Source organism: Eutrigla gurnardus, assembly GCF_963514095.1.
Source record: "Eutrigla gurnardus genome assembly, chromosome: 12".
In the NCBI taxonomy this organism is placed as follows: Eukaryota; Metazoa; Chordata; class Actinopteri; order Perciformes; family Triglidae; genus Eutrigla; species Eutrigla gurnardus.
Genome location: NC_139926.1, coordinates 17,181,213 through 17,253,301, shown reverse-complemented (window position 1 = coordinate 17,253,301; position 72,089 = coordinate 17,181,213). Strand labels below are relative to the sequence as shown.

Below are 72,089 nucleotides of genomic sequence, written 5' to 3'. Positions count from 1 at the left end.
GAGGCGCCCTGTGTTCTATGATCACCAGCTGCACTTCCCAATAGCTAGTGATCTGTTCAGACCATATTTTTTATTATGCATGTGTTGGAACCCAATGATATGATATGATATGAATGAAACCATAATTTCTCTTCTGACCCTCCTTGGTTCTCACCTGGAAGGCCTCTCTGTTCTTGCGTTGTCTTCTCCTCTCCCTAAGAAGAGTCTTCTGTTTCTCCTCCTCCTCCTCCTTCTCCAGCGCCCGGATGTGCTCCTCAAAACAAATGAGGGCGTCCTCTTTGTCCATATCTGTCAGCAGGTAACAGCACGTATTAACAGTGAGAACTGAGATGGAACCATGTGAACCTAATAGTTTCAACTAAAGTGAGGTAGAAACTTTGTCTCCTCACTAACATCTGTTATAAACTATAAATTAGGTAAATTAATTTCTGCTCTCATACTCTGCAGCTCCTCGTCCTCTGCAAAGGTAGGGTTGTCTAGCAGGTACTGCTGGGCCTCGGACCAGGTGGTGCGGTATGTGACGTTGGCCATGTTGTCCAGAATGTTCTTCAGAGCTTCCCAGTTCCTCTTTCTCAGCTGCTTGGCTTGCTCCTGAAAACATTTTGCAGATGAGGAAACAAGATATTAATTGTACCAGTGTTCACAAAGCCCCATCTTATAATAATGTAATTGATTCCGATTGATAATAAACATGCAGAAAGAAAATCTCTGCACAGGCTAAACCAAGCTGAGTTTAGGCTTAATTGAAGAACAAAGCCTTACCTTCTCTTTCTTAGCAAGATAGAACAATACATCTTCATAGATCTCCAGCCTGTCTCTCTCTGGTACACAGCTCCACACCTCCTGCTCATTAAACATCTGTTCTGCTTTCCTGGAGTACAAGTACAAGTACATACATACACATTTAGGATATTTTCATACAATAACCCACATGAGGGCAGCATTTTACAAGCCAAATTTACCTCTAACACATTCGTTTTTAATGCTAGTTAGTGCAAGCCACTGGATGCACAGTTGTGTTGATTAAATGTGAAAATATCTAAGGTATTAAATGAAAGGAGGCACACACACACACACACACACACACACACACACACACACACACACACACACACACACACACACACACACACACACACACACACACACACACACACACACACACACACACACACACACACACACACACACACACACACACACACACACACACACACACACACACACACACACACACACACACACACACACACACACACACACACACACACACACACACACAGCCTTGCTATCCAGTCCAATGGCCTGTTGTGAGCCATCCCAGATTACAGCCCACCACCGCAGCAACCCCCCTGCTAGAAGAACTCTGGAACTGGCTCGCTGTCAAGGTCACTGGTCGATCAGACCGTCCCCTCCGTCTGTCACGATGACTTTCACATTCAATGTTTGTACGAGAAAAAGCCCCTGCTCCGACTGAATTAATGGATATTTAGTAAAAAAAAAAAAAAAGGGGCTATTTCTAGTTGCAGTTTCTACCATCTCTGCTGCATTCACACGTGTGAAATCAATCAAAAACGGTGAGAAAGAGGATAAAACGGAACACCAAGGTTGTGAATTACATCCAAATATGAGATGTCATATGCACCTTGGACCCAACATCAGAACAAACAAATCCCAATGTTCCCTAAAATCCGCTCACTCGCTAAATTGAGACCATGCAACATTACATTAACAGCGTGACAAGAGCGGTTGAAGAAGAGGCCAACAGTGCTGTGACTGCATGATGGCGTGCAGAAGCCATTGGTGACCTTTCACTGATCCCATCTGCATAATCATATCGACAATGCAGGGAAACACAAATCAATACAGAAAATAACTTTATGAGATCACTGCAGCACTTACTTGTATCTGGTGGTGGAGGTCATCTTCTCGTGGTTCTCCAGAAACCTCTGAAAGGTCTCTTTGGACTCCTTGTATTTAATTCTGGCCTCCTCTTTTTCTTCCTTCTCTGTTTGGACTTTGTAAGCATTGAATGCCTGTTTCTTCTCACTCAGCTTGGGAAGAGCACTTTTCACAAGAAAAAAAGAAAGAATTGGAGGTCAGATGTGGTCACTTGCTATTGTAAATAGAATAAACTGATCCCAGGAGAATAATGTACCTGTAGCGAGGGTCATTGATAATCATTTTCATAGCCTGTTCCCAAGAGGAGTTTGAGGACACACCCTGAAATAGAGAATAAAATTAAAGTTTTCCATCAAATTTTCATACAACAGATCAGGGAAAATGGATTGTTTTATTGTCCTTTGTTAGAAAAAAGGCATGTGAGAATAATGACCTGTGCTGCTTTGTCTAAAAGTCAAAACATTTTCTAAATTACTAATAGATGTCTGGTTAAGAGGTGTTGAGAGGCAATAATTCAAAGAAGTGCTACTGAGGACTTACGTAAGTGCCCTTTCTGCCACTTGCCTCTCAGAGAGCGACTCCTTCATACATTATGAACCGATTCCACCGCGTGCCTGTCTTGTAAATTGTTACAGTTATTCTAACGCACTGAGGCGTGCCACTTTCTCTCACTGTCTTAATCCCAGCCAGCCCTGTGCCTTTGATCCAATAAAGCTAATCATAAAGACAGAGCTATTAAGATCTTGCAGGAAATGGCAAGCAATCTCAGAGGAGAGCTTTGTGCACAAAATTAAAAAGAGCCTAAATATAGCAGCATTCAAGGTGGGTGGTGCTAGACCGCCTTGCGACACAACACAGCCAGGGCAACAGGCGGTGTAGCTTAACAATTGAGATAAAACCTCCACGGGGCTCATGAGGAAGGACAGGGATTAGATCAAGATCACAATGTATAAGATGTGCTGGTAAACACATTAGGAATTAGGAGACTGATGTGTTACCTTAAAACTTATGTATAATAGTCTACAACCCAAAACACTTGTTGGAATTGAAAATGTACAGTATTTATAAACAGAAATAGTATATATGCTGCTTCATTTAATAATATGATGGCCATATGATTATAACTAACCCACTTTTGGTTGGTTAGATATGGAAATAGTTTTTGAAGAACAAAACCATTTACTAAATGTTTCCTTTTCTTTTTTGGGTTAAGACCAGTAGCTCTACTGCTCACTCTGTCCACATACATTTCCCCACCCACGTTGTTCACCCATGGCGGCTAAAAGTTGGCACTGTTGGTCAAGTGCGTGGGTGTGAGGTGTGGCCTATAACAAAAAGGTGCACGACCTCTGAGCGGCTTCACGCACCGTGGCCAAACTCAAACAAATTAACCGTCTGTCCTAGAGGCACCATTGTACTTTCATTGAGTTCCACTTTCATCGCTATTGTTTAGCCCAAACCCCTATACTTCAGCCACAGCTTCCTTCATAATTCAAGAATCACGACTGCACAACTTGACGCAGGCGCATGTGGTCACAGCTATTGGAAATCCCACCCTTGTTTTACTTCATTTTAAAACATCAACCTCACAATTAATGGCAAATTACAGCCACCTTGATGATATTTTGCATTGCAAAACCAGCTCCACTCCGATTGATGAGGCAGTCCTCACCTATAGTCTTTAAACATTAACATTAAGTCTGAAGTATTCATGGTGCTCGTCACAGCTACAGTAAAAGCACATTAATGGATACTAATGTAAGTCAAGCACACTGACACAAGCAGACTGAACTGTTATATATTTTACTGCTAAGTGTCAAGTGATGTGAACATGCACTACAGGCAGAAATCACACAGCCTCTACGCTCTCCTTGTTCGTCTTCATGTTAACCCCATTTGAAAGCCTGTCTCACCTTCTCCTTCAGCAGCTCTTTGAAGGCCTGCTTGGCCTCCTCTTTTGTGTTCCACTTGTACGTTTTCTTCTGAAGTTCTGGCCGTTCTTCTTTTATGACTTCAACACTACGGGCAAAAGAAGATCTTAATGCATATACTTTGCTGTGTTTGCATGAAGCATTTAAGACTTTGACTGTTCATCACATCGGGTGATTTATGAATTTATGAGACCCAAAAATAGACCTCTTCATCCATGAATACATTAAGTTGAAAGGGTGCTGTGTACATAAACCCAGTGTCATTATGATTCTATTCCGGTCCTGGCTTAACAGTGTACGTCTGAGTACTGGAGACAGTACCCGTCTCTCTATCAGATATAACTGTTTACCTGGCTGTGGCCTCTGTGGCGGTTGAGCTCTCTGAGGAAGCCACAGGTGCATCTGCAGTCTTGACCTCAGCTGTGTGATGCACGGCCGCCTGAGACAGGTGTTCCTCCGAGACCGCTGTTGCCGTTTCTACCTCCATTACGGTTACCATAGCTGCTGTATTATCTGCTTGCACTACAGGAGCTGCTGTGGTGCCAGGAGCCATTGCCTCTGCCGTCCTGAAATCAGACCATGACGGGTCAAACCACCACACATGATGGGAAGAATACCAGGACAAAGTCACTGACTGGAATATAAAGTGTCACTACATGAACATGAAAATCCTGCATGATAAATAAAAAATGGTTTTGATCATGGAGGGAAAGATCATTTTCAATAAACACTGTATTTGTTGTGATTTTAATACATGCATCTGTGAAGAATAACCAGCGGTAAATAGGAAGCTCTTACCCATTCTCCTCTGCTTTGATCATAGCTGGCATAGACAAAAGGAGAAAGCTGTTAGGAAACTTGTTTTCATTTCAAAGCATACTGCAGACAACAGCACACAGACAGCAGAGATAAATGTACAGCAGGAGCCACAATGTGTTCCTGTATTCATACTTCCTGTGTATAAATCAATGATGCCCAAACCCACTCTAATGCATGGCGTCATCGCCGTTGCACATCAAACAAGCCGGCGGCCTACCATTCATCATGCTGTTAAATACTCATCCATAGAGCACAGCATGGCTCAGTATGGCTCAGTATGGAAAGACAGCAGCTCTTTACCTTCCAGATCCTCCAGCTCTTTGGGTTTAGTCCATCTGGACTCCTTTGTCTGAGAGTTGTAATAATAAGGCTTCCCCGTGTCTGACTTGTACTCCTTCCAAGGGCATTTAGACAGCATTTGCTAAAAGGTGGCAAAACAAAAAAATGCAAAGTATTTCAGTTGTGTTACACTGCACAAAGATAGCTATTGTGGTGTTAGGATCCATGGGGAAATAAACATTTATTTATTTTATTATTATAGATGTTAAAGGTGATAAATTCCAAATTCAGAGCATATCTATGATCGAGACTCAACAACAGCAAGTGTGTGTGAGTTAATTCTCTAGTCAGGTAGACATTACCCCACTATATCCTTACAGAGCAAAGTTTGCTGCTGTATTAGTGCACCCAATTTCAAATTTAGCACCTTTAAAAATGTTATGCAAGTGAAAAAGGTTTGTACCTCTGCAGGCGATTTGAGATCATCCGGTTTCTCCCATGTGGACTGCTTGGTCTCTGTATTGTAAAAATAGGTTTTCCCATCCAGTGATTTGTGTTCTGTCCACAGGGACTTCTGAGGCAGACAAAAAACAACAAATAAATCAGCTGTTTCAGTCTTTTAAAAAACTAAGCAACAAACCACTTAACTTTGTGTCTATTTTCAATGATTTTACAGCTCCTGGTTAATGTAACGTCTTTCACATTTATCTTTCCAAGTACAATCTACAAACCTTCTTTGGCTGTTCTTCCTGTGGAGATCCATTTGTGGTACTCTGCAGGGATGAAGGAACCAATTAAATATTGGTAGACTGCAGTTATTGAGAAGACAGAAGACAACAGTCTGGAGCTAATGATCAGAACTCTTAATAATCAAAATAGGAAACTTGCAATTACTGCATATACAGAAAAATGATGTTATGCACTTACAGCTGTTCCAGGTGCAGCAGCTGTGTGGATAAAAACACAAAACAAAGTCAGATGATTTACTTCAAATGAATAAAAAAAAATGCAAGATTAAACTGACAAATTAAGAATCTTACCTGTGGAGTCAACACCAGGCTGTGGAAGAGACACTTTTATTAGTATATTATATCCCCAAGAAACACTCACAAATGATGAATCAGCAGAGAATACAGACTCATCATTCACAATACAAAGTAACTGACAAAGCTTTCCTAATAAGTACATAACTCCACACCCTCAAAATATACTTGTGTTGCTAATTTGCATAACTTGCTTACCTCTCAGTATAAAAGAAAAATTAACAAGAGCATCAACAGTGAAGGGCCCATGTGTTTCATTACCGCTTACAGCTGAAGCCAAACACAACAGTGAATAAGGGACACGTTGTACGCAGGTGTTCATTTTAATTCTAATCAGTAGCTGTATTTAATTATGTTTTTCAGCTGTTTCACTTCAACGTGTGGTTATAAATATACCATTTTTTATGGGAAGACAGCAACTTGTATCCAAAAGTGTTACTTGCCAGTGCAAATGATTCACTTAGCCTTCCACAGATTGGAGTGTATTTTAAGAAGTGTGAAGCAGAGCACTGCTGAAAAAAAATAAATAAATAAAAAAGTAGTGAAGAGTTACCGGTCCTGTAGGTTGTACAGCCGCAGCTGGCATGCGAGGGGGCATCATCATCCCTGGCATCATAGGTGGCATCATGCCTGGCATCTAATAAAAGAAGCATCATGAAATATTCATCTGGCATTTCCATACCACCCAGTGCAGGAAGAAGTCTAAAGAGACAGTGTGAGACAGGGTGTTGATGTCTGTGCTTGCAATTTGGGAGAGAAGGTGAGACTTAACGGTGGTGATGCCACAACTTGCGATCTGTAAAGCAGAAACACACCAGACTACGTCCCCATGCCACCTTGTGTGGCCTGATCGAATACCTCCTGATATCACACCTATTTATATGCACGACAGGGCCACATGTGCTTGCTAAATGTGACCAATTTTTGCTTTATAAATAGATGACTACAATACTCTCAGTTGCATACGTCCGCCAACCAGTCAAGTCGCAATTTACACCCATATGTGTCCAAATTTACATCACTTTATAATTATATCATTAGGTATTTATGTGAAGTTGTCAGGATGAGCATATTAATTCTTCAGAAATGGCCAAAAATGTGTTTTGTGAGGTTACAGTGACCTTGACCACCAAAATCGAATACGTTAATTCCAGTGTTATTTCTTCTGCTTGAAGTGTTTCTTCTTTATTAAAGTTATAACATTGGCAATCTAGTCTTTTCATTTATCTGTTTTGGTAAAGTGGTATGGTCTTGGTTTGTCAAGTCCAACAACATAGAGACTAACCCACAAGGCTCACCTGTCCCATTGGCGGTGCCCCCATTGGTGGCATTATACCAGGGGGAATGATACCAGGAGGCATAGGAGTCATGCTAGGTGGTCGCTGTCCCATCGGCGGCATCCCGATGGGAGGGTAATGAGGCGGTATTCCTGGTGGTCCCATCTAGACAATTCAATCGGGAGAGAAAAAGGAACGCATTGGATTAGATTAAACGATAATGAAAAAACGTTTTATATTTACCACTCTAAGTTCAACCCTGTATGACGACTGGCAACAAGAGGTGAAAAGCCAATTGTCATAAACATATCTGTCACGGACTTACAAATGGGGGAGGTATCCCTGAGGGCGGTACACCTGGATAAGGTGGCGCTTGACTCGGGCCATTATTAGCGTCCGATGAAGACTGTCATGAATAAGAAACACCACACAGAGTTAGTGAACTCACAACAGCCAGTGGTGTAAAGCGTAATTAGCAGCGTGCTTAATTCAGTAACGCTGCAATTGCCGTTTCTCCAAACACGTCCTTGAGTTTTTAAAATGTTTAGATTTTCTTGCTACAATATAACAATACTGTAGATCAGATAAAAAATGAAGTTTTATGAAAACATGCACAACCTGAAACTTATTAAAGCAGGGTGTACAACATTTAAGATTACACACCTCCAAGTACAATTCAACAGCATCAGAAACAGAAACTACAGCCTCAATCAACACCTCTCTAAATCTGTTTCAACTAAAACTCAACTTTGTAAGCTTAATGTCAATTTATTGCAGGGCTGTTTTATTATGCTGCACCTCTTTTAGCTTGTTGCACCTCTACGGAAGTATACCGATGGTAAAAGATTAGAGACGGCACAAAACAGTTTGAACGCTGTGCAATATGCAAGGCAACTTTTGTGGCTGCGCAGGCACAGATTTGTAAGAGCAGAATCAGATGTGAGCAATTTTAATTTTGCACTTGTTTGTTTCTGAGTCTCTCAATTTTCTCCAGCTCTTGCTAGCTATTTTTGACAAGCAAGCGGCACCAGGACACACCCACATCCAGATGTCCCCATAATGCACACCTGTCATTATATGGGACATCATCCTACCAGTGTCATGATAAGGAAACAGTGGAACATATTCTAGGAAAAGATGCAGAAAACATAAAAGAGATACAGGTGGGGATCACACGTTTATGGGAAAAAAGGACAAAATAGAGGCCAGTGAAACAAAATATGAGTGGCGTGAAGGAGATTTTTGGTTTTTGAGGGAGATCAGAAGGAGGCAGTGGACTAATACAATGATAAGGATACCACCTGCCGTAAACGTTCAGGGGTTTGAGACTTGTTGGCGAAATGAGCTACACACAATTCCTGTTGCGTGCTAAAAAAAATAAAATAATAACTTTTAATTTCAGGACTTTTCTTTGCTGTCGCACAAAAAACTCTGTTCTTGCATCATATGCGCTCATTGCAGGTTCGTTTTGTGCTCTCTCTCTCTCTCTCTCTCTCTCTCTCAACTATTCATTACGTTATCAAAGTTTACATTCCTAAAGTTAGCCAATTACAACGTGTATGTATGTATGAGTCTGGCTGACCAAACTCATTCAAATGTAAAGAAGTCCGATGTAATTGTTAGATGTAAGCTAATATTACCGAGGGCTCTATTAATTTGGGTTCTGGTACTTTACTAAGATAATGATGTTCACCTTTAAGTAACGTTAAAAGAAACGCTTTCGCTTCTCTTTGTCCGTTTTATCTGACGTTTAAGTATCATTGATAACTTACATTATCAAAAAGTAACTTGAGTAACGCCTACTTGCTAAGTAACTTCTACCGGGTAAAATGCTGCTCGTAGTGAATGACTACAGACTCTGTCTAAACCCTGGTAGAGAATAATGGTTTACGTATAGCTAACGTGAGAGTTTAGCTAGTTAGCCAGCTAACTTGTTTAGCTAGCTAAACAAACCCTTATCGGTCTTGGGTTTAACGACAACGTTGAATGTAATTACTAATTAATATGTAACCAAATCTAACCGCATGTTAGTGGTCTTTAGCTATATTTCCATAATAAGCATCAGTTTCAGGACATAGTCGGAACCGAGGCGATATGTGTGTGTGCCGCTATCTTAGCTCACGGCTAACACGACATGCTAACCTGTGGTGTTATAGGACGCGCGTCACTATTATAGCATCGTGAAGACAAAATGGCGATCGTTAACCAAACGCCAAATAGGTACACGTACACTTTTCAGAGTTATTGAGTTTTATGCTGCTGTGATGAATATATTCTTTTGAATGGTTGCACTCACCATGTTGACGAGAGGGTATGAACCTCCTAGTAACTTGGCCAACTCTCAACAACGAGCAATGTGATTGGTTCAACGTCGTCGCGGCAGCGAGGTCAAAGGTAAAGAGTCTGCAGCGTCATTCTGCGGCAGCAATGTGCAGAAATGCGCGATATCCAGCAGACAGACTGGTACGGTCTATGGTGGGAATGTTGTGATACGGTATAGGTGACAGAAAAATGCAATCATCGTCAATGATATGCAACAACCGAGTCCTCTCCACAATAAAAGGAGCAAAATCTGCCGAGGTAAGTCAACCTTTATTAAAAAATAAAACAGTTTAGTTTTCCCTGATAAAAGGAAGACGAAATTACAAAGTGATTAAGCACCAATGAAAAAATAAATGTTATTAAAATAAGCCAAATTAAATATAGAAAGCAATTCATTCCAACATGATAATGAAATATAGTACATGAAAAGATTAAGTTATTTTTTTATACATCCCAACTTCCAATAGTAGATATAAAAGACATAAACTTAGACATGCTGCTAATACAAACTAAACACAGTAGATTCTGACTATATACTGGACAGGAGAAATAACTGTAAGTGGCCGAACATGGCATATAAAGCATGGTACAGCCTATAATGGGTTGGCAATGCTAAAAGGCAATGTACTAGGGATTGATTTATGTGTATAGCACATGTTAACACAGGTGTCAATTTCAGAAGCTCAATTAGCTTGATGAAACACATTACCTTGGTGTATTTGGGATATTTTGGCTGTGATTTTTTTTTAATTATTTGCTTTCTTAACACAGTTTTCCCTGGTAGCATGTAGCTGGACTGGTTCACAATGATGGTATGAAGTTAGAAAGTGGTCAGTCTACAGATGTTTTACGTCACTATGCTTTTCATTCGTTCTCTGTTCCTCTGGCTCCTGCAGTCTGGTAACATTAGTCCACACAAGACAAGGTTAAGCAGTAGCTCACCCATTATGAGGGCTATTCAAACAGAAAATTAGCTTGACGGCCTGAGGAACACATTGATTTTCATTTATTGCTGTTTGTGTTCTGTAGAGATGCTATGTGGGCCATCTTTAGAAATCTTTCAGTGACATATATATATTTATATATCCAAGATCTTTTCAAAATTAAAAAGATGATATGACCGATGCGATGTGCAGCTCAGGCTCTAGGCTGTGCTGCTCAGTGCTGTTGTTTACTGTGGAGTCGTCCCTGGGATCCAGAGTGCTATTGGAGTGTGAAGCATGCAACAATGAGTTGGGAAACAGATGAGCCCACGAGGAGACTGCAATACTGTCTGATGTATTTACTGACAAGTGCAAGAGAATTCCCTATCCATTCTCTTAACAAGCCCAACCAAAAAACAACAAGGCAACAGTGAGGGGCAGTGATGGATCGCGCTTCAACCAAATGATGGGAGTTAGTCAACCGCAGAGCATCACTTCTTCAGGGAAACAAACAAGTCTTGAATCAACACTGTTGCATAGCTGAATAATTAAGTACAAAGATTATTTAAGAACAGATCAGCAACCGTGCGCTCGAAACATGTATTCATATGGTAAACTATTAATCTTTTTTTCAGTATGGGCAAATAACATTTTTACTCATTAAAATATACATTTATACCAAATATGTATCATAAAGTTCTGAATTTAACAATACCAATTTTATACAAATAAGAATTTTAGATATGAATGAATGGCATTTTATAAAGCTTGAATTATCAGTTACATTTCTGATGTGACCCGTAAATAGTAGTAAATATGTGATCTAAAAGACAACTATTTAAATTAAATAAAATTAAAACTGCCTGCCATAGTTTTGGCCTATTGTTCTTGAGCGATACACGGAGGCCCTGCTACCAGCAGGGGCGCTGTTGCGCAACATATCCGAACCTCACTGCACAGGACTCCTGAAAAAAGATTTCCCCAACAAGTATCAATAAAACATGCCCTGAAAAGATCAAATATCACTCTGGCGCAAGTTTTTGGATTAATATTTTATTGATCTCACTATTCCCTTTTATTTATCATTATTTGCTTGTTGATAATTGCGTTAAACAGATGCCGAAAACATTTTCTCAAACCATTTCCATACACGGCAGATACATACACGGTCTATTGATATGCTTAAGAGTTCTATGTATACATCCTAACACGCACACGGACATTGTCTGTCTCTCATTGTGTGTGTGTGTGTGTGTGTGTGTGTGTGTGTGTGTGTGTGTGTGTGTGTGTGGTGTGTGTGTGATTGATTCACAATATATGAGCTGGTCAATGTTTGCCTCTGGCCATTTTACCCAGTGAGCTGTGAGTCCAGCATGCTGCTGACCTGCCTTACAGGCACTCTTCTCTCATCTAATAATTGGCTTCCTGTCAACCACATTCACATTAACTATCAGCAACACGCAGTATTACATTTGCAGCATGCTCTTCAATTCCCCCCCCCCTTTAAAAAAAGAATGCAGCCAGAACAGATCTGATTTAGGTCATATGAGTCTGTTTAGATCTTTTTGTCAGCTAGGGAGATTTTATAAAACAAAGGTTGATGTCAGAAAATTGATGAAAAGGAACAGTTTTCTTTTGATCATTCATAAAACTCCCTTTCATGTGGGGGGACGGGGGGGATTTTCAATCATGTGCCTTAAGATCATTCTCTCTAATTTAAACGACACTCAAATGCTTAATATGGCAACTCATAGTAGTTTTGTGTAAATGACAGCGGGGGGTTGCATATCTTTAGAATAATGCACTTTGCTTTGTAGTGTATGCAGCCAAGAAATGACCCACATCTTCTTTGTTCTTTTGTTGCTTGAGGGGAACATGTTTTGTTTAAAAGCATAGTTGTCCTCCAGGTGATTACTGTACTATTGCAGCACATGATGAAAGCATGACCTGTGAAAAAACAGTCAATTATTTGCTTCATCGTCTGGTTTATCTGTGACTTCGGCTTCTCTAGACATAGTAAGTGTTTGGTAAGATTCCCCTTTGGGTTGTAATTTGGGTCGTAACGCTCAAACAGTCAAAGCTGTTGATTGCTGAGTACCAGTCGCTTGTTCTGAAAGAGTTGCTGATTTTAAGGATATCAGTTGTTTATGTCAAAGGGTCTACTGTACTCCCTCTTTGCAGTGTCACACACTAATAAGCACATTTTCCAGCTTGATTGAGATGACGTCAATGCACAGCTGATACAGAGTATAAGGCATGCCTTGCTGAATGTCATAGTAAATGTCAGACACTTTATTTTGAGTCGGTCTTAATCTTTTCACGCTTTAAATAGGAAATGTGGGGGAAAAAAAAAATTTGACTTCCGAGCAATGCAACAAGATCCCTGCTCAGATACGACGATATCAACCTGGCGTTACGCTGTGAGCTTCTGCTGAATGGGTTCTTCTGAGGCCCGCGAGGACGTGCCGGGAGCACATGGATCTGAGATGCATTGTCAACTGTCAGAAAAGGAATGTCTGCTGCTGTCGGGTTGTCACTCAGAAAAGTCTGCTTGTGTTTAGGAGGGATGGACATGGCCTAAAGAGAGTGTCTCTCAATTCAATTCCTAAGGCTTTATTGGCATGACATGAAATGTGTTGCCAAACCACAATTACATACCGGCACAATGCATACAATACAATCAAATAATGATAATAATGATAATAGTATATTTGTAATATTATAATTAATACCGGTACCTTTAGGACCTGATCAGACAGAGTGCATTAAAGCAACCTGGGGCAGCATTTTGTAATTGTTTTCAATGAGAATGAAACTTTTTTTGTTTGTTTTTGTGGTGACTTTTTGCTGGATATCTGGTGCTACATGACTTTAGCAACCATAGTTACCATGACCTGAAAGAAAACAGCAGGAGTTCCATTCATTTAAACTGTGCTGTTAATTAATAGCTAGCATGTTAACCTTGCATAAATAAATATCTATTAAAAAAAACACACAGTTTTGCAAAAACAAATGGTTTATTTCTTTTTCTGAAGTTTATTTCTAAGCAAGAAGAGTTGTAAGAAGGGAGATGAAGCACTGGTGATTCGTGTCTAGCCCTGTAGCACATATGGCTCTTCATGTGGCAGGCCTGACGCCTCCACTCAATCTCAGTGCATTAGCAAAAGCTTTGATTTAAATGACTTTGGCTTCAGACATATAACGTCATCTGAAATGCATTCACGGCACCGGGTATGTTATGCACTTAGTCCTTCATGCACTGATTCTGGCCAGCTCCATTTTAAACGTAGCATAAAATACCGTTCCTCGCTTGATGCATTTAAGTAGGAATGAAGGTGATGAGTGGTTTTAATTTGAGGACTGATGTCCAGCTGTGGGCACTCGCTGTGTCTGTGGCCATAATGTCAGGGAATGGCTGGAGAAAAAAAGGGGAGGGCGAGGGGGGGGCTGCAGGATCACAAGGAGGATGCCATTGGATTTATGTGTAATAGCTTTCTATGAAATGGGACTTTATGCTCCATGTCCTTCATTTCAGATAACCGAACGAATAACCTGTTTCTGCAATGTGTTTTCGTTATCGTGCTGGATGATGGAAAATAACCTGGCTTACATGGAACAAGTGGTGTTTTATCTGAATGTAACATGACTGCTAATATTTCAGGGGTTTCATTTGCTGCAGGTGATTTTCATATCAGGACAGGTTTAGGATGGCTTATTTGGTGCCGTTCAAATGAGCTTTTTTGATGTTCTTTTTTTGCCTGAACTTTGTTTCGTGATATTATAATTTACCCTGATTTATAATATGTCTATAATATACAATATAATATACATTATTATTATTATTATTGTTGTTGTTATAGAAAGGGTTTATGTAATGGGGCCCTTTCTTCTTCTGTGGTCCATTCTATATTCCTTTATCTTCCCCTCTCCCCTTTTGTACAATTCGTCTGTACGAGAGGTGGGTTCAGTTTATTTTGGCCATTCATAACCCTAATCTATCCCATTAGTTTTTCATATTTTCTTGTATTTAAAGTAGAGTAAACTGACCTAACTTCAGTTTTGTGTACTATATTCCTTTTATCCCCGTAGGAGAAGAAGTGGGTTATAGATTAAACGTGGAAGTTCTGTTTAAATTCTGTTCTGTTATCATACTCTCTAGAAACTGCCTATATATGACAATGTACATCGCCGTGTGTTGCCTCCTTGCTTATTTATCCAATCGCATAATCCACAACATATTCACGAATAAAGCTCATTTCCATTGCTTCTGTGCCTTTGAAATCAGTTCAGCAGCTCCGTAAAGGATCTCATATGAGAGGCACTTAACTTAAACGTATGTATTATGCAGCCACATATTGCAGCTTTGTGCTAAACACCGCAGGTTTAATTAAAACATGAGTTCTCCACCAAGTGAGTGCAGCATCACATTCACTAATAGTCATGGGAACTTATGCTCGACTCGGGATGAATATTTTAGCCACTGGATTTTTTCAGCTTATCTCTCAGCGACGAGCGGGTGGGTTACAACGTAATCTCTGGATCAGCCATGGCTTTTAACCACACTCGCCACACTGCTCCAGCAAGATTACTTTGAAATGTAGACTGCTTTCAAGAGAGTAGCCCATTTAAACCCATCTGATATTAGTCGTATCTCCAAGGAACAGCATCGGACTTTCTTACCCAAAGGAAGTAAAAAAAAAATACACTGAATCGATAAGCACATAGACTTCCACTGCTGGACGTAATTGCAGTTACACAGTCCCTCCCCTCCTCGCAGAACATTGTGTTCAGGACATGAATGAGCGGTCAATTAGCTATTACAGTGCTCATTTGTCTGAGTGTAATGCGCTGCCTGTCAATCAGAGGGCCTCCATCGAGATAATGACTCTCGCCCCAAACTTTACACATTTGAATGCAACTGAGTCGGAACATTCAGAGGCAGAGGATCTGGACCGTCTGCGGGTCTGATGTGGCATCTGCTTGTGAAACTGAGCGTGGTCGTTTTTTACGTTTTTTTACGAGACTGCTTGAGATCAGGTGGGGAACCGACATCAGGTGTGGAATGAGACACGGATCCCAGAGGGGGGGCCGCTTTGTGAAGTGTACTGTAAAATGGGGCAGCGGTGGCAGGTTCACCACACCTTGTTGGATCCCACAGAGCTTGACAAACTGGAGAAATCCCCCCCCCAAATAAAAATGCTCATTCAGAGGAACGATTTGACATCTGTTATGCAAGAGGACTAATTCTGTAACACACTGGAATGCTTCTCAACATCTGGCAGTACCAATTAGACATGCAAGATTAGCCACTTGGGCCACAAGAGGACAGAACATTGTGTTTGAAGTTTTGTTGGGGAGAAGTTCCCCGCACTCATTCTTTGAATATAAGTAGGTATTGAATTGACATAAATAGAAAGATTGAGGTCGAGGTCGAGACCAAAGTCTATTTTTGCCTTATTAGCCGAGTGGCTGTGGAGAGGCTAAGTCGTGCCCCTTTCGGTGTTCCCATGGAAAAATATATAAAGTAGTATATATAGTAAATATTTGTTTGATCCCGTATGAATTATGCCATGAATCACACACACACTTCTATATAATATATACTTATAAGGTGCCATTATCTTATTATCTTAGATACTTTTAAAATATGTTTTAATTAAAGCAGTGGAGAGGACATTCATTTCCCAAGTCACTTTTAATTGCGTCCATTTATACCTTCCACATAATAACATTTTGAAACGCATTGATAGAGAGTTTTCTTTTCTTATTGCAAATCTATTTTCTGACCCACATTGAATGCTCAAATTTCCAAGCCTCCCCGGGACCCTCGCTGAGTCTGACAGACCCATTGTACCCCTAGATGTGGTGTGACCGACGCAGCATCATGAAATTCGTTTAGTTGAAAGCAGCCGCTCTCCGTCGGTAATGAGTATGCAGAGTTTGCTGCATGTGAACCGAATGGCAAAAAAAACCTGATGGGAACTGTGAGCCCAGGTGAAATAAGTAATGGCCTCATGTCTGGAGCTCAGGTGGGGTGGCTCCATTTAAAAGTCCCCCGCCACTTTAACGCGCTGACACATTTGATATTTCATTAAATTGATGCCGTAAGCTGCCACTGAATGTGATGAAGTGATCTCTTGTTGTTCTCTGCTCTCTCTCTCCCGAGGTTTATTCTCATATTTATTCCAACCTGCAAAGCAATTTCCTACCACATAGTAAAAGGTCATTATTTTATTTTTTTTGTGATCAAAATTAAGTAATGAGTGAGGGTCATAACGTTTCACTTTAGAATCACATTATAATATCTGCGCAGGGTGTGTTTTGCTTACTGGGCACAGCTGTGTGTACGGCACCTAGAAGCTTTTCATGTCATGAAAAAGGGACTTAATAAATATATATATATATATTGAATGAAATATGTTTTAAAAAATATATGTTAACATTACTATTTATAATAACTACAAATGTGTGCAGCTATATGAAGAGCCACAGATATTAATAATTAAGTGTTTTCTTTTGCTGAAGCTATTTGTGCATTGATGATATATTTGTGTGATGACTTTTGTCCTCACTCATAAGTAACTTTGCATTCAAAGAAAACAATGAGTTGTTGTTTTTTCCCCCCCTGGCGATGAGAACCAGCTGTTAACGGTGTAGGGATTTTAGCAATTCCCCGGCGCTACATTTCAGGCACCGTGGACATTTCTCCATGTGTCTGCATCTGGCAATCCCTGATTGCTAATTGGATATCACGTTAAACTGTCATTCTCTGTTTGCCTGACTTATTTAATTTGCTCCATCCCAAGCGCTCTGTTCCCCCTTATCTCCAGGAACCAGTTGGGCCGAGGCCATCTCTCTGCTGGCTCGCCTTTAGGCTGTCGCAATCCTGTTGACTTCCCACATTGAGCAGTCCTTTTGTGCCATTTCTCAGAGGCTCTGATACCACAGGTCGGTCCTGTCAGACTTGAGAAAGGCATTTAATTAAAAGAGCATTGTTGAGTTGTTTTTCACTGTCTCGCCCTGAGCTGTATCACTCTCACTCTAGGTATCTGAGGTAATAACTTCTGGTATTTCATCTTTTTAAGTGGGATATCCATTTGATAGAGACTGATAAACCTCGGGGCCTCTTTTGAATGGCCTCTGAATCAAATCTATGGTGATTAGAAGTTGCTTGTGGTCACTGATGTGAATTAAAGAGGAAATATGCCACAAGATTTGAGGGATATTTCAGAGATTTGTTGGAATTAACTGAATCAAACAAGCGTGCCTGGGAAAATGATTAGACATTTTAATTTCATTGGATCGCATTAAAAAGAAAATTAAGGCAGAAACAATAAGATGCTGTATCATTTCCTCCGGCGTTCATTTAGTTGGATTGAAGACATTGTTTCACTCACAGTTTAGATAACCGATGTTGCACAGCAGGCGAAATGGCCCTCAAAACTGATGAGTCCCCTCTTCTTTTCTGCATTTTAATATATTGAAATAGAAAACAAATCCCTAATTGGAGATTTGTGTGACGCTTTATTTGAAGTCTTAATTAGCCCTGCAGGCTGCCAGGATCTGACACCACTACCGACGTGACCATATTGAAGCTTCAAAAATAAAATCAGGATCTGGTGGGAGATCTACTTGGTTGACACTGTTGGTTTAAAACAAAGGTAGGAAGTGTTGGAAATGCATCCACCATTATGTCGGAGCAAATGTTTACGGGCCTCAATTCTCATAGCTGTAACATATCATTTCTCATCTCATACTGGAGAAGTGTATCAAAACAGACATCTGCCGTCTTCCACCAGGAGACGAATATCTGGACTGTATCTCCTTGAAAGGTAGTTTCCGTAGAGAGTAATGACCCCGTAGCACCATTATGTCATCATGAATAAAGGCAGTAAACAGCTATGAGCCGGTGGAGCAAATTGTGATATGATATAAAGCTCTTTGCCTGCTGACATTCAGCAACACTTTAAAAAAAAAAGTGGTTGCAGTGATAATTGTGTATACCTGGAGTAAAAATGTAACATTAAAGAGTAACTTTACCAATGGCAATGTCAGTCACGACTTTGAATTCCCCTGAATTTCTTTTTTACAGAAACAATGTTGCGTTACCTGCTGTTGATAAATTGACCAACAAGATTACAAATCACAGAAAAGCATATGACTCTCTCAAAAATAATATTAAAAGATGTTTGATTTCTGGGAAACCACGTTCTCTGGTGCACCCAGGAGTTACAGAGGGTCCGGACCTGATGGAGAAAACAATCCCTCAGAACTAATAATTTATCTATCCATCACTGCTTTCTTAGTGTGACTGTCATGCCGGTCTCGCTGCACTCAGCGGGGAGGCCGTTTCAACAACTTGGTTCTGTCAGACACATTTAAGTCAGAAGACGAAGGACAATTTAAAGCTTAAATGATTGGTGGAATAGGCTCTGCTGCTGTGCGTTCTCCCTATAGAGCCGAAGCAGTGATGCTGGATTTCTTCTGCCTTCTGTGCTACATGGAGCCGAACCTAGCTGACACACATCACTAATATATCAGACACCTAGCATCAGATTAACAGAAGGAGCGGGATAAATCAGCCAACAAAGCATCACTTACAGCTGCTGTAGAGAAGTTGCTGATTCATTGACTTCATGTCTTTGATTCAAACATAACAACATTTGAACATAATTAAATATGATAACAATGTGCTGATTTAGATGATGCACACAGCACTAATAGGATACTTCTCAGTACACCATTGCGTCTGTGCTATCTAGGGCCCCTCATCCATTACGACTCCTGGTTCCATTGGAAGGGGAGACAGGGACCAATTATCAGCCTCAGACTCCCACTTCATCCCTATTTGTTAGAGAAGAGGCCACAAGGCCGGCTAGGTGACAAATGACAGCTTCCTGTTGGGCAATGTAGCAGTGTGCCAGAACTCTCCGCTTTGCTTGTTTCCACACCGTTTTCCCACCCAGGTCCAGGGAGTGAACAGGACTAGAACACATGTGTTTTTTTACAACTGGTGATGTTCTCTTCAATGCAGCATATAAGTTATTAAAGCAAATTAAAATGTAATTCATTACTTTGTTGAGTTCACCCTACATGCTTGCCACACAATTTATAGTAACATAATGAAAATATATTCTACAAAATAATGAAATGGGAAGACAATTTGGCATTAGATTACATTCTTTTTAACAAATGATAAAAAGAAAATGCTACATTTAAAATTTAAAATGTGTTTTACAAATGATAAATAACATGCTTAGCTTAAAGGTGAAACTTTGAGATTGGTAGCATTTCGATTGCCCCTCAAAGACACTCTACATGGCAACTCCTGAGCCGTTAGCTCTTAGCTAACAGTGCTAACGGCGCTATCAGTACAGAATAAGGCAACATGCTAACAGAACTAACAGCGAGGAGGAACCGGATGGTTGGCGCGACGCTACAACGCTGTCGGGATGGCGATATCAGGCGTAGCAGAGCAGCAGTCTTGAGCTAGCCGGTGGGGAACGCTCACATGCACACTCATAATCAAGTGTTAAATGTGCATTCATCTTTGTTCCTGCAGTCGGATCGCATTGACTTTCTCAGTCACATGTAGAACAGTTGCTCGTCTGTCTTTGTCTTCATAGCACATCTACCCCATAGATACCAATCAAGATATCACTTGGGACGTTGGAGCTATATGCACATACACTTATAACTTATATAAATATGCAAGTGTATGTGCAATTATTTATGGAGGAGTCACAATATACCCCCCCGACATTCACCGAGTCTAAAGTCAGCGTATATTCATGTCTGAACGTTTCTGATGTGAGATTCTACATGAAGCTTCTCACCACATGGATTCTTATGTGTGTGTGTGTGTGTTAATTGTTCTATTCTATCATGCAGTACAACATTTGTTAAACTTTCCCCCTCATTTTTTTTTTCATTTTAATTTTCATCTGTTTAAAAGTTTTTGACTCTTGGTGTCTCAAAATGATGAAACGATTCAATCCTCACATATAAGATATCATCAATATCAGCACTCAGGCAGTTGCAATTAAGGCATTCAATTAAACACGAGTCAGTCAGTAACTGATTAACATTTGTTGCAAGTATTGATTGAAATGTTACGCTCAACCAGCGATTGTGGGTTAAGTTTGAGTGGCAGCTGCTCCTTGTTAGTCACTCATTAAATCTGCAAGCCCACTCCCAACTCCACTAACATGCTCATTTCCATAAGATTCTTTGAAGGACGTGCAGCTATTATCTGCAGACCTGAACGTGGAAGTAAAGGTCAGGAGCTGGGCACATTAATTCAGTTATAAAGGACCGAGGAGGAACGATACAACTGCAATTTGTTGTCTCTGCATGTGATTCTTTGACCAGACAAAAAGTAGGTACGAGAGAGACACGGCTGAATATTTATCCACCATCTTTCAGATTCCACTGCAACGTCCAAGATCATCTCAAAGTGTCAGTTGTCTTCTGTCAAATGTGTCCAACCTGCCAGTAATCAGAGCCTGCATTCAAAGGCTAATAGAATGTGACAGTTTGTCAAACCCATGAAGGATGTCACCCCCCACACATCCCGAGGAAATCATGGTATACTGCTCACGGCTATTTATGTAAGAATTGGGAATGTCCATCTCCGCTTTTCTTCGTGGTCTTTGTTCTGTTGGTCTACGAATCCATTTGAGACAGGTCCGGGATTCAGAGTGTGACTCAAGCGGTCAAAGCTGTGATCGAGTTTGACAAGTGTTGGATATAGAATAAGGAATTTTTCAGGGGATGTGAAAGAATGAAGATTGAACGTTTAACAATTTTAAAATTGTTTTAACTTATATTTTATTAGTTTAATAATGTTTTTTGTTCATTCCTGTCCTGCAAATTCTTTTCTCATTTTCTAGTATTGTGTCTTTTAAAATGCCATATAAATAATATTATAAATATTAGCAAATTCAGAGTCCAGACACCCAAATAGCTGTTTCTGTATTGACCCTTGTGATGTAATTTACTGTTTTAAAGCTATAGTTGCCCTCTTTCTCTCTCTCTCTCTCTCTCTCTCTCTCTCTCTCTGTCTCTCTCTCTCTCTCTCTCTCTCTCTCTCTCCCTCTCTCTCTCTCTCATGTCCACGAGGGCAGTACCCACAAGGGAGTATTTCGAGAAGAGCCTCTGAAATCGGATGCCACCAAATGAAGTGGGGATTATGAGGCCGACCAGCACTGAGACACCCAGCAGCAGTGTGCTCTTGTTTCCGAGCAGAGGCCTGAGCTGCAGCATTTCTATTCGCCCCATAATGAGAATGATTGATTGACAGTCAAATGTTTGCAAGAATCAAAAAGGATTGCATTGTTCTCCAATGAGACGTAATAAGTCAGTTTGGTGGAAAACATGTGGCGCATGTTAATGGCAAAGTTAATCACTGTATCTATTTGCTATGACAGTCTTTTACATCTCTCCCCGGGTGTGTTGTTGCTATGTACATTGTTATCTACAAACCCATCCTTCTTCAGTAAACACATTATCTCATTTACAGGTATTATTAGAGTTCAATTTATATCCCTCTTAGCCCCGAGCAGTCCGTGCAACAATGCATTTATTTTGTTGGTGTTTGTGGGAGCAGCTAAAATGTCATGGTTTTAGGGGGAAAAACGAGGGTGTCTGTAACCCACCTCCCCCCCCTCCACCTCACCCCCCGAGACATTTCCATTTACATTCACAGATCCAGGTGTTAGAGGCTGGTGGCACTGAAAGCCGCCCTGCTCGCGATCCAACTGATGTGTTTTGACATTACTGTCACCAAAATGCAAGCTGAAAGCAAGCAGAGGGACTCTGAGGACCCCGGAGAGAGTGACACTCGCAGATGGAAAAAGGTAGAGAGCAGAGGATTGAAGACCATCGGACAAATAGGTTGAGAAAGATGAAGGGAACGAGAGAGAGAGACGGACAGATTTGATTTGATTCATCACGAAGTTCCCCTATTTTCCTGCGTAAATAAGCTCCATCTCAACCATGGCTGCCTCGGATATCCGGCAGCTGACATATCCTGTTATTACATTTTCATCATGGAATGAACAATTTTCTAAATGTCACCTGTAGTTTTCAGGCCTTTCATCCATCAGCAGCTGACCAGCAGAAAATAGACGGTAACAGAGACAGCTTGTCACTCCCAGGAGTCTTCGTCAGAGCCATCTCCTCTCCCGACGGTTTATGTGTGCATGTACTTATGTATCGTATATGTGTGTGTTGCTCGTATTGAGAGTGCTTTGAGTTCACTCACCCCCCTGTATGCCCGTTGCTACAGGGCTGACTGCTGTCACTTAGCTGTCAGAGGACATTAATCCTGAAAAAAAACCCACATATACATACATTGCCATGGCTAAGAAGAAAAGTGCATTTCTTTCTCGGACTTTCACCATAGTAACCATTGTGTATGGATCTCATTTTGTAGATTAAAGGAGGTGTCAACATCATCAGCCCATTTTGAGCCATGACACTCCCTGTGCATCGCATCTGCTGTGTAAAAATAACCTAATATGGCAAGGCACCACATTGACTGAGCTATTTTTAGAGAAAACCCTTTGGAAACCAATTTGCCTCTCCAATAATCTTTCAAATACCCTGACAAAGCAATGTCCATGTCTGACATATGAAGAGCCCCCCCCCTCCCCCTCGGAGGCTGCCCGTTTTGGGACGCTCTGATGTGCATTGCGTGATGAAAGTGGGGGGGGGGGGGGGGGGGGGGCAGCAGAGCGCTGCTTTCTCTCTGGCTGACCTGGGGTCACTCCGACAGGGACTGGCTCAGCCTTTACTGGCTGGCAGCTCAGAGAGTCTATGATGAAATGGTCAAACAAAGGCAAGCTTACCGTTCTGGCTGCTGACTTGTTAATGTCTTTGCCATTGTTAGAGGTAGACTTGTTTCTGCTGTTATGAATGAAAAACTGTTTCCTGTCGACTCTCAGTTCAGTGAAACACAGGCTGCTGGTTGCTGTTCGCAGCAGTGGAAAGTCCCATGGACCCATCGATTTGAATTCTGTCTCATAACGTGAGGGGTGGCAGCAGCAGGGTGCTTTACTTTGGACAGTGTGTGAACTGAAGTTTGAGTCCAGAAACCAGGCCGTGACCGGAGATTTAATATTTCTGATTTATTGTATATCGATTTATCGATTTTATACTGTAGTTGGGAAGATTATTACAATTATTGTGTCATTATTCATTGTCTTTTTTAAAAATGTTTTTTCACTTTAAACTGGCATGATTGAATTCTTAATTGGAGATAGCATTTTCTTAAATATGAACATTTGCATTCTTTGGTTGATACCACTCTCGTCATTATGAAGCCACAATCAGCAGTTGATTAGCTTAGCTTAGCATTAGGACTGGAATCACAAGGAAACAGCTAGCCTGGCTGTGTGTAGAGGTAACTAAACACATTGAAGCCCTCTAGAGCCCTTAACACGCCTAAAGGCCTTAGAGTGCTTTGGAGGTGTTGGTGAGCAGGATTTGTTACTTTTGCTTCACTCACCTCCTCCTGGCTGTAGATTAAGATCTAGCCTACTGTACAGACACAACACCGTAAAATACTAATATGCCATGTGAATTAAATTATATGCATTGTATATACATGACTTATCTTATCTTTTCAGTTGTCAAAAAGCTAAAACTTCAGCAGCAGTGACTTTAACCGGTTTGAAAAGGACACAGACGGGACAGATGTTCTGTGTCAGGCAACAGAGCAAGTGACAGGTAAATGTGTGATGAGAGGTGTAGTGAAAGGCACCGTTGGTCAGGTGAAGCCCTGCGGCGTTGTCGAGGGATGTGATCTGCAAGTGGCAAAGGGGAGGAGGTCAGAGTCGGAGTCGGGGAGCCAGACTAAAACGGTGCGCGCCAGCTGCAGCTGCTGAGCCCGGCCGCGACTACAGGGTCTCGGATTGATGACAGCTAGGACGCTCTCGCACCTCTCTCACAGCAGCGGTGGCGTGGCAGGCTGTTAGCACCCTGAACACCTTTGCTTCCACACGTCACGTGTATATCCACGTCACAGCTCTACCACATTCCTGCCTCATTTATGCCATTCCTGGGTGAGCTAAATCATTTAAATTTGAGAAAGCATCTCCATTTTGGCCCCATTTTGGAAAAACCCCCAAAACTGAGTTTTTATTTTTTGTTTTTTTAAAGAAAAGAAATGTGATTTAACTGTGGATGAGGAACTGATGGGGGGGAAGTTAGCATATGCCTGCCCAGATTCTAATCTGTTCAAGTCAACACACACACACACACACACACACACACACACACACACACACACACACACACACACACACACACACACACACACACACTCACTGGTGTGTGTTCAGACAGAAAGCAAAGCCAATGATTGCCTGGCGTTATTTGTGTGAATTTGACCACTGCAATCTGTGTTGATTCACCCTAACCAACCTGCACTGATGTTGGCTATAATATAGCTAGCAAAGTACACATACCATAGGACTGTGTTTGTATGTAATTTTCTCTTTTTCCTCTCGATACCTTTTATGGATTACACTCGTACGCTCACATCTGGGCTATCCACTGACTCGATCTGACCATGTCTTCTTATATTCACGTGCATTCTGTCTGAACTAACTGGTTATTGGTCTTCTTTATGCAACTTCAGTGAAAGAGACGGAGATCCGAATAATAGTCATTTCAGCTGAAGCTATTAGGCTTCCACAAGCCAAATCAACATAACACAAATGGAGATTTTTTTACAATGTGGAACTGCTGGTGAGGACACTTTTAATCTGCACTTAGATTTAGCTGGCTACCCGGTCACAGCCCCTGCTAGTACTCTCTATACAGTAAAAGCCAGCCTCACAACGGAGAGTCTGTTTGGACACAAAGAAACGTCTCCTCCTCTTTTCTTTTTTAATCACAAATCAATTTCCTCTCACAGAGGACCAGAGAGGGGTTTAATAGTTCGGAAAAAAAAGGGGGGAAAACAAGCAAAGAAACGGATCAAAGCAGCTCTGACACTAACCAGGTGCAAAGCTCTGAGCTCCAACCTTTTATGTGGCGACTCGAGCAGCTGCGTGGGTGATCCACTCCACAGCCAGGCTTTGTTTTTTAAAAGGGTGGTTCTGCAGCTCAGTCCCAATGCAAATGGAATGAGGTATCACACTGTGTAATAGTCATGAATAGGCTAATCATATCCGAAATGCTTGATCTGATGACTGGTGCTTTGGAAGAGCTGTAGCTCCTGCGTGCCATCTAATAAGAGCCCCTCAAAGGCTCAATGGCATGTTTGTGATTACTGATTAAAATGTTAGATTATAGAAAATGCTCAAGATGAACTGGTGTAATTTGTCACTGTAGAAAGGGATTGATTTGTGGGTGTGAGACTAAACATCATCAGAACTGAAAGTGATACCTCGAATAACCCAGGACTGTGGGTTCGGCGACCTGAGCTGATGGAAAGTGACACACTCAAACAGGCAGGACTTATATTGGTCATGTGATGCAGCTGACCTTTCATTTGCAAGAATAAACAGTGAGGACAACAGAGCAGCGGCGGTCTTTTAGAAAGCGACTCCTGGAGTGTGGCGGCCTGGATGCTGATCCTCTGTGACAGCTGTTGTGTTGTAAGGTGTGGCTCTGTTAGTCTGCGATGTCATTTCCTGTACGCGCCGCTGCAACTCTCCTGCAACACTCCTTGCACTTGTGATGCCGACCCTCATCGCGTGTATGAGCACAGGAGACGGCGGCGTTACACTCACACGGTGGAGATAACAAAGGAACCCCTGTAAGCACGACGTTATCAGGGGTTGCAGTTGTTAAACCAAATCCACGTGAAGCAACGGTCGCTTCCTCGGCCAACCTCCACTGTAACCGGGACCCGCAGTGTCGTATTAGTGACATTTCCGAATGTCATCCTGTTCAGTTGGCTGTGAAGTCACAGGGGGCTTGTGAAGCGAAGTGGATGATTCTGACGCCGAGTGATTGACACTCTTTTTCCGTGCTCAGATAACATCATTGTCACAGGGTAACATTTCATAAGTCATCTCCTTTTTCTGACTCATTTGCTTTAACTTCTAATCTCTCCTTCTTCTCCCTCGTCTTCCCTGTCCGCTCCATGATAGATCTGTTCTGTCAATGCAACTGCTTATCTTTGCTCACCGTGTCTCTCTGTTGAGGAGTTTGTCTTTTATAAGATATGATAAATGGCGTTCTTGTTCACAAAGGCAGAATTCTCATTAAGAAAGTTCCGTTAGTTAGTTGCTATCGTTTTTTTAATGAACTCACCTTATATATGCCATTGGAAGTGGGACAAGTCAAATGTATTATTATCATTATAATTATTATGTAGAAAGTGTGCCTATTTCCATTGGTGGAATTGCAGATTTGCCTATTTGGAGATTGCATGCAGTATGGTTGTTTTCTCTGGAGGGGCGGCTGCAGCTGCAGCATCGCTTGAAAGGAGGAAGTCGGTGACGTGACCGAAGCTGGGCACCTGCAGACGGAGCCAGGCGATAATGGAGCCAGGCCTGAGGGACAAAGAGCTTGCAGCACTGTGAGAAGCAATTTGAAGAAGCTCAATAAGTCATAACCCTGTAGAGGTTTTATCATGCAGCACTCTGGCTTACTATCATGTGGTGTGACAGAACCAGGAGGTGCACCAGTAGGCATGCATTCCCACGGTACAGCATCAGATCTGGAACGCGGGACGCCGCTTGGCTGACAAATAAGATTACCGATCATAGTATGTATCAACAGGATCGTTTGTGAACTCGGTTCTCCTGTGTAGAGGTACATACAATTATACATTATTTTCAATGTAAAATGGGATTAATTCTGTTGCAAAGACGTTATCATGCATGAATCTTGCCGTGACTAAAGTGTGGAAACACTGCAGTGATTTAAGATGATCAGGAGAGGACATACTGTATGTGGTGGTAAAGGATGGCTTCGCCAAAGGTGGTTCACGACTGGTACAGCGACTGAGTGCAGCTGACAGCTGGGGCACTGGAGTGCGCCACATAAGCAGGCAGGACACTGCTACTTGGCAGGCAGGTCCAAACTGTCACCGCTGATTTCTACAGTCAGGTCTGAAGAGAGCGCTTCTCATCAGTGTATCTTTGCTCAGCCAAGAGTAGCGGAAAGGTTTTTTGAAAACATAGTAATTCTTTTTTTATTTGGTGGAACAAAATGTGCAAATTTTGCATTCGTAAAGACAATATTTAGTATAATTAATGATGGATATTTGCAGTGTTGTTTATGTTGTTCTCTCCATCTGCTGTGAAACGTGAGTCAGTAACTGCTTCTCTGTGTTGGTCCGGTCTCAGGGGTTCCCCTGCTGATGGCGATGGGGATGATAATCATGGTGATGGAAAGATGAATCCATATCTGTGATGTCAGAGGGCGTCAGGTGACTTCACGGCGACTGAAACCACCTGTCAGATTCAACAGGAGGTGTGCACACAACAACATCGCCTCAACAACCTTTTCAACGGTTTGATGAAAAACACACATACCCTCGTGTCTCGGTGACAGATCGGGAAAATGTGCTGCAGCAAACTGTAAAAGGAAGAAAAGTGCCAGTGGGTGCTGACGTCGTCTTTTTTATAAAAAATACTGGAGCAGGAGAAAATGTCCAAAGGTTACACACACACACAAAAACACATGGAATCAGGTGATGTTAGGCGTTGCAGCGCTGACGGTCTCTTATTGTGACAGCCTATGAGTTGTTGCATAGTTAACCCCTATAGCATATTGTATACAGCCACAACGCAGGGCTTGAATGAGCTTAGCTTTTAATGCAGATATGTGAGAACAGTGGTAACCAAACATGGGACAACCTGCGATGTACAGCAGATAGACACGGACTGGGTCATGTGTGCTCAGACAAACTGTTGGCTCAATAATTCATATTTCTATTAAACTATTTTATGCTGAATTATTAGGAATCTCTGCACCTCACACCTACCATACATTATTGATGGGTATCATCAAGCTAAGTTGAAGTGGATTTAGAAAATGACAGCTAATAACGCCTTGACTCAGGCTATATGCTTAGAGTGTACTCAAAATGTGCCAACAATCAACGTAAGCTCTTTAAAACATGGTGGCTCAGAAATACTTCAGGTCATTATGAATTTCACTGAGATAAAAGGATCCCGAAATCCCTGAACATGGTATCTCCATGGGAAATAGGGTGCCTGTCCAATTAAACGGCATTTATACCACTGAGTCAACACAATCTCCAGCAGCGAGTTCCCCTGAAATCCCACTTGAAACTCCATCTGTGCATTTGAGTGTTTTCTTGAAAAGGTTATTACCTTTGTGGTAATGGTGTATGGAGAAACCTTCCTCTGAAAGCAAAAGCAATAGTTCGCCTTCAGAGACGAGGCTGTGCAGGAGCTGATGTACGTAGCTGCCAGAGAGCTGGATGATTAGAAGGTCAATAAAGCCTGAAACACGCTCACGCAAGAATGGAAATGGATTTCAGGGTCAATATCACATCATCACAGCTATTATTTCTAAAGCAAGCAACACTCATTACACATTTGCAATGAATAATGAGTTCCTGCTGGTCGTCCACACTGATGATGCATTGTGTCACTTGCATTAATGAAAGACAAATATTATTCCAGTGTACTTAGTTTACAAAATCTACTGAAGATATTTGATCTTGAATTGACGCTTTGTTTCACTAAAAACTAAGGAATGTCCTATGAAAGTAATCAAAAGTTGTTGTAGATGAGTTACTATGGAAAATATGTAGCTTACTATGTTATTATTTATAAAAAAAGAAAAAAAGTGAGTTAATTGGGTTTTCAGTTTACAAATGCAGAGTCACACATGTTGGAAATGTTTCATATTGTCACACTCATCGCTCTGAATGGTCATGTATTAGCATGCTAGCATTAGCTTTGCATTTTGATTTAGTACACAACATTAATACCTGACAGTTACTGGGTGGAACTCAGTAAGAACTAATATCAAGAGCTAGTTTGTGTGGTGCAGCCCATTTTAATTCAGTCATATTGTATTTTAGTTAACACTAATAGGCTAAGTTTGAAGCATTGCTATATGGCTTCATATTATCATTCGGAGCTCCTTTGTTAATACAAAAATATACATTTGTGTGGCCTTAAGTTAACTAATCTGAACCAAAAAACTTTCTTCAACTTTCAATCTTGTGGTTTATAACACACACACACACACACACACACACACACACACACACACACACACACACACACACACACACACACACACACACACATTGGATTCCAGTAAAGTGTAAGTGGCAGGATTGTTCAAATGTTTAATCCATGTGATGCCCGAGTGTGAAACAATCAGCGGTACAACAGAGCCATGACTCATCCCTTAACTGGAATCAAACATGTCGGCTAATGGACTCATTCTTCAGAAACCAGTCCGCATGGATTTACCACAGCTTGACTTCCACAATTACTGCTTCAGTCCCAGACACCGGGTGCTGCGTGATGTCGGCAAAAGCTTGGTTCAGACTGAATAGGTTCTGCCGCTGATGGAAATGTCAGCGCTTCACAGCCTGTCTTCACTTAAACAAAAATCTATCGCTCCCCTTCAATAGTGTCGTTCCCACTGGTTCAAAGATCAAACTAAAGCTGGACTGGCAAACACAAAAATTGACACGGTGTACATTAAATATTATTTCCATGAAAAGAGAGTGGAAGAAAAACATAAAACAAGCATTGTAATGACACAATATCGCCACATTAAGAGATGTGTGTCTCCCTCCACAAAGCAGCAGACGTAATGTAAACAGGGATGGGCGAGGAGGTGATTGCGGCTGCCTTGTTGCTATTTGGAGCTTTTAGTCACCATCCAGTTCATCGACTGGACCCCGCCACGACAGCCAATCACACGAGAGCCAGCCGGGACCTGAAGCCCCTTTTAGCCCACAATCAACACCCTGCTGCTGCTGTGACAGTCGGGCTCACATACAGTAGACATTGGATGAAGTCCGCTGATGCTGTTCTTGATATAGGTCTCTCGGACCAGACAGCAGGTACACAATGAGTTTCTTCTGGATACTCTCAGCACATTCTGCCTTATAGGGAAGAAATGTGAGAACATACTGTAAAAATTCAGAATTTAACCGTTTCTTTCTGCCCTGGCTTTTGTTTTTTAAGTAAAATCCAGATTCCTATCTGAGTAAGCCCTGCAGAGACTCATCAGTTTGTTGACAGCAGGAGTGCCAGGGGTGTAGACGACTATTTTCTGTTAATATCTCCTAAATCTCTCTGAGCATTGGTGTGAGATAGGTGTGTGCAATCCCCGAGTTGGCTGCACCAACTGTCCATCAAGAAAGTGAAGAAAGTGTTTTTAACTTTTAATCCTCAACTTTGCAGCAGACCTCCGAAATCGATCAGGATCCGGTCTGAGTAAACGTGTACGAGGCAGCGTAGGATGAACCAACAACGGTTCAGCTGCAGACAGAAGATTGTTCTCTGCTGGATATTAAACTGCCGCTACGTTTTCCTGGGAGCTATTCCCAGCCCTCCCTAATGAAAGCAATCACACAAAGCAGAGAGAAACACACGGTGTGACATATAAAATGTAATTCTCCTTTTTGTATTGTGTTAAAGTCCTTGTTACTCTTCTCCACTCGCTGCGACATAACATATGTAATCAGGTTCACGGCCTTTCTTTTAGCCATGAGGTTTCTTTTGCAATTTGGAAAGACAGAAATGTTTGTCTTATTTATGTTCGGTTTAAATGCAGTTTGTTTTATTTACTCCGGTCTGAATCCAATTCTTATCTCCACTATAAAAATCTTAATTTTAGAGCATCTAAATCTAATTTAATCTTGTATCTGAGCTGAAAAATAAATAAATTATGACATATTTATAAATTTTAGTTTGATATATAAGGGCAAATAAATTCTGTGTGGTTTCATAAAATGAATTTAACTTGGCATTTTTAACTTGTAGATATCATGTGTCACAGTAGCCTTGTTCTTATCGGAGGTTTGTACAAGGCAAGACAAAAAGTGTTTGTAAATAATTAATATATATATAATATATAATACAATACAGTGCAGTCATAATTACTGTTATATTCCTAATTATTTTACATGTTTCGCCTCCTTCAATTTGATCAGCTTCTACATCGGCACAGTACATAATGTTTAAGTCATCAACACCTTTTATCTGTACTTCTTTTGCGATGATTTCCTCGAACCAAACATCAGGACGTCGAGTGTGAACTGAGACAGCGGTCATTGATACTCGACGAGCTGCAGCCGACCATCATCAGACAGAATAAGGCCTTGACATGAATTGGGGGACAAGAGGGAATGGGGGAACTGAGGTGGAGGGTTTTTTAATTTTTTTTTTAGCAATAAGCAAGATTCAAACTGTTTAACTCTGCATGTGGAGCACAGGTGGGCAATCAGACAGCAACATATTGCTCTGTGGCTCCATCTTGCCTGGGCTGATGAGACGAGTCATTTCTAAAGCTCTTGGTTTTACCCAGGGGAGGCTGGCATCCAGGTGAGCCCGGAGCAGAGCACCACAGATGCTTTGACAGGAAGAAGGAAGGATGTGGAACGCTGCATTGATCAAAATCTGACCCAGGCAGAGTATATAAGCCTATAAAAAATACCCTCAGATAATGAGAGGTACGATTTTTGTCGTTTTTATGAGATAGATAGAAGAAAAAAACGATTTTCAGTTAAGTGAATTGAATTACTATAAGTGACGAAAGCAAATGAGAGGGTTTTGTGAGAAGCCATCTCTGCTCCTCACATATGCCAAAGGAAATACACGTCTTGATGTCAATATGAATACATAAGATTCTCACAATATACCCAATTCATGTTGCATTTAGTAATAGCACATTCTGTCTATTAGAATAACCAACTGATGTGAATTAAATAGCTCTTCTGGCTACATCACTCTGGCAGAGGGTGTGGCACGAAAGAAAATAGACTTTAATTAAGAGGAAATCTTTAATTACAGAGCGGATTCATTCCAATTAACAGGGTACAGGGTACGCTGGGCTCCTCCACCAGCCCACGCAGACACTCATACAAGTCTTCACCGGGAAATCACACCGAGTAATATGTTGCACATTGTATGCAAAAACACATACAACATACAGTACATGTCATTTCTCCATTGCAATTGGCAATACGAGAGTTTTTTTTAATTTTTTTTACAGAGACCTTGCCCCTCGTGACGAAGGATGCTGCTTGACAACACGGTGCTCCAACTACTTTATCATCTAAAAACGCACAGTTTTGGAACTGGAGAGTCTTCGCCTGCAACGAGAAGCCACAAGGAATAAGGTGAACAGCAGTCAGTCACCAGCAGTCTTCTTCTTAAATATGAAAACATGGGGCTCGTTTTGGGCGGCTGATCATCGCGTCGTCTCCCTTTCCGTCACCGGACTCCAGATCTGATTCAAATCATTTTTTTTTTAAAGTCTCCCGTCAGTCAGTAGGCTCCAACAATAACCGCCTCCGCTTCCTTGGACGGTCTCCTGTCCGTTACCAAAAAGTTGATCATCCCCTCTGACTTAATGAGAAGGTTGCAGCCCAGGAAGAATATGCCAAAGACCACGGTGAGGGACAGGACGCACATGACGGCGATCTGGACCACCCTCATGACGAAGAGGCTCCTCTCATCCGGAGCGGCCGCCACGAAGCCGTTGTCGGTCACAACGGAGGAAAAGTTGCAGCAGAACAACTCCTCGGTCTTGTTGAGCAGCCCGCCCTCCGTTTGGTTGAAGCCGGTGTTGTTCATGTCCACTTTTTGAAATCTTTTTTATTATTATTGTTATTATTATTATTTCTGGAGAAAGCAAACTTTCAGCGCGAGGGGAGGTGAGAGGCAGAAGAGGGGAAGACGCGCCTGGAACGACCCCCTGGAAAAATGTGTCATCAAGTGAAAAGTAGAGCCGATGCTGTTGATGATGATGGTGATGAAGATGTTGATGATGATGTTGATGATGATGATGATGACGACGACGACGCGGCGCTGAATTTCAAGAAGTTCCGTCAGATCAGAGAGCGCTCTTTTGGAGTTTGACAAGCTGCTCTGCCATCGCGTTACTGGAGGTCTCATGTGGTCTGGAGCCAGTTCCACAGCGGAATGAAGCCACAGACGCGCGGTTAAATAGCCAGACAGTAGTAGGCTCTGACCTGCACGCGCTAAACCGCTCGAGTGGCGTGACGACATAGCGCGAGCGCCACCATCCGACCAGACTGCACGCGTGTCCGCCAAGTCATGTATGTAGTACATTATGTTCTGATATGCTTGTTTAGGTGCGCGCAGCCTATCTATCTATCTATCTATCTATCTATCTATCTATCTATCTATCTATCTATCTATCTATCTATCTATCTATCTATCTATCTATCTGACGTCATTCCCCCCCCCCAAAAAAAGAAAAAAAGATGCCTTTCACATAAAAACAAGTGGAAATGTTCCTCACTCAAATATTTGTACTTCATTTTTATTCTCCAACACATTGTTCCAGCCATGAAGTCTCCCTCCCTCTCTGGACATGCACTGACATCTAGTGGCCGCTTTGAATCTGCTGTTGACACGAGGTGTGTTCATCTATTAAGTGTGATGACCACGGTGTGTTAGTCAGCTGTTTCATTGCGGTTTATAGCAATGAAACACAAGGAGCTTCGAATCAAAAGGCAGTTTTACAGACAGTGACAGTGCGTCAGAGTAATCATGGGGCTTCTGAACGGTAATTAAATGCTACAGGCTTGGATTTGATATATTGCATTGCCCACAGGCCGACGCAACGCTCAAGGTCTCTCATCAACAGCAGCAGATGGCAGCATTGTTCAACGTGATTCTTCAGAGGACTGCCTTAAAAATAGCTGCAGACGACAGTCTCATTGTGGCAAATTAGATTTAGTGGCCCTAACACAACAAACATAACATATGCAATTCATGGTGTTGATTTAAGTGTTAATTTATCTACTGCGTGGCTATACATTACTTTACAACATCTCAACCTACTGCCTCCTTGTTGTTCTCACAGTATGTCAGTGTGAAAACAACCATTAACAGTGTGAAGACGCTGGGTTTCTTCTATGCGTCATGATGCTAAAATGAGAAGTCAAGGAAATAATGTAAGGTATTTTAACAAATCTGAACATCCGGTGTTCTAGTTTATTGTATATTGATAAAAACATAGAGAGAGAGAGAGAGAGAGAGAGAGAGAGAGAGAGAGAGAGAGAGAGAGAGAGAGAGAGAGAGAGAGAGAGGCCTATAGCCAGGGGCTTTTCTGGACATGTAGGGGTCAGAATATGGTGCTGCTTGTTGACCTAAATAACGACCAACATATATGCTTTTGATTTACCATCTCATCCAAGACAAATACAAAAGTCAAAAACTTAAAGCAGAAACATTTACTTTACAACACAATACTTAAATATGAGGGCTAGGAATAAAAATATCAACAATTCAAATAGAGATTTTAGAAACATTAATACTTTTTCATTCAGAAATCCCAAAACACACACACGCACTCGCGCACACGCACACCACACACACACACACACACACACACACACACACACACACACACACACACACACACACACACTCGCACACACACACGCACACACACACAACACACACACACACACACACACACACACACACACACACACACACACACACCACGAACAACAACAACGTAAACATAAGCTGATTATGCTGAAGGTTTGCATTGCCTTTAAATAAATAAATTCAAGCCACCAACTGGAACATTCAACTGGAAATAATCCCAAATAACGGGCTCATTCAAAAATGGTATAAAAGCACATCATTTCGCGTGTTTCTCTTTGAAATCGCAGTGATAATAACCGCACTCCGCCCGCGGTGGTCGGTGCACGCGCCTGCATTTACCAGACGCTCGTGACGGCTCACTGCGAGCGGATCTGCTGCGCGACGTCGTTTCCAGCCAATCAGAGAGCAGAGACGAGACATTTTGAAGGTCGGTCCGAGCTGAGGTTAGATTGCGCTGAACACCAGCTCGCCCGTCCTCGTTGGAATATTCAGTCGGAGAAACAGGTGCGTGCGTTGCTAAGGCTTTGACGTCGCGCGCGCGGCATCGTTATAAAACGAACGAATCGGCGGGGGGGACGTTAATGGAGACGGGTCATGTTCGCCGGTTTACTGCGGCTCGACTAGGGGCGAATCATATCAAGGAGTCCGAGCAGGTACCGCGGGAGGCTCTGCCGGACGGACCGGATCACGCTGCATCGTGGACTACTCCGTATTGAGATGGACTGCAACTTTAGGTGTCGCCGCGAGACGTTGTGCGCGTGCGGGAGCCATTCAGCCCGTTTGATGTCGCCGCACTGATCGCGCCGCTGTGTGTATCGGTGTCATGTCGCCTGCGTTCAACACGTTGCCCGAGAGCGAGGCTGCAACGGGTCACTGGTTCACCCCATCCGCCTTTTAGGGTGAGTATCCTCGTTTTCTGTCGCGTGCACACCTCCCGCGAGGGCACAATAACGTCGCACGTGCTTTACAGGTCACGTTAGACGATTTAACGATGAGGCTTATGATTTGATATTCCCTGAAATCAAGGTGATGTCCAGTGTCGGTGAGAACGAGTGTCCATTGGCTCTAAACTGCTGTTGTTACAATGCCCCCCCCCCATCTCACTCCTGTCACAACCCACAATTAATAGAATAATCAACACATAATGTACATGCACATGTGTGTACACATAGCCAACCTTTAAAACCACCACAGTGTTAAATGTAATCTTTTAGTGTTGTTTTGGTTATGAAGAAGCTGCAGTCATTGGCCTAATGGGCTTATTGGGATCAGATCCTTAATCGCCTCCTGTTCATGGTATAGAGCTGGGTATATGTTGGCATTTTTCAATACTGGTGCCAATGCTATGATGTTCCTGAGTTTTAGTACCAAGCCGGTGAGCATGTACTAAAATGTGCCAAATCTCAGTATTTGTATATTAAATAGTCCACATTGTGCCATTGCACAGACACATTATGTTCTGCACACAAAATGGACATCTTCACTTTCTGCTTGTGACAGTAGAGACACAGGTGAGTGAGAGATTGCTGGTTTGAATCCCTAACCCTGGCAGGTCTAAGCAAATTAATGCTCTCCCCGAAATGCCCATGAGCAAGGCACTTGAATCGCTGTCAATACATCGTCCACAGCAGAAAACTCTGTGAGTGAACTCATCATTAAGAAGCCAGGTTTGATCACTTTTCTGTATTACTATCATGGCTCAATGTCAGTCTGGCGAGAGGCATGGATTAGCAATCCTGTTGAATAAATAAGGAAAACTTAATTTAGCTCATAGCACTGCACCAGACATTTCACAAGGTGCAGGTACTAGAAATAGTGTAAAACCGTAGGGGTCTGTTTTGAGTGCTCAGCAGAGAATAAAAATTCCTCTTTGCAGATTGTTAGACTTATTGACTCAGACTTCTTTCGGACGACACTCCAGCAAGCTGGCGTCGTCGCCATTGGTGGTACCAAACTCAAACATTGCTCTGCCACTTACGCACCAAAGCAGATGGTTGGAGATTCAAACTGACATCGATAGACAGAATCATCGTGGATCCGATGTGGGCAGAGATGATGTGTATACGCTCAGACTCGGGAGTTCTGTTTACTCGTGACTTTTTTTCTCTCGATTAGACTCATTATGTGGAAGGCTACATCACGTCCATCTACTCGGGTTAGAAGTCAGCGAATGCTCTGTGGATATCGGTCTATCTGAAATCATCCACCGCGCTGCGATCTGCGTCTGAAGCTCTCGATGCAGCCGGACGGAGGCCGCCTTGCTTTTGAATGAGATAAGCGTTAGCCCAGGGCAGCCGTGTCGGACCCTGTGATGGACATTTAGACAGGGAGCGGACAGTGAGTGTGGAGTGCAAAATCATTACCATGCTGCAAGTGAAAGATAAGGGAATCCGTCCGATTCCCCACAGGAGATGCTGCAGGCATTTTCTAGTAGTAGGGAAGTAAGAAATGCACGCTCATATGCACAAACCTATTTGTTAATGAAGTGCGTGTTACATTTTGAGCGTGTGCAGGGGTCCCAACATTCAAAGGTTATCTCTCTTTGTGATGAACTAAAATATACTCTGCTGTTTGATGTATGTAGGAGCCTGTATTTCTGAATACATAAAAGGCCACCGGGTATTTGTTTGATTCTCTATGGCTGAGCGCTTTCATAAGCCTTGCCGGTAAACAAGAAAACCTATAGTTTCAGTCGAGTGGAAATCATGTATGACAGAAAATGGTGTTGTTTTTCATCAGAAATGTTGTGAGGCAAACATTCCATGCCAATGAGATATCCAACCTCCACAAATTGCCTCTGGTGTGAAAGCTTCCCAGATGGTCTGAGCAGCTCTGAAGTGGGGGAAGTCTTTAAAGGGGAAATGAGCATTCACTCATCCTCTCAAATGGAAGGGTGCCGAGGGACACGCCAATATGAGAAGTTGGGTGTGACCTCATAATGGTCTGTGTGGACCTCACTGCTGGCTGCCGCCGTCTCCATCCTCTGGGACGCCAACCTGCACACACTCAACTTGACTCTAGGCCTGTCCACAACGAAAGAAATTCTTAGTCGACTAATCGATTGGTTGATTTAATCGACTTTAAAAGTGAGTTCCTCCGCAAACGATCGCACAAAAGCACCTCTTTAAGTCTCATGTGCTCAAATCTGTTTTAAAGAAAGCAAAACAAGAACATCTAATAAAAAAACATTAATCTTACAGAGCAAATTCTTAATAAAGGAAATAAATGTTGTGTCTGAAAGGAGCAGGTAGAAGTAAACTTATGTTCCTCTCCCTATCTATGAATGAATGACTTAATAACTTAATGGTTTATCACACACAACTAACAGCAATAATTGTTACAGTCCTGAGAGAGAGAGAGAGAGAGAGAGAGATGAGAATTCCTTCATCCAAACCATTCCAAAAATTCACCCAACAAATCGATATATGGTAAACCTAGTGGTTTTAATAGTTTTTCCTGTGGGTTTATCACAACCCCTCTCAATGGGAGGACATTTTTAGTATGTTGCCAGAAATTTTTACACTTCATTTGTGCAGTTTTAAATTTAAATTTTAAATTTAAATCCAGATCCAGGAATTTAAAAGCATGTGACTTTAAAACAGCATGTTCTTCACATAATCCCACGTTGTTTACTATCCTTACGGCTCTTCTTTGTAGTACGCATAATGAGTAGATTATGCTTTTGTATGTGTTACCTCACACCTCCTCACAGATACAGGAAGTGAACATGGAACGCTTTATGATCCACAATGTGCCTCATGTTTCCCAGAACTGCTACGCTCCTTGCAATTTTTTTTTGTCAAGGCAAGCACATTCAACCTCAAATAATCCTCTTAACATCCTTAATGCTTATGAAATAATCCAGTTTGATCTAGTTTTAATTGCACCAAATTGAGGGTCCAAAATCTTCAAGCGCTTTTAACGAAAACAATGTTGTTTCCGGGAATGAAAGTACATGATTTGTTGTACGTTGGAGTTAATTGGCTTCACCAGAGAGCAGAGTTAAGGAGGCAGTTCAGTTAATATGGCTTTATCAGGCCTTATATGGCTTTTTATATAGAAACATGCTTCAATAATCAATTCTACGGTTGTATAAAGAAAACCTACTGTTATTGTAATGTTATCGTAAAGTCTACACAAATGTTCAGGGGTCTCATTTATCAAACCGTGTGAAGGATCCTCACTAAATGTTTGCTTAACTAGAAATGAGAAAATTACTCAGATTTATAAAACCTCACATAGCAGTGAGCCATTTCCCCGTATCCCAAATCAACTTGGAAATATGTGTCAACATCGCTGTTTTTCAGTTTGCCTGTATACAGTACACTGTATGTCCCTCTCGAATAAACTATAAATTAATGCATAAAGTTCACTTCAGCAATTTTTTTTATTTATTTATTTTTCGGGGTCGGCTGCGTATGTACGTTCGTACATGGCATGCGCTCTAACCACTCCGCCAACTGCGCGCCACTTCAGCAATTTTTAAACACAAATACTAAATTCATACCTCAAATATATTATTGAAAACTATTGAAGCTCTGTTCTGCAATTCTTTAATGCCATTTGATGCTTTTGATTCCTACAACTGGCGAGGATGATTTCATCGGCTGCGGTGCTCCACAGCTCCGACCACGAGTCTCGGTAGTCTGGTCCTCTCTCCTCTCAGCTCTGGTGTGCAGACAGCACTTTGATTTGAGTTTGTTTATATCTTTTACAATTCAAAGGTGCATATAGAATGGTTATGGCTCACTCTCACAAATAACTGCTGGTTTGAATGTTTATGATAAGGTGGTAACTAAGTAACGTGTGATATGAAATTAAATCATAACTATGCAGGTTTTTTTTTATGCACCGGGGTGAAAAACACTCTCAATAATTGATCGTCATGAATCTTCATTATCTGAGATAGTCGTAAATATTATCACAATGTCTTGACAAGATGTCTAGCTCACTATCATGGAAGAAAAGTGAAAATAGACTCATTTAAATAATACACGATACAAAAATACATGTTTTAAATGTATTTATCCTTTATTTATACAGAGACCTTATGATTCATAATCAACTTATTTAAGATTGTCGGATTCTTTTTCACTTAAAAGGATATTCACTAAGAAAAGTTGTCTTATATGTGACACATTAAACATATTTGTTTCTTAACAAAACGTAAAGTGATTTTTAGTGACTTGACTGAGTTTTAAGAGTGAATTTTAAGCACATTTTTGATAATTATCGGGATTATATTGTGAGTCAAACAATTCACCACCGTAATGTGCATACTCAATGGGTGAGAGTTTCTGTATAGTTTAGTTTCTCAAGTTTGTTTTTATAGATCTAGTCCTAAAAACTTAACAACAATTATTGATTTTTGAGTTAAGTGTACTAAAATGTACTGAACTAAAGAAAATGGTTGTAAAAAATACTCAGTGTTTTTATGATCATATGCCAAGTAGTCAATTTATTGTTCAATACAATGAAAAGGAAAATTAGTTCACTTTACATAAAAAAAAATCCACAACGATGACAAAAAGATGTTATGTCATTTTTGGTGTCTTTACGAGCTTCTTTTGCAGTGCACATCATTTAATTCAAACTTGTCAAAGTAACATTAGATCTAAAGATTGATCCAACTTAATTTCATTATTTCTGTCAGGTCATGTATTATTTTGTTTTATGTCAATACAAGTTAAATATTTAAAGTGACTCATATTATTAAGCAGTTTATGGCCAATGCACAGCAAGAAAAAAATTCTGCACAATGTATAAATTTCACTATGTGTAAAGTATCTATCATCAACTGTACCCAAATTATTACAAATTACCATAACCTTGCTTTTGTTCAATGATAATTTCTTTGCAATTTTAATCATCAAACATACAGTATTGGTGTATAATGTGATTGGTGGGGAGATAATTCACCCCGTACATACACTAAACTGTAAACTGTCCCACTTTGTCCATGCCTTGCTCACAACGAGCAGCTTTTCCACCTGCTGATAATTCGGATACCTCATACTGATTTCTGATTTGAGAACAGTCATCTCTTTTCCCCAAAATGTAAAACGGCCTAACCCCCTGCAGTGGAACTCACTGGGATAATGTCTGTGTGAGTAGTAACATGATGCCAGGGACTACTGTAGCACTACAAACCACTTTTTTTTTTATGTGGAGCTGTGACATGCGGCCGATACCGGATCTGCTGAATATAATTTAACCTTTCACCCCCTATCACCTCATTATGAGATTTGTTTTTAAACTCTCATACATAGATATCTGGTATGGCATGTGCCTGGAAAATTCCAGTATAGATTAGGCTATACTGTATTCATTTATTTTTACTGTTTGCTTTTCCCTCGGGTATACAACAGTCGAAGTTGACCATCTTGACCAAACTAACTCATAACCTCTATTTGTTCCGTAACCCTCGCTGGATCACAGTATCTGCTTTGCCGTGTTTGTAAATTTTGTTATTGAAAATGCTCTGTAACCTCTGATCGTGTAGGTCCATGAATAAAGGTGAAATCGTGAACAAATATCGATCCACTTTAAATTGGATTCCTCGCAGATTTTGATGACATCACGTTTCTTCATGCGTTGATCATAGCTTAAAAATTGTCTTTCGGCCCGAATCGGAGCAGAAGGACTTGAACAATGATCGCGATTCTTGTCGTCATGACACCAGTCGTACCTTCTCATGGAGTGTTTCTCCCTCTCCTGTAGGATGACGCCTCTTGGTCACACCTGCTCCGTCTCCTCCCTGTTCTCTCGCCCCGTCTCCAGACTTCAAACTCCTCGTCAGCAGTCTGAGCGCTCCTGAGCACTCGCCGTGACCCTCCCTTGTCTGGCTCTCCTGGCTGACGTCCCCGGGGAGGTGATGCGACGGTTCGTCTACTGCAAGGTGGTGTTGACCACCTCTTTAGTGTGGGTGCTGGTGGACGTGTTCTTGCTGCTCTACTTCAGCGAGTGTAACAAATGTGACGATAGGAAAGATCGCTCGCTGCTCCCCGCCTTGAGAGGTGAGTATTCTGTTTCTCTTCATAAAAAAGGAGGGGGTGAATTTGAAGACATCTTAGAGGAAATGTAATTGTTGTTGTTTTTTGTGCATTTCAAAGACTTTAGCAGATATTTAATGGGAAATATTGAAGGGCGAAAATAAACTCCAGTTCCATTTGTGATGTGTTGAAGGGAGTTGGTCCAAAAGTGCTTTGAGAATTTTTTTTATCTTATCTTATTATCTTTATTCAACATTTTTCCGTGTTTGTTCTTTAGAGAGATGTTCATTTTCATATATTGTGCATGTTTTTTCACTTCATCATCTTCCACTTTTGCCTCAATACTAGCATTCACTACATTCCTATCTTAACTATTTATTTTTTTGCTAAAAAATCTACAAAAATGTCATTTTTAATTGTTGCTAGTAATGTAACTAATGCACAATTTGTGGTTATTCATGTTCTTTTCGTAATGTAATAAATCTCATCAAGCCTAATATGATCATCGTCTCATGGGACTGATAAAGATCCAGTTAATTCAGCTGTAATATGCACTTCAAGCTTGGGAGGATCTCCGTGTGTGTGGTTGTTTGTGTGTGTCCCAGAATCAACCTAAACCACGGTACCTATTTAGTGGAGTTCACTTCCTCACATGCCCTGCAGTAAGCAGGTTTCTAAGCAGCTCGCTAAGCTGCTTTTAAGGTTAGAATGAGGCAGAGCTGCCAGCTACTGAGACTCATTATCATACCAAAGCCTAATGTTATATTGGAGTTACTTTGCTCATGAAAAAGCTTAAATATGATGATTTGCTAAATATATGGAGTGTTGACAATTTTCTTCCTGCAACGCTGGCTTTCCGTAACACTGCAGGTGTTCTATTTTAATCCCATTCGTTCTTCCCCAAATTAAACAGCCTTCACTTCACCTGGCACTGATTTCACTTTTCGATTGGAATGAAAAAATCCCCAAATTGTGTTTTTACTGAAGCTTTTCTGTTACCATTCAGTACAAGGTGCTAAATTTGATATTCCGTGCATTAATATAGCTGCAGACTAAGTTGCTCTCCCTCTCTGTGTGTGTTGTAATGAGACCTTTTCCTTGCTCTCATATGACGGTTACAGCTGACAACGCCTTCCCGACCGACAGAAACGTAGCACCCACCCTCCAGTTCCCCCTAGGGTAAACAATGGCAGCTCTGTTAGCACTGTTGCTGTTGTTTGCACTGTTAGCTGCAAGCTGCTGGCTCAGCTGCCGCCATGTTGAGAGCCAATCGAAATCCATTCTTTTGCAACTGTAATGCTCATGTAGTTAAAGTGAACTTGAATTCTTAAAGCTGTATTATTGCATTTTTGACCACTAGGTCGAAAAAAACAACAACATTAACACAACGTGACGGACGGTAATGGCAAACCTCTTTGCAAACATTTCCATGCAGATGACATAGAGCTGGATGTATCACATTCGAGTTCATGCTGCATAGACCCGTGTAACCACAGGTTCTTGTTGCAGACCTCCATTCTTTTTCGTACCACATTGCAGCTCATTTCTAATTACACTTCCATAAAGCTGGTGGACCCGGGAGAGACCGATAAATAAAACTCCATGCTGACAGTTTATAGATAAAAAGCTTTGTATTTACTTTCTGAATCGCATTCTGAGATACATACATTATTGTTATCATTATTGTTGTTGTTTCTCACCCTTTAGGTTGCCCTCTACGGAACGACAAACGCTTAACAACAGTTATCAGTGGATTGTCCATTTTAATTGCAAACGCAGCTTACAGCAGAAACGCACCTAAAATGTCTAATTGGTCCTTCCGAGTGTTGGTGGGTTTCGGTTTCCCACCAATGGAAATCTGTCTGTTTGCTCATTTTTTTACTCACCTCAAACATGCATGTTTAAATTCAGCTGAACCAAACCTCTGTTACACTGCACTGCATTTGTGAGATCAGCTCCGAGACAGCTGCAGCCCCTCTGAGCGCTAAAGTTAAATTCAAGTGCTGTGAGAGAAAACTAGACTCCTGCACCTCCTTTTGGCTCGGTTTTAGGCTTTCAATGGCGGAATATCCTGTAGGAAATGTTGCTCTAACAGCGTTGACAACATTTACCTAAATTGCAAATTCCAAAAATTGAAATGGACAAAAAATAGTCTGGCAATACTGGCAAAGCGATGCCAGGTGGTGTTTACAATCGGCCTGGCGCTGTCATCACAGCCTCCATTTCATTAGCAGTAGTAGTAATAACAGTATGATTTTTGTGTTATTTCGGGTTGCATAAGTGCAATTTGTGGTTCTGAGCCTGGGAATCCCCACTGGAAGTGGTGGATAAGCGTTCTGTCAGCCAGTCCACACTGACTACTTCTTCAGTAAACGCTCTGCCCGTCTGTCATTGCCTCACTAACCTCCCTTCACCAGGACAGCAGTCATTTACTGAACAAAATAGTTCTCATGGCAGCTCCAAGTGAAGAAAATAACAGTGCTTTTAGGCCTATGTGTTGATTCATTGATTTTATTCTCTATCTCCCGTAGTGAGTGAGAGGAATCTGCCCGTAGCGAAAGAGTTAGATACAGTTCAGGTGTATAAGGGAGAGTAACATGTTTTTGTTATTTACTTTTGGACTGAGATAATTGGGAGTCCTGCTTCACTGGCTGCATGTGTTTGAGTGAGAGTGTCAGGGGGATGTGAAAAGAAGGTGAGAAAGAAAGAACGCAATATATCTGTAATTTATTAATAAGAATATTTCAAATATTAATGTCATGAATGAAGCTCTGAGCTTACAACTCATTGGTACAGCACCATCAGGCTGGACTTCAGTATTGCTTTGACAAGTTTGTAAAACAAAATATAACAAACGAATAAACAAACAAACAAATAATTTTCATCCCTTTGCATCAGAGCAGGAGCGGCACTCCGCAGGGCGTTTCGTTCCCGGCCTGTTGTGATTTTGTGTTCAACAGGAGCTTTTCTTATATATAATGTAAGGGCAATTGGGTCAGACTTGCAGCAAGAGAGCGGAGTAGAGCAGCATAGAGACGAGGTGAGAAAAAGTATGACGGAAAGTGAATGGATCACGCTTGTGATGGAGCCTCCAACTGTGCACCACGACACACTTCTCCCTCTTTTTTTTTTCCTCTGCTCTCACACACATTTCAATAATGACTCATAGTATTGAGAAGGCTAAGAGTTACCATATGTGGCATATGTTGTTTTGAGAGGCTAGGGTTGCACATATTACTAATTCGTCAACATTATGAGCTAATGCATCACATAATGGACAGGTTGACAGAGAGACACGTGGCACTTTATTTGTGTTCGGCACTGAAACATGAAGGATCATGTCTCAGAAGACCTGCAAGCGTGAGGGGAACCTTTTTGCTGTAATTGCTTGGGATAAAACTGCAGGCAGGGACCCTGATTCAGATTGATTGACCAGAGGACAGACAGAGCCACTGTTTTCTGACCAGCTGATCGTGGTCATCTTTTATAATGTTTCAGGAGGAGAGCGCGTTCCCAAGGCTCCACTGATATGTGATTGATCCGAGGGCTTCTAGATTTAATGTTCAATCTTACTGATCTGAATCATTGACAATGTGGGAGCTAAGTTGTGATGACATTTGGCAAACAAATTATTTGTAAAATAAATAGTAATACATTTAAGCTAAAGGCTTGACAACTTCCTTGCATGAAATACACCCTGAAATCCCAATGCTTCATTTAAAACAAGGCTAAAGGCTGCAGCTATGCTAGCAGCTCTGGCTATACACACGTAGGTCGGTAGTGTTTCAGATGAATGCTGATGTCCACCTGATAGCATGCTCACAATGATCGTGCTGTCATGCTGCTGTCCAGCACATATTCGTTCAACTTTAAGGTATAAGCATGCTTACAAAGCCCTGCTGAGGCTGGTGCAGGAGTTATGTCATAAATCATGTCGGAAACGTTTTGATTGCATTAGATGCAAAGTTATTACAATTCATCCCGAGGGAAATATTAGTATCTCCACCAATTAACTGCAAAAAATTTGACAAAAATGTTGCTTTAGCCATTGCATATGGCAGTACGGAGGGTAAAGACGACTTTTCTGATTCACATGAAGTCACCAGCTGCTTCACTGGCTGGTCATAATTCGCTGAAGTTAGTGTATTCCCCAGATCAGATATCCATAATATATCCATGCGTTACTTATTTGTTTATGATTATTTCACTATTTACCAAAGGTTTATAGATGAGACTTTAACAAAGCACTTATTAATGATTTACAAACATTTGTAAATGTTTTATTGATGCTAAGCTCATCTTTAGCTGAAGGCTCATAAATGGTTAGACTAATGATGCATCTGTAGGGAGACGGGCGAATCCACAGCTAACACAAAGTGACACAGCAGGGGTCACAACACGTCGCACATGTGGCTTTATCCATGCCTGACAAATATGAATTAGTCCAACGATGATGTATTCAAGATGCATCAAAGACAGCAGGAGTGTGGTGGTGGAGTGGGAACGACAGCTCGCCTTGTTATTTCAAGGCCTGAGGACGGTCTCCGACAAAATTCACAAAGTAGTCCGTTCACGTCCGACAGCACTGTTTCACACATTGTTCACGAATAATAAATGTATTCCTAATTTCACACATTTCTTATTCTCTATAGGATAAGTTGTTTATGTTGTGGCGAAGGCAAGCGAGGCGACACAAACTCGCATTGATGGTTTGCTGAGCAAGAGTTTTCCTGAAAATTCCTACGGTGTGTTATCTGAACCTAGAGGTTGATGGATGGGAGAGGATGAGCATGCGTTTGATGGACACTTTGTTCAATCATCCAGCTCAGCTCTCCAGCTTTGTCCATCACATTTAAGCCTGTTTCCGAACGGAGAGTGTCGGCAGCGGCATAAAACAAAAGAGTCGGATCAGTCGAGGTTAACAATCCAGCAGCCCGTCTCCACAAGAGGTCGTAGGGAATCCTCTTAACCTGGGACTGTGCAGCTCATGAGGACTGTGTGTCCCTCTTTTCATGGGAATGATTGCCTCTGCTCTGAGAGATTATTAAAGAATGCACAGTCATAAATCCGTGGGAAGTTATCTACCTTTGTGGAAGGGAGCTGGCTCTGTGCAGCTGCTGCAGCAGCCGCAACAACAGCAATGCTGTTGTGTTGCAGGATTTTCACTCCAGCACCATTAAGCAGAGAAGACAGGAAGGATTTCACATTTGTACTTTTTTTATTCTCTTGGATGTCTGAATTCAAGGCTTCCTAATAAATAAAAATGAAAGTAGCTGAAGCAGAAGTCTCTATTATACGGTATGTCTTACACTGTTTTTTCCCCCTCACATTCACTGATGTGTGAGGAACCGTGAGCACTCACTTTGCCTGCATGTGTGGTGTTATAAAGTGTTATTGAAGGGAATAGAACGTACTGTTCATCTGTCTGTGTCTGCAGTACATGCTGCCAATAGATGAATTGCTCTTAAAGCACAGTTTAGTACATGCACATTTAGAAAATGAGGCGTCAGAGTGTAAAGAGATAGAACTAGCATGCTTCACTGCAATCTATTTGGATGATAAAACCTGCACAATGCTTTCGGTGCATAAGGAATCTCTCAGAATGTATCTCCAGTTCATTCCCTTTGTCATGGACCAAGTTAGGTTAAAAAAAAAAACAGAACTCCGAACAGCAGATGAGATATGAGATATATAAATGATCAAAAATGTACATTTCTACTTAAAACAGCACTTTATGATGCATTTATTTAACTTAATTAACATGTTTTCTTCTTTGAGTTCTGTTTCTTTCCCTCCAATGGTTAGAACAGAGTGAAGGGAGGGAGGTCAGCCAGCTCGTTACTCTCAGCCCCATGAAGAGAGGAGATCTGGAGCATTTGTTATAACATTGAAGTTCTTCTCCTCTTGTTTCCTCATCAAGAATGGGGCATATATGCAAACGTGAGTGTACAAAGCTGTTTGACATGAACTTCTCACCAGATATCCTGTTTGTTTTGCCTCTTCTCTGTTGCAGCGGTGATATCTCGGAGCCACGAGGGTCCGGGGGAGATGGGCAAGGCGGTCAACATCCCCAAGGACAACCAGGAGAAAATGAAGGAGCTCTTTAAGATTAACCAGTTCAATCTGATGGCCAGCGACATGATCGCACTCAACAGGAGTCTGCCGGATGTGAGGTTAGACGGGTGCGTAAGCTTGAGTATCTCTCAGATACTGTAAATGACCATTTTAACACCTACAGAGACGTACTCGCCCTGCACCATCACTTCCTGCAGACTTTAATACCCGCCACACACTGCAGGGTGCTGGAGTTTCTTTATCAAAACGCTGACATTTTAGCTGATACTTTCCACTTCCTTCATCTTTAATTCTTGGGTTTGTAGTCCTTAATATGTGCCGATTTGCCAAGTTCAGTGGAACCCAGTATGCAGACGAATGTGTTGGCTGGCTCAGCAAGGCAGCAGGGATTCGTACTCCAATCAAAAGTCTCTCAACAGGGTTGCAGACTGTGATGCAGATAAATTATACTCTAAACTGTCAAAGCAGTGGTTATTCTAATGATTAAAGTCATTTTTAAACAGTTTGGTCAATCTATTAGATTACTTACGTTATGTAATGTGAAAAAGGCATCTGTAATTATGTTTCGATGCAGAATCCATCGGGACCCTGGTGTACGTTGGGGCCGACATTTCGATGGGAGTGAGGTTTTGTTTACTGTCACTCAAGAACCACTTGAGCACTAAATGAAAATCCAAGGAGCAATTTGTGTGAAACATGAGCACATTCGTCTCGGGGCGGCTGATACGCGCTGGCTTTCGCCTCTCGCCGAGACATTATCCAAATGATTCATGCTTAAATATTCCAACTGAACAACCGAGTTCTCCACAGCTCTTTCATGAAGTGGATGCCAAAGGCTCTGCCAGTCAGATCCGGCATGAAAAATAGGCCACAAGAATGTATTTTCTTTCTGTTTTACACCTACGTTCTGCCGTTTTTATGCTAATCCTGCCTATACCAAGAAATGCCAACTCCCGACTTTTTTTTCTAACGTGGAGATGGCGATATAAAGATAATTTTGCCTGCATAGTGCAAAATAATATCCATACTCTGAAAAAGTGAACTCTCAGCTGATTGCAACATTTTTTTTTCCAGTCCATTATGGCTACATCCTTCTCTCAATATAAATATTACAGCAGTTTTATTACGGAACACAGCTTAGCTTTGCAAAAATGTCTCCCGCTGTGAAAAATAAACCAGAGCCGTGCAGAATTGCAACTGAATGGCAATAACGGTTTGTCTCGGGGGCAACCTCCTGGCCCAGTTGTGTCAGTCAGCGCCGTCACTTTGGATAGATGGGACTGAACCAGCAGTGCTGTCTGCTCCGATGGCTTCGTTTCACCCTCCGTCACCTCCCCCCTCGCCCTGGCTGTCCACCTCCTCCACTCCTGTAAGGCAGCTCATTCTTTATTCAACAGCGTCCCTCCAACATGACCATGCGGTCCCACAGTCTCACTCCTCGGCGTTGACAGACAGACCGTCAAGCCGAGGACGTGGCGTCGACGTCTGTCTTACTTTTTCTACTTTCTTTTGGAGATAATTAATAAGGGAGGAAGTCTCGTCTGACAATATTCCTGCATTAATTAGCATCGGATTGCAGCAGGACACGCTCGTCTCAGTCACTTCAGGCTATATAACGAGCTGCCGGTTTGGAGAACAACTGGGGCTGCCAGCATATTTAGACCGAGTGTGTTTTTAAGTTTAGGTGTAACGATACAAATGATTGTATTCGGGTATTTCATTAGTCATGGTTGTGTTTGGTTTGCTTTATTTTTGTTGAATAAATTAAATATTAGTCAGAATAGTGATGAGACAGCAAACAAGCTCCAAGCAACAAATGTGTGGGATTAAAGGATTAGTATATGACCAAAAATATATTTTTACATTTATTTTCTGATGAAAAATGGTTTTCCATCTGAAGGCATCTGCAATCTGTCGTAAATGACATAGTGGGAAGTGGAATCACTTCGACTCAAACTTATATTAACTTTCCTCATTTCTAGAACTCGGCTACGCTCGCCTCTCTACGGATTTCTGTGTTTAGTTCTGATTTACTGATTTCAGTTGTTTCACTGTTTTCACTGTCGCCCCCTCAGCTGTAAGACCAAGTTGTATCCAGATGAGCTGCCAAACACCAGCATCGTCATCGTGTTTCACAACGAGGCGTGGAGCACCCTGCTGCGGACCGTTCACAGCGTCATCAGCCGCTCCCCCCGACAGTTGCTAGTGGAGATCGTGCTGGTGGACGATGCCAGCGAGCGAGGTTGGTTGTGTGCACTCACAGTTTTGAACTCGGTAGTCAAGGATACGGGACGTACGACGACGTGAGCTCAGGTGGGCCGATGATCAGAATATGGGACACAAAACTCTGAACAAGGCTCGGGGGCATCACCATGCTTTGTATATAAGAAACAATTAACATATTTGAGAAGCTGGAACCAGAACTTTTTTGTAATTTCCCGTTAAAAAAATCAACAATTCTTAAAATCAACTAATCATTTTGAATTTTTCAGTTGATCAACTAATGTGGGAATCGACTAATTCTTTCAGATCTGTTAAATTGTGTTACGCCCCCGCTGACATGTTTTGTTGCAGACTTCCTGAAGAAGAAGCTGGAGAACTACGTACGGACTCTGGAGGTGCCCGTGAGGATCCTGAGGATGGAGCAGCGTTCGGGTCTCATCAGAGCCCGTTTGAGGGGGGCGGCCGCCACCAAAGGTCAGGTCATCACCTTCCTGGACGCTCACTGCGAGTGCACCATCGGCTGGCTGGAGCCCCTGCTGGCGCGCATCAAGGAGGACAGGTAAGCCCAAATGGAGCGCGGCGAGTGGTTCTGATTTAATGACGGCCTTTTAGCTATGAAATCATGACTGACTCTTTTAGGACTGAAACATTTAATAAGTCTGGCATTATCACATTTCACTTCAGTTGCATCATCGGGCGCTTGTGCCAAAGCTCTATCAGAATAGTGATGGGACAGCAAACTATCAGTTAGGAATACACTGTTGGAGCCTGACGCTGCTGATGGGAGAAGATAATCATTTTTGCATCGTCTGCTTCTGCCTCAGAGGAAAAGCTCGCTCCAATTACTGTCGCTTCGTTTTTGTGTTAACGCTGCTGCAGCTGCAGCTAGATGACGCTGGTTAGGGCCAGATTGAAGTGGAGGTAGACATGTTTAGGGAGTGTGTGTGTGTGTGTGTGTGTGGGTGGGTGTGTGTGTGTGGGTGTGTGTGTGTCATGAATGGATGGATTCATAACGATTCTCCTGAGATCCATCTCCTATCTGAGGTCAGACACATTCATTTTCCCTGAGGAAGGAATCAGTATTATATGACTCAGACTATTATATTATGGAGCCATTACACTTTTGCTGAATGCTGCTGCAGATGTATTGATATCTAGAAGTATCAGCGCAGACTGATGGGATGGTGCAGAGAGAAATGATCCAGCTTGTTGTTACTGCATGTTCAGGTGATTGATGATACAGGTTGTTTTGGGAGATCTGAAGGAGGCTGGTACACATCGGGTGTGGGGTAACATTTTGTCCACTTCTGAGATGCAAGATATGGCCAATGTGTTGAAAATACAATTGATTGCATTTCATAGAAAAAAAACTAATTTTGCTAGGTTGTAAATACAGCATGCAATATTTTATTATATTATCATATTACAGTTACACTTGTAATTCAATAAATAATAGTCATATCCACTATAATAAAGGAACAACTGCAGTTTCCTTTCATGTATTTGCAACCTGGCCCTTTTTGGTTCAGATACCTTTCTGCCAGTGGCCAACCCACAGCAAAATATACTGCCTACAAACAAAACTAGTAGTTTTGTTACCCATAAACTAGTTAGTATTTAACCTTTGTCTGTGATAAAACTAGAAAACTAGAACCATTTATTTTCTGCTTCTTTTTTACTTTTCATTTTCATTCTTAGTTCCTTGACTGATTAATCAAGTGTGTGAACTTTTCTGTGAAATAACAAATCTAAAAAAGAATCAGTAATAGAAATGATAACATTGATCATCTGATCAGAACTTGGTTTCCATTCCCTTTTAAAACACCAACCATTACCTGATTTTCTTTTTCTTACATGCATTATACTGTCGAGCATCGAACCTTATACCGTATTGCTTTGTGTCCTTCAGGACAGCAGTGGTGTGCCCCATCATCGACGTCATCAGCGACGAGACGTTTGAATACATGGCAGGCTCGGACATGACCTACGGCGGGTTCAACTGGAAGCTGAACTTCCGCTGGTACCCCGTTCCCCAGCGGGAGATGGACCGACGCAAGGGGGACAGAACGCTGCCCGTCAGGTAGGCGAAGAAACGTCCTCCTTTAAAGCCAAATCCAGATCCGTTTTTCTTTTTTCAGAACAATGTGTATGAAAGAGGAAGTCAAATTACAGAGGGCAAAAAAAGCTTTGTAATTTCACACTGATGTTAGTTTTCAGTTTCTCATCTGAGCTGAGAGTGGGTTTATCTGTGACAGCAGCCGGCTACCGGGAAGACATGGATAGTTAGATCTCCTGACACAAACTCCTCTTATGAAAAGTGCCATTTTTATCCTGCAGATAGAAATAGATTTTTTTTTTTCCTCCTCTGTGTGTCCCGCTGATGCAAACGACTGTCTAAATAGCACAGCGATGGTTGCGATCGTGCTCTGTTGAAGTCCAAGTACGCCTTGAGCTCATTTATTTTAAAAATAGAAAAACAGAAACTCTGCTGACAGTCGCCTTTTCTTTGCTCCACAAAGCTGGCACAATTTGTCATCTGTATGCAAATCACTCCCAGTAACAAACAAAATCCTTAATTAAGGGGCCGACTCTAACATAGAATGAATTAAAAGATAAAAGTAATTACCCCCCTCTAAGGCTTTGTTTCAAATTGTTAAACAAATTGGTCCTTTATTACATTCTGAAAGTTCTATAGTTATACTAAGGTGCTAATAATTACAGCACAAAGAGGACAGATATTAAAAAGACATTTCCTTTTGTTTTTCTTCCAGGACTCCCACCATGGCAGGAGGATTATTCTCTATAGACAAAACATACTTTGAAGAAATCGGAAGCTACGACCCAGGGATGGATATCTGGGGCGGAGAGAACCTGGAAATGTCTTTCCGAGTGAGTGACGGGGCCGGGGAGGATGCTACAGTATCCTGATGTTATCATGTCACGGGAGTTGGTGGGTGTCAATGGGTACATGCCATCTCCTTTTATTTGCATCCGCATTTATTGCATAGCCACTTCCACTTAAGATTCAAGGGAGAGATGCAATGATTTCCAGCAACACAACGTAAGTGATACCATTTTAAGAGTTAGATGATTAGCGGGATAATATTTTGGCCAGGATAACCATGACAGGACATTTTCCGTCATTTATCAAAGACAATAAAACGTGTTTAATGTGGACTTTCAAAATAAGATCCTTCCCCTGGACTATAAGATGCAGGTTATAAAAATAAACCTCTTGATGAATGATGGAAGGAAAGAAGAAGAAAAAGCATAAAAGTTGTTTAATGCTTTCTTTCTTCATCAGACCTACAGACACATATCCACACTGTCATAAATAATAATAGATGGAATATTTTTTATCTTAAGCCTCCTTTCTGGCAGAATAAGATTTTTGAAATGTTTCTGTGCTGATCCAGGGTGAGAGACGATCTAATAAAGGAACTGGCATTTACACGCTGTCCAACCAGTATCGACTGTATTTGTCTGCTCTGGTGGCGAACACCATACACAGTCCCGTTGTTTGCACGTGTCTGCAGATCTGGCAGTGCGGCGGCTCGTTGGAGATTGTAACGTGTTCACACGTGGGCCACGTTTTCCGGAAGGCCACCCCATACAGTTTCCCCGGAGGAACGGGCCAAGTCATCAACAAGAACAACAGGCGCCTGGCTGAAGTCTGGATGGATGATTTCAAGGATTTCTTCTATATCATATCACCAGGTACGCAGCTGTGGAAACTCTGTCTGACTGCATCGTTCTGCCACCGATGAAGTAGCGTCACGTTGACGCCGTTCTGAACATTTTTAAAGTATCTATCTATCTATCTATCTATCTATCTATCTATCTATCTATCTATCTATCTATCTATCTATCTATCTATCTATCTATCTATCTATCTATCTATCTATCTATCTATCTATCTATCTATCTATCTATCTATCTATCTATGATGATATATGTTTCTCCTTGTAATCGGTCTCACATTGGAGTTGAAAGCTGCTTTTTGTCATCACTGGGACTCATTAGTTTCCTCTTTCAGACCCATTTTTAGCGCTGACGTTGAGTTCAGAAATGCGTCAAAGGTGGTCTCCTCGCTACACTGACTTCTCTCCGACAGAGCTCACTCACACTCGAACAATAGGAGGAGGAGATTGAGAGACGAGTCCGCCTCCATCTGTCGACTTAGTAATGTGATTACCCTTTAGCAGGCAGCAGTGTCCTGAAAAGCTCTGGTTAAGTGTTTTAGATACCAGCCCAAGTATAAGGGATAATTTGTAATCTGACGATTTTACGGCTGAAATTGTGACCTTCTCCTCCACGCGGTCGGGGGGCCGACTTCTCCCGACTGGCAGGTGTGCAGACGGAGGCGAGGTAGTGATGGATGAGTCTTTCTGCTTATTGTGGCCCCCACAATGACCGTCTGTTCCTTCAGGACGTTAGGGAGGATGATCAGAGCGGCGCTGCTGCCAGGCCCTCGCTTATTGGCACGGAGGCACACAGCGTGTTGCTCAGGCTGAGGTTTGGGAGTGGCATCTAGTGATCCTGTTAAATAGTGCATCTCCCTCCTCATCCCTCCTGTGCACTGGTGTTTTCTCTAGATCAAAGAGGTTATTCATCATCTGCCACGAGTGATGCGCAGACCCTACAGACGGAGGGGGAGAGAGGGGAGGGGACATGGAGAGCTCTAAGCTTTTATCTGCCAATTTGAAATGTCTATTTCCCGGTTTAAAGTGTCAAACCTTGTTGGTACAGTTTGCGTTGTCTGGCTCGTGTTGAATGGATAAATACTAGGGGCGGGGGGGACGTAGACGATTCTGAATCTAAATCTAAATGTCAAAAAATTATTAATTTTTGTGACGAAGAAAAGCCTTTTCTTTAATAAAATATTAGAGAAGGTAATTAACTTGTTGATTTTCTTTAATGATTATCACAAAAGTAGGAAGTGGCTAGAAAACTCTGAGTAGAAAACTCAGATTTAATTTGTTTTAAATCATGCATGGAAATGTACATGCATCGAGATGCATCGATAATCGGTTTATAATCAAATCGTGTTCAAGAGATTCCCACCCCTAATAAATACACAGCACTGTAGGTCCTACATGGTGCCTGCTTGTGTTCCATGTTTTTCTTCTGTTGCAATCACACTCTTTCATGATAAATTACCACCCCGGATCTATCTACATGCAAGCTAGGAGTCCTTAAGAGGCACTCTGGGGAGGAACCAGCTGCCTAATGTGTTTGTAAGTGTCTGTGCCCAGTCGCTGTCTAATCCTTCCTCGGTTGCATCAAGGCCGATACATCATGCAGTCTCCGTTTTTGGCTAAAATAACATGGCACTCGGTATTACACCGACACATTTGTTGCGTTTGTGCTTTTCTGAGGGAGGTGCCTTATTTAGAAATACACTCTTTGCAGAAATAAGGTGATTTATGTGTATCTGTATAAAAAAAGCATGCTTCCATGACCACCCACACAGCCCATCTATTCAGGTAGGGTTGCAAGGTGGCGTTAGATAAAGGGTCCCTCTGGTGTTTAGTCTTGGTGGTGCAAGAAAACAGGCCTGTACTTTTCTTTTTCAGCACAAAAATAACCTCTAAGGTAAAGACTGAGTGATGGACGTGTCTGAATCCTTGTCTTGGCATTCTGTCTGCAGGCGTGATGCGGGTGGACTACGGAGACGTTTCTTCCCGTAAAGACCTCCGTGAGGCCTTGAAGTGCAAACCGTTTTCCTGGTATCTAGAGAACGTCTACCCAGACTCCCAGATCCCAAGAAGATACTACTCACTTGGTGAAGTATGAACTCTCTCGTACTCCGATCGCCCATACTGCATCGTATGCAGACTGCCTCCCCCCCCTGCGTTCAGTCAGACGTGTCCTTGTAGCTTCTGGGTTGTCTTCTCAGAAAGACAATATCGCCGCAAGATAAATCTCGGGATCCTGCAAACGCCGGGCCGAAACGAGATTAGAACAAACATCTCCGGCTGTTCGCATCGAACGAGCAGCATAAACAAACAAGGCGATGTTCCAGGCAGTCAGTCTCGATGTTTACACAGTCCTGCTATGAATGCTGGGTAGCTGAGATGAGGCATCATGTATACATTCTACGCGGTCCCATGGCACAGTTTTGTGTTGTACTCGGCGAGCATAAAATGAATTATTAAAGACAGAAAAGTGCAAATATAAGTCAGACTCGCTCTCAGACAGGGTGGTAAATTGTTAATTAGCGAGTTGAGCATTTTGTTTAGAAAATATTTATTCCCCTTTTTCCACGGATCTGAATAAGCAGAGGACATTTAAACCGGATGATTGCTTTAATAAGCAGAGATGGAAGTCATTTCTATCGAAGTTAGAAAGGGGGATTGGAGGAACTACGATAACTGGCAGCCGGACCATGAAAAGTCATGGCTAATTGTTTTCAAGAAGAAGTTTTAGTTCCTTTTTTAATAAGTCAGTTCCCCCGCACACAGGAACGTTTTTCAGTGACCTGATTTTGCCTCTCGTGCCCATGGCTCTGTGTCGGCCGTGTGGAGTCGGCGCTGACATGCAGTAATGTCTGCGCGGTGGACGGGAGCCATTTAAAAGTAATGTCACTTGAAGAACTCCTGGTGAAATGAGCTGGTAATCCTCCAGCCTTCATACAGCTGAGGATGAGAGGATTTTCATCTGCCTTGCTGCAGCACAAGCCGATCCTTCCTCCGTCTCTTCAGCCGCTGCAGCACCTCGGCTCCCATCTGCCTCTAAAGCAGATCGACTCATTATCGTCCCGCGTAACACACAGTCAGCCTCTCTTTAACAACGGGATCCGTTCGGTTTTATGTCGCGTAATTATGAACACCATGCGGTTTCCTGCATGAGAGGCATAATGTGTCGCTCTAGGCAACGTATAGAGCCGGCTCAGTTTTAGTTCTGTGAATGCATGGGTTCACTTAGGAAGCCCAGTTGGCTGTGAAGTCGCTGACAGTCGGATCACTTTTTCTGGCCATTCAGCATGAGAAGTGAAGTAATGAGTAGAATCTGGATGGGGACACATTATATTTATATAGAGGACTTCTAGGGTTCAACTTTCATTATTCATCCTTCTATAAAATGTATAAAAACTGGTGAGAAATTAGAAGGCATCTTTAAATGTTATATATCTGACCAACACCTAAAGGTATCCAGTTTTCAATAATATATGAGAAAGTAAAGCTTTAAATCCTCATATTTTAGAAAATTGCAAATGTTTGGCTTTTTTGCTTAAGAAACTTCTAAGATGATTATTCACTTATTAAAATAGTTACCGATTAATAATCGATCGACTATTCGTTAAGTTGACTCATCGCTGTGGCTCTAAATATTTTAGCTGATATCTTAAAGTCCTTATGGAATCTGACAGTGGCTCAGCATGCAGTTTTAATGATCGCAGTTTGGAAATGAATCACTCGTTTTTATGAATGTGGGATAAAATTGGCTGTGGCGGCAAACTGTTAATGTCCGTTTTTTTTGTCTGCCACATAAAATGTGTGTAAAGAAAAGTTCCACAACACGGAGGCTGCGTTTATGTATTATAGTTTATAATTTGCTTCATGTTATCACACTTGTTAAAGAAAAGAAGGCTGGAACCAGACATTCATAATATAGTGTAAGACTAAAAGATCCCAGGATAAACTGAATCAGGTACAATAATGAATGAGGTTCATGGACACCAAGAGACAAAAGATGTGGAGAGCTGATTAACTTTTAATGAGAATTATTGGGCTTCCGTTTGCTTATGAGTATGAAATTTGCCCGTCTAGAGCGGAAAGTTAGTTTCTAAGTAATTGTTTTTTTTTTATGTCCTGCCTGTAGATCAGAAATGTTGAGACCAACCAGTGTGTGGACAACATGGGAAGGAAGGAGAACGAGAAAGTTGGCTTCTTCAACTGTCATGGCATGGGAGGAAACCAGGTGAGGCGAAAACGTACCAACACCATATTTAGCATTGGCGGTCTGGATTCTGCACACATTGTCACCTTATTGGAATTTTTAAGTGGAAGTGGAACGTAGAATAAAACTCTTTCTAACAAGCCGAGCTTTTGATACGTTGTCGGAAGCTTGAGCTCAGTCGACTTGGACTGAAAGTGTGTGTTTGAATTGCCAACTTTAACGTCAATCCTCAGATTTTCAGTTCAAGTTGTTTTTGCTGTTTCCAAAGTCCTTGTTTTGGCTCCCTGCTGTTTTCGGATGGTTTGTGCGAAGAATGTAACCCTGAGGTTACACAACAAATATCTAAAACAGTACTATTTTTTATAATAGGTGATCTGAATTTGGTTTGGCACCACAAAAAACAACAAGGACTGTAAATCTCAATGAAATCACAAATAAATCAGTGCAAATCATCCTCTCCACTCCACACATTTCTGGTGTCGACGTGTCATCTTCTGAGAGAGACATCTGGTTTTCCAGGTGTTCTCTTACACGGCGGATAAAGAAATTAGGACGGACGACCTCTGCCTGGACGTCTCCCGCCTCAATGGACCCGTCGTCATGCTCAAGTGTCACCACATGAAGGGCAATCAGATGTTCGAGTACGACACAGAGGTATGATTCACATTTCTCATGGCAACCATACAATCCATAAACAGGCTTCTGTTGCGGGCGGCCATTCTCTGCTGCCTGCCGCTTGATGTTTTTTGAAAAATCACTTTGATGCAACGCTGATTGATCATGTTTGTCTGTGTCTGTGGGGAGGTTTTGGGTAGTGCAGAGTGAGAAAGAGAGTACTCGTCTGCTGCCACTAGATGGTGCTGTGTGTCTGTTTTTTTTAGCAGCATAGACATTGCTTTTTCCACCCCAGCTGCTGTCTCTCGTCTCATGTTCTCTCCTTTCACTTAGTACGTTGGCAAGTGGGAATATGATTTTGAGGTAAGCTGTTCACGTCGTTGCTCCTGAATATTGCCCCATAGTTTGAGTCCCGTGCTGTGAGTGTGTGGCGATTTCCCCCATAACTGTGCAAGTGTCAGTAGACTAGATTAGAGTTATGGTTTAGAATTGTTGGCAGAGGATCAAAGCTGAATCTCAAATGGGTTTTTAATGTATTCTATTTATTTACTCACCACACAAAAGCAGATAAATTACACTACACTGTGTGTCTAAAATGAATACCATCTAATACTAGAGCCTGACCGATATATCGGCGGGCCGATATTAGGCATTTTCCAAACTATCGGTATCGGCATTTATAATGGCTGATAAATGAATATTTTAAAAATAAAATGTCGAAGTTTTATTTATGAAGCTTACAAAGTCTTTTAATACTGGTAACTTTGTGTTTGGTTGTTGTTGTTGTTATTGTGTTTTTGTTCAAAGGACTTTAAGTTTTATACCGTAAGTTTGTATTTTTATACATTTTATTTATCAGAAATTTAATATATTTTGATGTTCCTCTGTTCCGTTGTGACAATAAAATTGTTTATTTTTAAACTGCATTACCATATTATTTTAGTGAAGACTCATGAATAACTACAAATAACTAATGTTAGGGAAATCTGTTAATGTTTTGTTACGCGTTTCTGAAATAATAAAAAAATATCGGCCGATATATCGGAATATCGGATTTTTAAATCAACAAACATTTGTATCGGTATCGGCCTTCTTCGGGCTCTATCTAATACACACAATAAACACAAAGGTATATTGATTGTGGTGCTGTTGAACTGTATTGCATAGAGGTGTTTGTTGCTATTTAATCTACCCTAATTGAAATATATGGGGTGGACAAAAAAACCTAATCCGATTGCATTCTTGTGTCTTGTGGTTCATTAGAGACCTGATGGCCTGTAAGACGCACTAAAGCACACACTAGTATGTACACAACATATACATGTGTGAGTGAGTTGCAGTTTATTTATAGCAGCAGCCAAAAATGAAAACAAAGATTAGATACATGACAAAGCCAAACACAACTGCATAGGGTTTCTTTTTACTCAATATTCCTTGTTATGTCAGCTGTGATATTCTTACAAGTTAAATATTCAATGAAAGGCACAAACAGATGCTGCAGACTCCCAAATGGAAAAGCGAGGCATTTTGAAACTCCTTAAGAGAACAAAAATATTCTCCTTGTGCCCTGTGGACTCGGATCTCCAAGTCCATTATGGATTATACAACACAAAAGCTTCTTTTAAATAATGTATGCATTTTCTTTTTTCTAAAAAACACTGGGAGACAGTTAGAAAGGAGTGCACGGAATCCAGTGTTATCCATCAGCGATTGAGATGTCCTATAGCTGACATGTAGATATGACATGGCGAGGAAGCCTGGAGGCCTTTCCATCAAGCACTGAACAAACCCTAGGAGAAATCCTTTCATTACACTTTGTTCTCTGGGTGCATCCTTAATATGGAAAAAGATTGAATAATTCATAAACGAAGAGGACTGGTCTCTGTTGTAAACAGCATCGGGGTTTCACCGCTGTCAGTGGCCCAGGTTATTTTAAGCCCACGTGTGATGGACAGGGACTGAATCCTGGGCGACTACAGTACCATTAACATTTCATCTGCTCATCAGATTGCTGTATTCATTCACAACCATGACAGACACCTCTTCTGCTGTTTAAGCCTGATATTTATATATATAATAAATAGAGGAAAATCTGAGGTTATTTAGCCATGCTTTTTTACTCGTATATACGTGTGAATTTTTGCAATAATGTAGTAGAGATGAATAGTTTAATTGCTGCATTTTTCCAAATGAGAGCTGTCAGATTGTCTCAGCCAAACGGTCTTCAGTGTTCTCTAATTCACAGGAAAATGCAATCAAATGAAAAAAAAAACGCTGACACCGTCAGCACTGACTTTTTTAAGAGATGTAACATTTTCAACGTGGGCCCTTTGTCTTGCAGCAAACTAACGATACGGAACAAGAATAACTCTGTACTAATGCTGCCTTCCCATCACATGGGATGGATGGGAGAGATGGGAGATATTCCCATGTTTGTGACAGTTCTGTGCATTGACGACGTAACTCCATATCCGTTATGTTTGTATCGTGAACGCTATTTAATTTGGAAGCTCGTAATTATAGTAACTCCGACATGACTTGAATGAGGCATAATCCCATGGTTTTATGATAAGATAATCCTCTATTAGTCCCACAGTTTGGTTTAAACATGTTGTTTCATACAGCGATATTAATGCCTGATGCAGGTCTTTGATCAAAACGTTCCGTCTCTTATAAAATCACTGCCGACTGTGCGCATGAAAAAAAAAAAAATCACTTTTTGTTAAACTGGAAAAGTTGGCTGGCAGCACAGACGGATTCATTTAGCAATGACTGATGACCCTCGGACTTACCTTCACTCCCATCTGTCCCTTTCACTCCCGACTCGCCGCAGAAGCACACCTTCCTCCACATCATCACCCAATCATGTCTGACCATCAGCCGTCTGGGGGACGGGACCTACGGCCCCACAGTGGAGTACTGTAACAACCGTCCCGTACAGACCTGGATCCTCCGCAACTACACACGCCTGGAAGTGGCTAGACGCCTTTACTTCAGTCCCACTGATTACTTCCTCTAAGCAGTAGGGCTGCCTGAGGTGAGCAGGTTAGCACAAAGTAGGCTGGAGGTCATTTCAGCCGCTCCGTAGTGATGTAGTCTCTGCATTGTTAGAAGTAGATTAGTGCGACCTGCTCGGGCTTTAATAGGCACCTTTTGTAGCTGATTGTCATTCTTTTACATCGTCTTGTTTTTGCAGTGAGCTGAGATGAATGCAGAGCTTGTTATGATGTTGATCTTTCAGGTATTAGCCAGAATATGCATGCAAATTGTCTTAGGAAGCGTTAAGTAGCCTTTACCGGTGACCTTTCAGGGGGGGAACATATGGAGAAGGTGCAGAGGCACATCAGGCAATGACAGATGTCCCGTCGAGATGGTTCCGTGTATAAGATGCTATCTGCGAGACCTTTAGCCAGTCTTCATGCCAAATTAGATCTCATTTGACATTTATTTTCCAACATAAATACTTTATTTTGATGTGAAAATCCCCTGGCCCGCCGGCGTCTGGGCGAACGATGCCTGAGACGGAGGAGGACGTGTTTATTTTTAGCTGATTATCTGCATGCGGTGCTAATTGAAAGGGGCTTAACCATTGTTTACAAGTTCTTTTGAAGTGATCCTTCATGGTGAACCTGCCTTTCACGTACCCCGGCCTCTCAGGCCTCTCTCCTATTGGCCCGAAACAGCTGTGTGCACCGTGTGCCATGTACATATTGTAAAACCAATGAATCCCAATTATAAGTGCTTTTCACCGCTCAGCCTGCAGCTTATTTACATACTTTTGTAAGGAAGGCTTTTTTTTTTTTTTTTGGCTCAGCATTTCCGTCTGCTTCAGGGTTGTCGTCTTTTTTTCCACTCTGTCGTTTTTCTCCGTCGCCTATTCTATTCTGCTGCGTTATATGATGTTTGCACCTCAGAGTCCCGTTCTGTTGTATCCTTCAAAAAGCTAAAGAGCAATTTCACTGTAGCATGCCACATTTTTGTGTGTGCAACTAGGGTAAATTGGGTAAGGAGCTCCCGGGGCTGCTGGTGTGTGTCAGAGTTGCGGCAGTAAAGTGACCTGCTGTTAGATGGCCTGATTTGCTGGTCCCACTCAGACGTCCTCGTGGTATAGCCGGCACCAGAGGAGAGCACGTACAAGAGCAGGGCAGCATTAGGAGCAAATGAGACTGTTGCCCCGACTCTGCCCTGAGACAAAAGGAATGCTGTTTCTTGTCAAAAAGCAGCACAGCCCCTCCAGATCGCCGGCGTCAGCAGGAGATTCATGTCGGACAGGAACTCCTCTTCCTTTCAGCCCAAGTCCACTGTGGCGCTCGGTGACGCAGAGGATAATGTTCCTCAGCCGGGGCTCACGGTTAGAAAACCATCCTCATTTAATTAGCCGGTCTCAGCTGTGCACACACTCAGCGACTTGCTCCGGAGATGCCGGTTGGTTCGCTCGGAGGCTGAGATGGGAGTTTTCTCTGCCCCAAAGGAGGCATGAAATAATTATGAGCAGAGGACGAGACCTCCACATTTCTAGTATTTTCATTAAATGTGGATTTTTTTTCTTCTACCGTTACAGCTCTGCCACCAGAGTAGGTTTAGATCTTTTCAATGAAAAGTAAAAAATACGATTCTCATTATTTTCTAAGCCATGTACTCATGATGTATCGAATGGATCTATCTGCAATCTGGAGAAGCTCCACGTAGGAATAGGCTTTGAAAGAGAGGTACTTGTTGATTGCAGTGCCTTTCATTTGCAAATTCGGCAACAACAAAAAATGGATGTTCCATACCTAACCAGCTGCTGTTAATTTTTTTTTTTGGCAAAGCAAGATAAGTAAAATGTCTGTAGTGTAGGGCTACCTTATTGTTCTTTTCTTTAGATTTTTGGCAGGTGTGTATGGTTGAACGCCACCTGCTCTCTTTGTTCTTGTTCTGTTTGAACAAATGTGCCCTGTAGTGCCGTGTGTGTGTGTGTGTGTGTGTGTGTGTGCACGTCTTTGTATCCAGGCAGAGAATGTCAGGCCCTTGTGTTTTATCGCTTTAGATCAAACATGGCCTCAGCATCTCTGTGTGCTCATTAGTCTGAATATCCTCCGTCAATAGTCAAAGCACAATGCTGCTCTAATGAAAAGTTATGCCTCAACCGCAAGATAAATCACACCGACTCATGTTTTAATGTTGCATGCAGATTATTCTTCTAGATGGTCCCATGTATTTTCTTGCATGCATGCTCTGCTTTGCTTTTCTTTTTTTTGCATATCTATTCATTCTGTTTGAACCTGGTATTTCTGCACAACGAGAGGCAAAGAGCAGGCGTCATTAATATCATTCATGTATTTGTAGAATAGATTCCAGTGGTGGCTGTGAAGGCTTGTTTCTGATCTGTGTGATCGAAACATTTCCACTAACTTCAGAGCATTGTCCTGAAGTAAATTTAAAAAATCAATCTAAAAGTTTCCAAATTAACATTAGATTTTTAGCTTTGAAATATTTTACTCCCATAATTGTTGGTGTTTAGCCTTTCAAGAACATTTTCTCTGCAATCAATAGTAGTTAGTCTCCTGCTTGCTGCACACAGAGGAAGTCATGGACTTGAAAGTTGTTTTCATTAAAAAAGATGATTTTAATAATAAAAAAAACATTGAATCTGATTAATCGCTTTATTCAAATTGAGGATTTTGTTCAAGGAGATTTTTTTTCAGTTCTTCATTCGAGAATTTGAATGGACATTCACTTCATCCCTCAGTCTTATTGACACCTAATATTATTAATATTTCCCAATTTCTTTTAATGCTTTTAGATTTAACATTTCCCAGTTATTTTTTTTTAATGCTTTTAATTTATTTTTAGGTTTTTCTCAACAGCAGCTCTGCTTCTCCTCCCAACCGAACCTTAGTTGCTCCTCCTCTACTTCTCTGCATGTGGTTATTAGGAGGAGGAAAGCAACTCAAGTGAGAAGTGAAATTGCCGAAGCATGTTGCTTCTGAGGGAACGAACACAAATGGTCTATCAAGGCCATTGAGAGCTCTCCTCTAGTGTTAGTGGGGGGGGGGGGGTCTCTGGAGCCTTGGTGGCAAATTCCTGTGGTACTCGACTTCAGCTCATCACAACAGGTGTGTGTTTCCAGTCTGGATGATTTTAAAAGCGCTACACTTATATAGTGTATCTAAAATATCAGCTGGTTTCTTTCTAGTCTCTCTTTTGCCATTTTGATGCTTCTGATTCACAGAGACATCCTTGAAAAGTGGCCATGACAACAGTCTCCCCGCCGACGAGAACCTCAATTCTCTGCGCGGCCTCAGAGCACATAATGTCGTACAATGGGCTACGCCTCTCACTGTTTCTGGACTAGAACGCCGTGCTGCCTTGACGTGCCCATTGCTTTCTCTTCCCCCAGCTACAGTTACAGAGTGTAACAAGCTCAGGCCATTTACTCGGGTCGAAAGGTATTTTGTGTGTGTGTGTGTGTGGGGGGGGGAATCAATATTAAGTGTGTCTGTGAAGGTGCATCTTAGTCATCCAGGTGGAGTCGACTTCCTCCAGAAGTACAGTCAATGAGGCAGGTTGAGGGGATCCATAACTCTGGAAACAGACATTAAAAGTATTTGTGTGTGTTTGTACATCAACATCTAATCCTCTGCCTCCTCGTCCCTCCCTCTCCAGCGACTCACCCTGCTGCATGTGAACAGCAACCAGTGTTTGGACATGCCATCCGAGGAGGACAAGATGGTCCCCACCCTGAGAGACTGCAACGGCAGCCGCGCTCAGCAGTGGCTGCTCCGTAACATGACCCTGAGCGTCTGATCCCTTTCGCCTCGCCTCTCTTCCCTCCTCCTCCCCCGCCGCCACCGCCGCTCTCTCCTCATGCTCTCCAGACCTGGCTCTCCACACCTCTCGCCAGGTGGCTCTTACCACAGCGCACCATACACCTCTTCCTGTAACAGAGTACAGAGGAGCCAGGCAGCAGCAGCAGCAGCTTAACTTCCATTATGGAGGGCGTCTCCTTTTACAGCACGCCACGGGTTTGAGAGGAGCAGCACCTGCCGCTCAGGCGTCGTCCGTCATGTCTGAGCAGGGAGAACGATGTGTGAGGTCTGTGCACGGAGAACATGGAATCAAAGCACTCCTACTGTCGGCCAGCCGCTAACAAACGCGTCAGCTGGGCCGCACGGCCCGCCGCTTAGCTGCTTGTCAAACAATAAAACACTCTAAGAGAGTATTGCAAGGCACGCCCCTGCAACGGTCTGCACTGTAAATGACCTTCCTTTGTGCCGTGCACACACAGTGCACTGGTGTCTACTGTAGGTAGGATCTTAAAATGACACTGTTGTTGCCATGACTGCTGCTCATCCTCTCTCCATATCAGTGTCTGATTTGCATTCAAACAACATGATGTGATCTCGTTAGTGGAGCCCGGCCAATACTGGATTCATAAAGCCGTTACCGGTGTTGATAATTGAGGGTTAAAACGTCCAATAACCACACTGTATGTGCACTGATCTTTTTTTTTTTCAAGTCAAACTGAAATTTGGATTCTCATCACTTTCCACATCACAGGAAATGTTAACTAGAATGATGTTTCAGCTATTTTGTATAGATTTCAATTACTTAAACAGCATTTTAAACACTTTGTGGAGGTATTTATCTAAATGCTAAGCTACGTCTAAGCTTGGCCTAAGTCTGCGGGTGTTTCCCACAGTAGCTAGCGGCTGATATTTCAGGTGCAGTGTTACGATGTCAATGTCCTTTGAAAACTTAACTCCTCTCTCAATGAGCAGTGGTCGAACGAGCTAGAGAGCGAATGAAGAGAGGTGAATCAGAAAAATTCAACTTCATTTTTTGATCGACGTTGTTTCACTTTAAAGCACAAATATAAACCATCACACCTCACAAACATGTGGGAAGGTGCCGGATTTTGAACGAATGCAGTCCAAGGCATGTTTTATCTTGAGGTGGCCTGTCTGCTCTCTTTATTTGCCTGTGAGGTCTATGAGTGGAAATGGAGGGAAATTGTTGCATACCATATTTAAAAAATAAAATAAAACAATATATAATGTTGGCTATCAACCGGATTAAAGTTGCCTGTTGGTGTAGTAATTAGAAGTCAAATAAGTAGACAAGTCAAACAAACACAAAGCATATAAACATACAACAATTTCAACATTGATAAAACTTTGAATAAACAAGTGATAGTCCGACATGTCGTACAGTTCTGTTTAGCTTCCGAATGCTGGACATGCTCTCATTACAAGTGAACTCCTCTCCGCTTTCTTGGCGTCAACGAGCGATGAGAATCACTCGAATGCTGCAAGCAGCAGTTCCAAGGGCCGATCAAATCGACCCACTCCAGACAGACATGCTGTCTCATATCTCGGGAACCGTCCGATCCACTTCACACTTAGCCCGTGAATTTGCGGGGCAACCAAGAACGTGCCATGTGAAAGTTGGTGCATTTTTCGACATGCAACTCTTTCAATATTAAGCGATGAGTGCGCCGAACGTCCACGCCCCGAACAGCCACTACACTCGTTTCTAAAAAATACCTCAAACATATCTCTTCTGTACCGTAGTTTCTTTTTAATAATCAGCTGCACATTCACGGAAAATCACATATCTGGGATTGGCTGATTTATTGGTCGGGCTCTAGTTGTTAAGGTGGATTTCTTGAAATGTTTGGGGAAGAAATGTTAACATGAAGATTTCAAACCATCTAAAAAATGTATACAGTGCAGCTATAACATCCTTCTGGATTAATTACATCATGTTCCATCAGTTTGAAAAAGTAAGGCAGCTCTTTGGGTCTGTATGGAAGTTTATTTATAACAGGCGTTAAGGTGGAATGAAAAAAAGGTTGCGGGAACGTAATCCTAAACTGTGCTATGAGTAGATACTCATAAGTGATTTTAATGAATGTCAGAGTTTTCCTGAAATGATAACAACTGTGTTCTGAAATACTTTTACTGCACTGAGTGTCATTACTAAAGTTTCGGATTCTTGCGACTGATATCTTGAGAAATTGCGATGTCTTGGTGCCAGATAGTTACGCGTGCCTTTTAGAAAGTTGTTCTGTATTTGGTTTTTAGAAAAGGTTCAGATTTATTTTGATGTTGGAAAAAGAAGAATGTTAAATCTTTGTTTTATTTCGATAAAAAAAAAAGCAAGCTGGATACTGATATGAACTAATATTCATATCTCATGAATACGTCATCGTCATATTAATGCTTGAACAACCACTTAGTTACCGTAAAGTCAACATTCACAACATTGTGCTGTTATTGAACATGTTTCTATCACCGTTGTTGTTTGTTGTTGTTGTTGTACATACAGAACCAATTATTTTTCTAAGATACTGTAAAACTTGAATGTCCCTCTGAGGTGAAAAAAAAAAACACGGAATGGTAAAAAAGTTCACAAGGTATTGCATTGTTTTATTTGGAGTCATGGTAATAAAAAACATTGCTTACCTTGGATTTTGAAATTGCTGTGTGTTTTGGAAATCATCATCGGCCCCAAAAACCCAATTCTCAGACCACCTAAAGGACCTCGGGCGGGTGCACACGAGGGAGCAACTATGGGGGAAATACTATCAATGCTGCTTGAATACTGAATCCTTGCCAAGTGCCTGCTTGGCATTCAGACTAAAAATTCAATCATCTCTTTCATATTACGCGTAGCATTTATTGTTTTTCATTATCTTAAAGTGCATGGTGTTAAAATAGGAATGTAATATTTCAATGTTGCAAAGTGATGATGCCTGTTTGTACATTTTTCCTTTTTTTTTGTAGGAAAAACACAACAAACTTTCAGTGAACAACGATATTTAGCTTTCATTTCAGTGACAAGCACACACACCGCACCAACACATCAGTTGATTAATAAACCTTGTTCTTGAAGCTTTTAAGACCCCGGTACGACTCATTACCAGGCTTCAGTGTGTCGGCTTTTAGAGGTTGTAAATTACAGCCTGTCTTCCAGGACAAAACAACATGCAACAGGATGTTATATTGTAATGGATGCACCCTTTCTCCTTTTGTCCAGGATCCGTAAAAGACCCTCGGCGTTGTCAGCTGGTGAAGGTTCTCTGACACGGCTCATTATGCTGCACATGTAAGCGAGGAAGGCTTGACCTTTTGAGGTGACTCTGGCTTTGTTAAATCTGAGAGGCAAAATTCGTTGACCTTTTTGGGACAAAAAAGGCTATTGGGTCAATAGATGGAGAGCGGGGAATATCCTACTGACACGTGTGAATATTATAGGTCCATTTAGTTGGCTTATACTATAAAATGTTCAAAAATTGGGAAAATGTGCACCACTATTTCCCAGAGCCTAGGGGGACATGATGAGTTGGGTTGGTTAGTAGATAGCTACATTTATATAGCACTTTTATCCAAAACACTTTACAAGATTTCTGCAGCTCCTTCACAGGGATGACGGGGAACTACCACGAAAGCTGCTGGCCTCGCCGTCTGGAGCAACGTGGGCTTCAGTGTCTTGCCCAAGGAAACCTGAGGAAGTGGGGATCCAACCAACCAACCCTTCAATCAGTATAGGACTTCTGCCCAACCAAGAGTCCAAAACCCAAAGATCTCCAGTTTATAGTGATGTAAGAGGCAAAAACACCAAACCCACACATTTGAGAACATGGAACAAGCATAATGTTTCTGTAGGACTAAGGTATTAAAGGTATTAAAGGAACGGTTGGAGAAATGCACTTTCTTACCGGGAGTTGTCTATATGCTAAATGTGAGGCTACAAGCCGCAACTGGTTGGCTTAGCTTAGCATAAAGTCTGGAAATGAGGGTCAACAGCTAGCCTCTGTTGAAAGGAACAAAAAACTGGCCTACCAGCATTTCTAAAGATCACTAACTAATATGTTTATCATGTTTGTTTCACCCATATTCAAACCAAAGTGTGAAAACAACACCTTCCGATCTTTATGCTAAGCTAAGCTAACCAACAGCTCCTTGTCGCTTCAGGCATGAGGAATATTTACTCAAACTTTGACATTTAATCAACTAAGAATTTTTAACACTACCATATTATAAAATGATTTATATTATTACATTATCTACATTATTTGGTTCATGATAATTATTAATAAATGCAAAAAAAAAACAGTTGTCATCTAAGATGGGAAAAAAGTATTTTAATAACTTTTTAAGCCCTTAGGCTTTTAAAAAATATATATAAATAAACCTCTCCAAGGTAGCCATTACAGAGATATTTATAGTTGTTGGAGCTGACAACTAATCAGCGTCTCACCACACTCTCAGCAGGGGCCGACTGGTCTCACACCTGTAGGAAGCCAAACCCGGGCTGGTTAACGAGCCCTGTGAGGATAAGATAGTGGTCTGTGGCTGGACCAGGGGACTCCATTAAGGGGTGAGATGCTTTAAAATAACAGCCGTAATGGAGGCTTTATCTGTGGGTATCTGTGGCTTCTCACCACAGAGGCGGTACAGTTCCACAGCACGATATAAATGTGGGCCCAGCGAAAGTCTCACTGTGGCCATTGAACAAATACCTTGGGTCCTCAGAGACTAAGAACAATATTACTATTGCTGTATAATCCCCACATTCATTATTCAGTTATGCCCTAAAGGCATTTCTCAAACTGTTTTCTAGTGTTTTTGTGGGTTTTTTTTGCCAGAACATTAATAGTTTTTTAGAAATTCAAGGTATATAAGAGTCATACAGTCATGCTTGAAAGCTTTATCGTGGGCAACTGGTGTGACTCGTGGGGAGCTAGCCCACGAGTCAGTTAGTACTGAAGAAACCCCCTTGGATGAGAGGCGACGCGCCTTCAGAAACATAAAGCAAGTCCGGTTGCCTTCGATAAAGCTTTCAAGGATTGACCTGAATGACAGAGAACCTTCACAGACATGCGTCACACCGTTTCTTTTCACCTCATGCAGCTTTTGGAATAACAAGTAATGTTATTTTAATGTTTGGCCTCATCCTTAGTACCGATAACGCCAATTTAAAAAAATACCACTGTCAGTTTCAAGGGGAAATCGATCACCCTTTTTGGTGGACAAATCATAGACATCTGTAGCCCTGGTGCTGCTTCTCGTGTGGCGTTTTGTACTGTATTGTACATTTATGATGGACATTAATGGACAGTTTTACTTTTTAGAGTAAGCTATTGTAAATGTAGTGGAGTAAAAAGTAGAATATAATATTGGAAATACTGAAAATGAAGGTAAAATGATGATGAGAATGATATATTTCGGTTGTGTGATCAGTCAGGTCACTTAGAAACAGAACCGGGGTGTTGAGTATCACAATGTTACCCCAGAGGCCACCGGACCACTGTAGGCATCCAGCTATGTTGTCATGACCGCAAGACAATGACTGTGATTGGTGCTGACTCATTGGGGTTTGGTAAGTGCCAGTAATTTAATTAAAACAGCAGCCTTTGTGTAACAGCTTAAATGCACACATAGAAGATAATAGGCTATGCTGAAGGGTATTCTTTTTTGTTATATGTGTAAGGTATGGAGGAATGTTTAGGAAAAAGCACCATTTAAGGGTAAATCAGGCAACGTGAAAACACCCTGCTGTTTTACACTTAAAATCTCCCAATTGTATTATCCTGGGCAACTTTCAAGGACGTGGCAGCAGAGATCGAACCCTCCCTTCTGTTCGGGTGATTGTCTCTCTAACCTGTTTCCATTAGACCATCGAGACGAGAGGCCTCTCAACACTTTTTCGTGCCTCGATTTCAAATCCCGACGTTGTACATTTTCTATCCTATTTCACCGAGCGTGTCCGGCGTGCCTGTCTCCTCATGCTCAACATATGGGGGGTTTCATCAACTAAGTGAATCCAATAATAGGTAGAGGGAGACTTGAAGAAGAGAGAGAGAGAGGGGGGAGGGGGGTAATCAACCCTCTGGATGTGCCTTTTCTTCTCGCCTGAGACCCGAGGAGAAAATCTCTGCACTTAATTGTTGAGGGGACCTGAAGTTCCAGAGCGCCCGCATTGAACAGCAGCTTTAATTAGATGTGGTTTAAGGCCAGTATCTCAGTGGGGGTCAGGAGGGGGTCTACTGCCACAGGAGGCACACACACACACACACACACACACACACACAGAATAACATACCTGTTTTTCAATGTGCAGCCTAGGGATTCAACCAAGGCATTATTCCTGCACTCTCTTGAGCAATTTTTATTGATTCACAAGGAGGAAGTGCCTGTAACAAGCTTCTCCTATGTGATAATCTCCTTTTAGCGATGAAAGCC

At 41.8% G+C, this 72,089-nt stretch overlaps 3 protein-coding genes across 8 annotated transcripts in view; 1 reads left to right on the top strand and 2 right to left on the bottom strand.

The window, feature by feature from the left end:
* prpf40a (PRP40 pre-mRNA processing factor 40 homolog A) overlaps positions 1-9,593 on the bottom strand; it is a 12,933-nt gene extending 3,340 nt beyond the window's left edge. The window contains exons 1-17 of one of the 4 annotated variants that reach the window (XM_084022782.1): positions 9,548-9,593; positions 7,577-7,657; positions 7,273-7,416; positions 6,528-6,611; positions 5,972-5,990; positions 5,859-5,878; positions 5,663-5,704; positions 5,395-5,505; positions 4,953-5,073; positions 4,632-4,656; positions 4,184-4,399; positions 3,816-3,921; positions 2,159-2,223; positions 1,903-2,067; positions 763-871; positions 441-591; positions 155-288 (exon numbers count right to left, since the gene is read on the bottom strand). In XM_084022782.1, coding sequence (XP_083878908.1) covers positions 155-288; positions 441-591; positions 763-871; positions 1,903-2,067; positions 2,159-2,223; positions 3,816-3,921; positions 4,184-4,399; positions 4,632-4,656; positions 4,953-5,073; positions 5,395-5,505; positions 5,663-5,704; positions 5,859-5,878; positions 5,972-5,990; positions 6,528-6,611; positions 7,273-7,416; positions 7,577-7,657; positions 9,548-9,550 — 1,596 coding nt within the window. In that variant the 5' untranslated portion in view covers positions 9,551-9,593. Of the gene's footprint in view, positions 1-154; positions 289-440; positions 592-762; positions 872-1,902; positions 2,068-2,158; positions 2,224-3,815; positions 3,922-4,183; positions 4,400-4,631; positions 4,657-4,952; positions 5,074-5,394; positions 5,506-5,658; positions 5,705-5,858; positions 5,879-5,971; positions 5,991-6,527; positions 6,614-7,272; positions 7,417-7,576; positions 7,658-9,547 lie in introns of those variants that run through there. The other 3 variants (XM_084022784.1, XM_084022783.1, XM_084022785.1) reach the window with 3 other exon arrangements.
* A 22,865-nt stretch (positions 9,594-32,458) lies between these two features.
* rprma (reprimo, TP53 dependent G2 arrest mediator candidate a) lies at positions 32,459-33,714 on the bottom strand. Its single transcript, XM_084022659.1, has one exon. It carries the CDS (start codon positions 33,257-33,259, stop codon positions 32,951-32,953), a length of 309 nt encoding a protein of 102 aa, XP_083878785.1. The 5' UTR covers positions 33,260-33,714; the 3' UTR covers positions 32,459-32,950.
* Positions 33,715-35,517: 1,803 nt separating this feature from the next.
* Positions 35,518-68,687, top strand: galnt13 (polypeptide N-acetylgalactosaminyltransferase 13). 3 transcript variants are annotated; one of them, XM_084022789.1, is made up of 14 exons: positions 35,518-35,949; positions 41,771-42,066; positions 48,056-48,224; positions 50,193-50,359; positions 50,692-50,899; positions 52,250-52,420; positions 53,112-53,229; positions 53,877-54,057; positions 55,991-56,130; positions 58,165-58,263; positions 58,762-58,896; positions 59,191-59,220; positions 61,691-61,894; positions 65,506-65,644. In XM_084022789.1, the coding sequence occupies exons 2-13, from the start codon at positions 41,925-41,927 to the stop codon at positions 61,874-61,876; spliced, it is 1,746 nt and encodes a 581-aa protein (XP_083878915.1). In that variant the 5' UTR covers positions 35,518-35,949; positions 41,771-41,924; the 3' UTR covers positions 61,877-61,894; positions 65,506-65,644. The 3 variants fall into 3 exon arrangements, with proteins under 3 accessions (XP_083878915.1, XP_083878916.1, XP_083878917.1); XM_084022790.1 differs by lacking the exon at positions 59,191-59,220 and having other exon boundaries at positions 35,519-35,949; XM_084022791.1 differs by lacking the exons at positions 59,191-59,220; positions 61,691-61,894 and having other exon boundaries at positions 35,525-35,949; positions 65,506-68,687.
* The last annotated feature ends 3,402 nt before the right edge of the window (positions 68,688-72,089 follow it).

Coding starts and splice junctions, on each gene's coding strand:
- rprma (XM_084022659.1), bottom strand. CDS start 33,259: ATGAACAACACCGGCTTCAACCAAACGGAGGGCGGGCTGCTCAACAAG.
- galnt13 (XM_084022789.1), top strand. CDS start 41,925: ATGCGACGGTTCGTCTACTGCAAGGTGGTGTTGACCACCTCTTTAGTG. Junction 56,131..58,164: donor GATACTACTCACTTGGTGAA/GTATGAACTCTC, acceptor TCCTGCCTGTAG/ATCAGAAATGTTGAGACCAA. Junction 59,221..61,690: donor AGTGGGAATATGATTTTGAG/GTAAGCTGTTCA, acceptor GACTCGCCGCAG/AAGCACACCTTCCTCCACAT.